The 71,567-nt window shown below is 50.2% G+C and overlaps 1 protein-coding gene across 1 annotated transcript; it reads right to left on the bottom strand.

Annotated features, from left to right (window-relative positions):
• Positions 1-15,108: 15,108 nt before the first annotated feature.
• On the bottom strand, positions 15,109-45,054 carry Cotl1 (coactosin like F-actin binding protein 1). The gene is made up of 4 exons (XM_052167362.1): positions 44,821-45,054; positions 44,637-44,719; positions 28,152-28,309; positions 15,109-15,351 (listed from the first exon to the last, which is right to left on the bottom strand). Exons 1-4 carry the CDS (start codon positions 44,895-44,897, stop codon positions 15,241-15,243), a joined length of 429 nt encoding a protein of 142 aa, XP_052023322.1. The 5' UTR covers positions 44,898-45,054; the 3' UTR covers positions 15,109-15,240.
• Positions 45,055-71,567: the final 26,513 nt, after the last annotated feature.

Raw genomic sequence — 71,567 nt, 5'->3', positions numbered from 1 at the left:
TGAAAACCAGAAACTCTAGCCCAGGCCCAGATGCTTCAGCTCAGAGTGAAATCTGAGGTACCCGGGTCACTGGCCTCGCTTTGAAAACGAGGAATCAGGAATCGTGAATAACGAAGTCACCATCTTGTTCTTTGTTATGGTCGTCCAGAGCATCATGGGATGTCCAGGCACAGGTCTCCCTTGCAACTCTTTTTAAGAGCTGGATCCTCAGCTGGGCGGTGGTAACACACACTTTTGATCGAAGCTCTCTGGCTGCAAAGGCAGGCAGATCTCTTTGAGTTTGAGGCCAGCCTGGTCTACAGAGTGAGTTGGAGGGCAGCTGGGGCTGTGTCAGAGAACAGCCTGTCTAGCCTGTCTCTAGAACAGAGAAACCTTCTCTTGAAAAAACAAAAATTGGGGCTGGAGAGATGGCTCAGCAGTAAAGGGCTCTTCCAGAGGTCCTGAGTTCAAATCCCAGCAACCACATGGTGGCTCGCAACCATCCGTAATGGGATCTAATGCTTTCTTCTGGTGTGTCTGAAGAAAGCAACAGTGTACTCACATAATGAAATAAATAAACCTTTAAAAAAAGAAATAAAAAACAAAAAAATAAAAATATAAGTAAACAAAGTGCTTCTTCAAAAAAAAAAATCTGGACCCCATTGCTGGCTCCCCTCTGATGTGAATACTTCCTACAAAGTGTCCCTAGGACTTTGGTTCCCCACTGCCAGTGACCCCACTGCAGGTGCTTTGAGACACCACCCAGCACACACAGGTGGATGGTTTAAGCAGCATCTGCAACTGTTTCCTCCTGAGTCCACAGGCTGGCCCTTCCACCACCTTCCTTTTCGGTTTCGGTTTTGTGTTGTATACATAATACACAACCCATCCCTGGATCCCTGGCTTATATGTCAAAAAGTCTCATTAGCAGGTGACATGGATGGTCCCCTGTCCCAAACAACAAACAACAAACACAGGTCTGGGAATAAAGGTATTGTGTCTGGTCTGGCATATCTATCTGAGGCCCTGGATGCCATTCCCAACACAGAAAGGAAACATTAGAGAAGGAAGGAAGGAAGGAAGGAAGGAAGGAAGGAAGGAAGGAAGGAAGGAAGGAAGGAAGGAAGGGAGAGAGGGAGGGAGGAAGAAGGAAAGAAAGAAAGCAGTAAAAGAAGAAACAAGATAACAAAGAAACAAAGAAAGGAAAGAAGACAGAAAGAAGAAACAAAGTAACAAAAAAGAAACAAAGAAATGAGAGAGAGAGAGAGAGAGAGAGAGAGAGAGAGAGAGAGAGAGAGACCTGATTTTGTTCTGAGCCATCTGCTTTCCAGGTGGGAGGAAACGCCTCCCAGGTCCCTTGAGGACAATTGTCCTTCTGTCACAGCATCCGCCAGGCTCCACCACCCCCTCCCTGCCTGCCTGTCTTATGTGATGAGCAGTGATCCGGATGGAGGAGTCAGTTAACAGAGCCCTGAGTTAGAGGAAAGTCCAGGGTTCCCTCCTCAGGATTGCCCAGGCTCCAGCTTTCAACACTATAAACCAGTGAAAGGTCTCGGAAAGAAACCCTGTGCGGTCGCCCAAGCCTAGCGGTGCCCAGCAGTCCTCGAGGCTGAGAAGGTGGTGTTCACTAATCCAGGCCACAGCACTGGGAAGGTGCTCACTCACCGTCCCAGGAGGCTTTCTTTGAGCAGAGGTGGTATTGTTAATTTTGTCACACTGACAGAGACGTGGAGACAGATGGGCACAGGACAGCAAAGGACGTGGTGAGGCACTGAGCTATCAGGTGGCAGACAGAGAAGGATCGAAACATACACAAACCTCTGGGCTGGGTTAGTTGGGAGGGTGCTATGTGCCTGTCCTCAGTACAAGGTCCCAAGCTCCCCTGAGTGGCTATCCTACACTACTGACCATCCCAGCCTTGGCCCAGCACAGGTGGGAGAAACTTGTACTTGTCTATGCCTCTGGTATGACCCCTTCGGAGTGATCGGACAGGATCCTTGCTCTCTATGTCAGAAGGGCCATCCTGCCTGCCTGAGTGCACCAAGGCACAGCTGTCTGTAGAGTTGTTCCTCAGACCACAGTGTGTTCAGAGGAGAACGTGCATCTGTAGGTAACTCAGATACGTGAGCTGCCACCACAGAGAACGTTGACAGAGCTGGCACAGTTGATGGGCTTGCTCTGCGCACTATAGATGCCCACCAGATGCCAAGAGTGCCAGACATACACAAATGTATCCAAAGCTCTGGTTCGTTTTGTTGTTTATTATTGCATGTGTCCATGATGTTTGGGGGTGGAAGTGTGGATCTCCCAGGACATGCACGGAGGTCAGAGGACAACTGTGGAGTCTGTCCTCTCCTTCCACCCTTACATGGGTGCCAGGGGCCAAACTCGGCTCACCAAGCTCACATGGCACACACCTTTACCTAGTGAACCACAAAGCAGGTAATCGCTATGTACACCAAGCTAATCTGTAACCCACCCTCTTCCTGCCTCCATTTCCCAAGTGTTGGGGTCACAGGCGTGTGCCACCACATTAGCTGCAGGTCACTTTATATGGCAATCAAAGAGAGACAGAGGGGGGGAGTGGCAGACACAGAGCTGTGCCCCCACACTCCACAAGTTTTAATGGAGTTCTTACCCCATGCCTGAGTTTTATGCTCAGTGCCAGCGACAGGGTCCCTGCCTTCCTGGAAATGGCTTTGTGTCAGGACAAGCTGGCAACCAGAATGCAGGGTGTCCAGTGGGAATGAGTGTTCTGAAACTCAGAGGGATGTGGCTCCGCCGGTCAGTGCTCGAATGTACAAAGCTCCGGGATGAGTCCCCAGCACCACGTTCCCAGCACCAGGGTTCTCTAATGGAGTCAAACTGATAGTGTGAGTGTGAGTGTGTGTGTATGTCTGTGTGTGTCTGTATGTCTGTATATATCTGTATGTCTGTGTGTCTGTGTCTATGTGTGTTTGGATGTCTGTGTGTGTTTGTATGTCTCTGTGTGTCTGTATGTCTGTATCTGTATGTCTATGTGTGTCTATGTCTCTGTGTGTATCTGTGTCTGTGTATATTTGTGTGTCTTGTGTATCTATGTCTGTGTGTCTGTCTGTATGTCTGTGTATATCTATGTGTCTATGTATGTATGCCTCTATATGTGTCTGTCTGTGTGTGTCTGTATGTCTGTGCCTGTGTGTATGCATGTGTCTGTATGTGTGTCAGCTGGTTTATATGGAGTGATGGCTAATTTGGTTACCTGCTTGACTGCATCTGGACAAAAACCCAAAGTTGGGTACTCCTTTAAATATAGAAATATATTTAAAGGGAGATTTATTAGATTGGCTGACATGATCTAGCCCTGTATTTTGACAATTGCTGTCTCACACCAGAGGAAGCTAATAGCTTCTCAGTCCACAGCACTAGTCATCTCTTTGGTCCCAATTTGGTGCTGGAGAGCCAGGGGATTGTTTAAAAGATTCGGGGTTTCAGTCTGTGTTAGAAGTTAGAAGAAGCTGGTTTGAATATCAGTGAAGAGAGGCAGCAGTGGCATCAACAGAGTAGATGAACTTGCCTGCAAGAGTAAAGATAAGCAGGCAAAACCTAAAGTTTCTTTCACCTGTCCTCTAATCTGGGCTGCTGGGAATCACATTCAGGATGGGGGCCTCCTCTCTTCAAAGCATTCCATGGGGAAAATCCCTCCCAAGAGTGCCCAGTGGCTTGCAGCTCTGCTGATTCCAGATGCAGTAAAACAGGTAACCAAGATGAGCCACCAAGCCACATAAGTCAAGTGCGGTGGTACAGGCCTGTAATCCTAGCACTTGGGAGACAGAGACAGGAAGGTCAGCCTTGATAACATAGCAAGTGGAGCTACATGAGACTCGGTCTCAAAATAAACAACTGTGTGCCAATTCTACAGCCGGACACAGGTGATGTTCTAGAAGAGTGTCTAGAAAACTCGTACTGATGAGGTGACACAGCAGAGACCTGTGTGGATAAAGTATGTAAGCATCAGCTCAGTCCAGGCAGCGAGGGAGATGTGAAGGCATCCAGAGCAGGCTCATCTGTCTCTACTTCCCAGGCTGCCCTGTGCATGTAGGAGCCTGCGAAGGAGGTACGAGCCTGCAACAAGGTGACTGGGGCAGGCCAGGGATGCCCAGGCGGTGAGAGCAGAGATCACCACTCTGGCCCTGAGCCGTGGTAACTTTTTTCTTTACTGTAGATCCTGGAGTGAGGGAGGATCCTGGGTAGAGAAAGCAGGGAGTCTGACGTGGACAGCAAGCCTCACTCTGGAGATGGCAGGGACCTGACCAGCTCCACCTGCCGAGCTGAGACAGTTGGTGAAGGGGCCTCTTGGAATGTTCTGAAGCCTTCGTGGATGGTTGCCAAGATTCACTGAGGAGGAAAAGAAGGGAAGGGTGGGGAGGAGAGGTGGACCAGAAGAACACTTGCTAATCCAGCAGAACCATGTTCAAACCCCACTCCCACCTCCTTAAACTAGCAAGTCCACCTCTTCTCCGTGCCTCGGGCTCCTCTTCTGTACAATGCTTCCCCTCTGTCTCCTCTGCCACTAAGCCCATGAGGCAACGCTGTCGCCATGACACCCCAAATCAAAGGGAAGTCCCTCCTCTTTATGTTGCCAGGTAGTCCTGACAGGGGAGGCTCTTGCGGTCCTTATCCAACCAAGATCTGATTCCTCAGTTGCAACTCAGAGGCACAGAGACCCTCAGGCAGGCGGGGATAGGGTAGGGTAGGGTGGGGTGGGGTGGGGTGGGGCGGGGAGGGGCGGGGCGGGGCGGGGACAAGCACCTGCAGACTCTCAGTGAAGGTAGTTGGAGTTCACATAGCTGCCAACCTTTGGGCTTGATGGCATTGTCAAGTTGACTGTGGGCACAGCATCCACAGCCAGATCTGAAACCCGCAGAGTTAGGGAAGTTAGGGAGTTAGGGTGAACTCTTCCCGCCACCTGAGGCCCCTGGCACTGCGCCTGCGCTGGCATTTCGCTCACGACCTGTGCCCGCCCGACAGGACTTTAAGTGTGGCGTTTTCGTTTCCCTCCCTTCTCCGCTCAGCAGCACTCAGCCCCCCAACTCTCTCAGCACAGATCCCAGGCCGGAGTGGTCAGGACCCTCCGGCAGCATCTGCTCAGGACCTCATAAAAGCACAAGAACAATCCCAGGCTCTCCGTGTGAGACAGGATGGGGGGCTGGGCAGAAGGGGGCGGGCCCCAGACACTCCGAGGAAAACAGCACCCAGGCTTGCGCGCCTTTCACACAGTGCCATGGAAACAGGCCCAGGGAATCAGGCAGCTGAAGAGAATGTTCTAGAATCTGTGAAAGGCCTGGCAGGAGTATGTGGGACCCGGAGACAAAGCTGGGTATATCTGTCTCAGACTTTACAGGGGGCGCCCGCAACCTGGAGCCCCGCTGTCTCCACACCCCTTGTTCTGGCTAAACGGGGACGCAGTGGGAACACTGGCTGCCTGCTACCCACGCCCTCCCCATCAGCCTAAACAATTCAGGAGTGTTTGGGAGAAATGCCAATCACTTAAATAGCCCAGTTTGGGGGTTATCTTGAAAGTTAGGAGAGACCAGGTGGTGGTGGTGCGCGCCTTTAATTCCAGTGCTGAGGAAGCAGAGGTAGGTGGATCTCTGGGTTCGAGGTTAGCCTGTGAGGCCAGTCTACAGAGTGATGCTGGAACAGCCAGGGCTGTACAGAGAAACCCTGAATGGGGGCCGGGGGTGGGGTGGGGGAGGGAGAGAGAGAGAGAGAGAGAGAGAGAGAGAGAGAGAGAGAGAGAGAGAGAGAGAGAGACTGGAGAGATGGCTCAGCTGTTAAGACCACTGACACTGACTGTTCTTCCGAAGGTCCTGAGTTCAAATCCCAGCAACCACGTGGTGGCTCACAACCATCTATAATGAGATCTGACATCCTCTTCTGGTGTGTCTAAAGACAGCTACAGTGTACTCACATATAATAATAAATCTTTAAAAGAAAGAAAGAGCTGGGCAGTGGTGGTGCACGCCTTTAATCCCAGCACCTGGGAGTTAGAGGCAGGCAGATTTCTGAGTTCGAGGTCAGCCTGGTCTACAGAGTGAGTTCCAGGACAGCCAGGGCTATAGAGAGAAACCCTGTCTCGAAAAACTGAAAAAAGAAAAGAAGAAAGAAAGAAGGGGAGGAAGAGAGAGAGAGGAGGGAGAGCAGGAGGGAGGAAAGACAGACAGACAGACAGACCTAGGTGCACACAGTCACATGAGCATGCAATGGGGAGGAGGGGGTTAGATGGCCATCTGTCTTAGGATTTTCCTGCTGTGAACAGACACCATGACCAAGGCAGCTCTTAGAAGGACATTTCACTGGGGCTGGCTCACAGGTTCAGAGGTTCAGTCCATTGTCATCAAGGCAGAAGCATGGCAGTGTCCAGGCAGGCATGGTGCAGGAGGAGCTGAGAGTTCTACATCTTCATCTGAAGGCTGCTAGCAGAAGACTGACCTCCAGGCAGCTAGGCCAAGGGTATTAAAGCCCACGCCCATAGTGACACACCTACTCCAACCAGGCCACGCCTCCTAATAGTGCCAATCCCTGGAGCCAGCGTATACAAGTCATCACACCATCCCAACGAAACACAAAGTCATTTCTCACAGCTGCGTCTTCTCAGACTAGCTGCCCTTCATTAGTGTAAACACTCGTTCCCACCCTGAGCCCCTCCCCATGGCACTCAGGTGCATGCCAAGGACCCTTGAAGGAGAAGAGAAAGAAGAAAACACCTCACTTTCAAGCATGGAACAGTTTGATTCTGGTATCAGTAGGTCTCAGAAATGAAGAACTGCTTTGGGAGTCAGCTCGGGCTCAGCTGTGTAAGGATCCCTCGCCCTGGATCCCGGGGGAGCACAGGACGGAGGAATGGGGATTGACGGAGCAGCCTCAGGCACTGGCTGGGGTCCAGGGGTTGGTGCCACACCCTGACACTGCACCCACCCTGCTACAACACCTAGACATGGGCAAAACTGAGACACCCCACAGCATCCTGACAGACAGCAGCGAAGGCTTCTGCCTCCCTCTCGGCTTCTGGGCTCATGAGAAGGCACCGACCTGGCCCAACCAAATCTGTACCCAGATCGGAGAGCATTCGTGTGGTTCCATTTTGATGGTGGTGGTGGTTTTGCTTAGGTTCTGTGGTTATGGGAGGTGAGCCCAGAGCCTTGAAGACACCAAGCAAGCATTCTCCCACGGAGCTCCAGCCCAGCCCAGGCCATCCCTCGGGGCCCAAAGAGCAGAAGCTGGAGACCAAAGACCACTGGAAGACGTGGACACTTGGGGGATGGGCGGGAGCCATCAGATCCCAAGACAACCTTCTTAGTTCCAGTAACAAGGAGGGCCCTGGTTCCCTCATTCAGGTTCTTTAGGTAACTTCTGCTGTGCCCTGCACACCCCCGTGGTGAGGGTTAGTTCTATTTTGAGCTCATCATAGCTGGACAACTGCAGGCACTTTGTACCACAGGCTGGTCTTGAACCTCTAATCCTGATCCTTCTGCCTCAGCCTCCCAAGGGCTGAGAATGCCGATGCCAGCCACTGAACCCAGTTTGCAAATCACAACCTTAATAGCTCTCCTGCACTGAGTGACCACGGTTTGCCATGCACCGGGCTGAGTCCCTCATCTGTGACCCACCAACCGCATGCTGTGTGTTCTCCAGCAATCTTTAAGATGAAGACTGTCATTATATTCTGATTTTAAAAGTCAAGCGTGGTGTTACACACCTTTAATCCAGCACCAGAGAGGGAGATGTATTTCTGTGAGTTGGAGGCTAACCTGGTGTACATGGAGTTCTAGGCTAGCCTGGGCAGTAAAGTGAGACCCTATCTCAAAAGGGAGGGGAAGGGGACCTGAAACTGAGGTCCAAAGAGGTTTGCGACTTAAGATGGTTGAACAATGTGGGGTTCACAGAGAGGAAGTAAAGACAGCCTAAGAGGATGATGGCCCCAGTGCCAGCTGGATCTGGGCTGTGCTGGGGAGGGGGTGCCACTCCCTTGGGGATTCTCTCCCTTCATCCCTGAAGCTGTCTCAAAGATAGTCCTGGAGTTACCATGGCAACCCTCATCTGGGCTGTTGACAACAAGTGTGACTAACCGCTTCTGACTCTATAGACTATTGTGACTTGAGAAAGTAATTCCATCAGTTATTCAACAATGCCAGGGCAGACACCTGCCACCCAGAGGCTCAGGCAAAGGCACTGAAGAAAGGACGCCAGAGAGATGGGTAAGGGAGGGGAGCGCGCCTTCCCCTCACAGGCGGCCTGTCTTAGTTTGGGTTCTTATTACTATGATAAACACCATGACCAAAAGCAATACGGGAGGAACTACCGCTTCCTACAGGCCAACCCTACAGAGACATTTTCTCAGCGATTTCTTCTTTTAGCTGTGTGTGGTGGCACACACGCCTTTGATCCCAGCACTCGAGAGGCAAAGGCAGGTCGATCTCTCACTTTGAGGCCAGCCTGGTCTACAGAGTGAGTTCCAGACAGCCAGGCATGGCTGTTACACAGAGAAACCCTCTCTTGAAAAAAAAAATCCTTCTTACCAGATGGCCCTAGCTGTGTCAAGGTAACATAAAAACCAGCCAGCACGCAGCCTCGACTCGGTTAGCCCTAGATACGCTGCGGTAATGAAGACCAGGGGTATCTTCAGGGGTGCTGAGGGAAGCTGAGAACTGTGTTTGGATTGTGTGATGGGAAGTCTCTCCAATTCGAATTTTGAAGAGGGGTTTCTGGGTGCTGTTATCCAAGCCATGCACAGCACAGTCTGGGGATTTGGTTGTGTTAAGAGTGTTAAGGTTGCTCTTGCAGAGGACCCAGGTTCAATTCCCAGCACCCACGTGGCATCTCACAAATGTCTGTCGCTCCAGAGGGATCTGTTGCCCTCTACTGGCCTCCATGAGCATTACATGCACACAATGCATGCATGGGGGAGGGTTAGGGGCTGCGAGAATAGAGGTCAAAAGACAACCCGCGGAGTAGGTTTGGTGCCTTCCTTCTACCCGGTGGGCCCTGGGGATTGAACTCTGGTTGCCAGGCTAGAGAGCAAGTGCCTTTATCTATGGAGCCATCTCAGCAGCCCTCCAAACAACTACAAATAAGATAAAGTACGGTGGGGAGCGATCAAGGAAAGACATCTCAATATTGATTTCTAGAGTCTACACATACAGATATACACACAGACACACACAGGTACACACACACACACACATAAGCACACACAGGTACACACACAGACACACACAGGTACACACACAAACACACACATACACACAAGTGTGCACACACAGGTGCACACACACAGGTATGCACACAATTGTGCATACACATATACAAGCACACACACAAGTGTGCACACACTCACAAGCACACACACACACAAACACACAAGCACACAGGTACATGCACACATACACACACACACACACACACACACACGGTCACGATTTGAAGCCATGAGTATTCACAGTGTATTAAAGAGTCTGGAGGGCTGGACCCCTAACTGTGATAATGGTGGCCCTTGGGAGGCAGCATATAAATGTTTTGTCTTCTTTGTTTTTGTGGGACTTTTATTGTATTTATAGTTTTTCCTTCATTTGTTGCTTTATTTTGTTTTGCTTTGCTGAGACAACTTCTCACTATTCAGCCCTGGCTGTCCTGGAACCCATTATGTAGACCAGGCTGACCCCAAACTCCAAAGAGATCCACCTGCTTCTGCTACCTCAACACTGGGATTAAAAATGTGGTGCCACCAAGACCAGCCACCTCCATGCTTTTAGCATGCCAAGCCAAAAAATTTTTAAAGAAAAATTAAGTCCATTTAAAAATATCTCTAAAATGGAGCCCAAGTTTCTTCTCCTGCCTGAAGTGAAGTAGGCTGGCTATGAGCCAAGGCTGGGCTTCACTCTGGGTGAGTGAGGAGGCCATCAGGACAGCCCAGGAAGCCCCTTTGTACAGACTTGTCCTCTACATCGATGGCTTTAGCCTTCCTGATGCTGCTGCAGATCCTCATGTTGTGGTGACCCCCCCCAACCATAAGATCATTTTGTTGCTGTATCATAACTGTAATTTTTGCTACTGTCACGAATCCTAAGGTAAGCATCCGATGCGCAACCCCAAGGAGTCGCGACTCACAGGTTGAGAACAACTTTTTAGATCTCACAGACTAACAGTTTACCTCACAACAGAGCCAGCCTCATTTGGGGATGGGAGGACACTTCAGACTCCATTTGGAACAATTTCTTTTAGTTTGTTTTTGTTTCTGAACAGTCCTGGGTTTCAAACTCTCTGTGCACACCAGGCAACAACTGTCACCCAACTCCACCTTCAGCCCAGCCAATCCCCCTGTGGTTCCCACTGCACCCCTGCAAGTTGCCCCACCCCCACCTCAGCCCCCTGTCCACTGCAAGTGGCCCGCACCCCTGCAAGTGGCCCCTTTCTCCAGCTCCCTGCTGGCTTTTCCTCCGGGTGGACTTTGAACCAAGTCACCTGTGGAAGGCAACGTGGATCCCACAGGCTGTGCTGCTAGGTGTCCCATGGGAATGTTTGTGTGGAAAAGCACAATTAGGGGCCGGGGAGACGGCTCCGCTCATTTCTCACCTGCTGCCCTGGCCTGAGCTCAGATTCCCTCAGCACCTACACACATAGTGTAAAATCCCCAGCCTGGTACATCCCTAAATCCTAGTGTTCGGGAGGCAGAGCTGGGAGACTTGTAGGCCGCTCTGGACAGCACAAGGTTCAGTGAGAGAGTCTGTGACAGAGTCAGGAGGGGAGCCAGGGACATAGCTCAGTAGCAGAGGTGCTTGGCATACGAGCCAGATGACCTGCGTGGTAACCAATGAAGAGAACACACGCCTCAGTGGTGTCCTCTGACCTCCACGTAACTGCCAAGGCGTCTGCGTGTGCACACCCATCACCCCCACGATCCACTGGATAGAACTAGATTTAATTTCATTTAATATAATAAGGTGGCGATCAGCTGAGGAAGATGATCAATATTGCCCTTCGACCCATACACACACATGTATACACTGCACACTCACATCCTTAGACACACACATACAGACACACATAGACACACACACAGACACACACAGACACACACACATAGACAGACACACAGGCACACACACACAGAGACACCATACACACACAGACACAGACATACACAGACACACACACACATGACAGACACACAGGCACACACACACATAGACACACACACACACACCTAGATCCTGTTATGACCCTGACTGAATGGTGCTGAGCTGACCATCTCCTGGGATGCCCACCTTTGTGCCTGAGGACTTCTGGGAAGATTCACTGTATGCCTCCCCTGTGTGTGCCACCACGGCTTGGCAGGTGACCAAGTGTGACATCAGCCATGGGAACTGCTGGGGATGAGCCAAGGAGCAAAGAAACGCATTAGCATCTGCTTGAGTGAGTTTGCCAGAAACTCTAGAGTGAGCTCTCCATTTTCCCCTTTCCCAGGGATTCCTTCCTCTCTTGATCCCCAACCCCTGCCTGCAGGCAGCACCCCCAACCGGCCCTGACACAGGGCAGAAGGGCTCCTCAGGCTCTGCAGGCCCAGTGCTCTCTCACCTCAGACCCTCTGTGAACTTTATTTGCTTCTCTTATCCCACCCAGAGCAGCCGATATCTGTCACCTGGGAGCCGAGCCCAGAAACCTCAGCTGCAGGGCTCCCTCACATTACCTCAGCTCCCTGTGGACCATTAAGGAGGAGTCAGGGAGTTGGAGGGGCTTAGGTCTCTGGTGACGAGGGGCTGGCTTGGTGGTTAGATAGGTGAAAAAGACAGCTGCCTTCCTGAGGTGGGGCTCAGGGCAGAGGCACCAAGAAGACAACCAGGAAGTCCCTGGCTCTGCCTGGCATAGCACCGACCTGGTCCTGGAGCTGGTGTCTGTGTGGCCTCATAGTCCAGCAGAACCAGGCTGCCGACCACTCCCCCAAACTCCTGCCCTGTGCAAGGGCAGTCCAGGCACAGGGACAAGAGTCCCAACCTGGAGAGGCTGGGGTAGACAGTGGGAAGGAAGGTTTAAACTGGTTTACCACAGCAGCAGAGTGTGTGCCTGTGTGTGTGTCTATGAGTGTGTGTCTATGTGTGTGTCTGCCTGTGTGTGTCTGTGTGTGTGCCTGTGTGTGTGTATGTGTCTGTGTCTATGTGTGTGTGTGTCTGTGTATGTCTATGTGTGTGTCTATGTATGTGTGTCTATGTGTCTGCTGAGGCCCCAGGGCTCCTTAACTTGTAGCTGCCTCTTCACTCTCTTCTTTCTTCTCTCTTGCCTGGGCCTCAGATCTCCCTCTGACACCACCGTGTTCCTTAATCCAGTCTATTTTCAGTTACATCCTTAAAGACGCTTTTTCCAGTGAAGGGCCATGGTCTGAGTTTGGAACATATCTTACGGGAACTACCGTTCAAGCGCCTTCTTAGACCACTTCACGGGGCCCAGGCAGGGAACATTCTAGAAGAGTCAGGGCCCAACTGTGAGTAGCTCAGTTGGTAGAAAGCTGGCTGTGGACTGTGTCCTAGCACTCAAGAAGTGGAAGCAGGGGGGTAAGGACTATAGGGTCATCCTCACCTATGTGTTGAACTCAAGGCCAGCTTGGGCTACCTAAGACTTTTGTTGCGTCCAGAGATTCTACCTAGCCCCTCCTCTTCCTTAACTGGTCGCCGGAGCTAACCTCACTCAGCCTCATTTTAATCTCATCTGCGGTTCTCTAGGAATGGGGAACAAGGAGATTAAATCCAGGACTCTTCCCTCAGGGAAGAGGCCTTTCCCCCAGTCCGGAAGGCGCCATGGGACCTAGGGCTCCCCGCATCTAGCCCCAGATAACCCCTGGAGTATAAGCAATGCCAGGAGGGCTGGGTGAAGTTGTGAAACAGATAAGTCCCCCAGAGACCAATCAACAGTAGAACAAATACATACACCACAGCCACAGGCTAGCTTCCGCCCTCGGCTCTCCTTCCTTCCCCGACACCATCCCAACCCACCCTACATAAGGCCTCCAGCCAGGGCAGGAGAGCAAGGCCAGGGGAGGCTTGCAGAGGTAACCAAGTCTCCACCTTTTTTTTGGGGGGGGGGGGTGTCTCATGTAGCTCAGGCTAGCCTTGTGAACTCACTATGTAGCAAAGGATGACTCTGACCTTCCCCCCCTCCCCCCCCATCTCCCCTCAAGTGCTGGGATTTCCATCATAAACAGTTTGTGCTGCCCATTCTGCTGTGAGGGAGTCGAAGCTCAGGGGGATTAACCTGCGGGAAGACACACAGCTATAAACAGAAGGCATTACCAGCCATGACTGAGCTGACCATGTAGGGGTCACCTCTAGTTTTGTGCGACCCAGCAGCACAGTCAAGGCCTTGTGACAGGGGAGGGAGATCAGTCTCTGATTTTTTTTTTTTTTTATAAAATGAAGATAAATATGTACTTCTGTGGTTAAGAATTTTAAAAATCTAAACCAGGAGTGGTAGCACAGACCTGTAATCCCAATATCTTCAGGAGGCTGTGGCAGGGGGATTGCCACAAATTTGAGGCCAGTCTAGGCTACAGCGAGGCCCTGTCTCACAAGAAACAAAATAAAAGGCTGTGCGTCTCAGACTTGTGAACCTAGCTACTTAGGAGGAGGCAGGAGGATGACAACTTCAAGGCTTCCCTGGGCCACAGAGAGAGAGTTCAGGGATAACCTGGATCATCTGCACTAGAGTTACAGACAGCTGGGAGCTGCCCAGTGTGGGTGCTGGGGAGAGACTCTGGATCACCTGGAAGAGTGGGGTTGGTGGATTAAAAAGCTACCGAGACAGGATAAGGGGGTAGACACCTGTAACTTCACCATTTGAAAGACTCCCACAACCAGGTGGCGGTGGTGGCACACGCCTGTAATCCCAGCACTTGGGAGGCAGAGGTATGCGGATTTCTGAGTTCGAGGCCAGCCTGGTCTACAAAGTGAGTTCCAGGACAGCCCGGGCTACACAGAGAAACCCAGTCTCCAAAAACCAAAAAAAAAAAAAAAAAAAAACCCATGATGCCCACATGAGAATGAGGAGTTCAAGGCCATTCTCCTACATCACAAGTTTGAGGCTAGCCTGAGCTACATGAGGCTAGCCTGAGCTACATGAGGCTCTTGAAGAAGGAAAGTCCTGACCTCACATGCCCAGGTCCCAGAAGCTCCTTCACTGAATGAGGACAGCCATACACACATGCACACAAAGCAGACAGCCCAATTCTTTTTTCTTGAAAAACACATTTACTTCTGTAAACTGTCGGAATGCCAGAGATGGTCCTCACAGCGCAGCCCGGTGCAGCATTCCTCCCCAAAGTGACAGGAGCGAAGAGGGAGGAAAAGAACCAACTCCGCGTGCTCCTGAGGAGCCAAGCCCACCTCAGCTGTCTTCAAAAGCAAACAAAGCCATCTTTGGAATTTGCAGACTAAGATTCCAACCGCTTCTGCCTTCCCGGTGCCCTGAGGCCTGTGCCAGCTTCCCCGTTTGCAGGGGACCTTTCCATCCTTGTCACCCTGGAGGCCCTGAGGTTGACCCTGAATGCCCACCACAGCTGGACTCAGACCTCTCGTGCTGCAGAAGGGCTTCACCAAAAGGGTAGTTTAGACCGCGTGGCGGAACCACTGCCAGGCAAGATTTAAGGCAAATCTGTCACTTCGTACTCGGTCCATGCCAGACCTAAACCTGTTACTACCAAGCAGCGGCTTATAGCTTAGGCCACTCTGAACAGGGCAGGGGTGAGGCCCGGAGCCAAGCCTATGGGTTCTGAGGAGTGTGCATGAGCTCACGAAGGCTGCAGGGTGTACGCAGCTCCTGGCATGGCGGCCGGCAGAGCGCTAGCAGGAAACAGCCAGGGCAGGCTGGGATGGCACCAGGTCAGGCCCCGGCAACTCAAGGCCAGGGTAGCTTAGACCAGGCAGGCCACAGTGAAGGCAGGGGGTAATGCCAAGTCAAGGGCCAGTGACAGAGAGGCACCTGGGATCTGATGGTGTGCGTGACCCTGGCATCAAAATGACTTTTTCTTTAAAACAAAAAGGGGGTGGGTCTCAAAGAATGATGCTCTGTGAGCTTGAGAGGGGGCCACAGAGGGGAGGGAAAGGGGGGAGGGGCTGGACACACTGGTGGCGCTGGTGCCTCTCATGGCTTCTCCTCCCTGGTGGGCTGGTGACGTGAGGTGGCAGTCTCCTCCGTGGTGGAGCAGGCGGATGGCTCTGGGGTGTGGGGCTGCAGCTACTCTGACTGAGCGTCGTAATTGGCTCCTCCGGCCTTCTTCAGTTCGCTGCGGATGAAGTCTTCCTCCAGCTCCTTCCGATCGCTGATCACAAACTCCTTGGCGAAATTCTGCAAGGACAAAGAAGAGCTCAGAGTCCCTGTGAGGGAGGAGGGGGCAGGTCCAGGGTTACCCTGGCAACGCAGCAGGAAGCCCTGGCACCCCAGACACTCCTAGCGGATTGCAATGAAAAAAGTGCCAATAGAGCCTGCGCCAGAAGCCCAGATCGTGGGGTAGATGTGCCACGGCCTCCGGGCCACGGACCCCTGGACTGTCTTCCCTTGGCTGTGTTACCTTGGGCAAGTCCCTTTCCACGGTCATCTGTGAACACCTGTTGGGGAAGCTGGACTAGGTAGGGAAGCGGGCGGGGAGCTGGCCAGCGTTTAACTCCAGGAGAGGGGCAGAGGAGAGGAGAAGCTACACCCACTGGCACACACCTGCAATCCCAGCACACGAGAGGCTACGGCGGCGGCGGGAGAACTACTGTGATCCTTGAACTGCGCACTGAGACCCTATCTCGTAAGATTGCAGGAGGGAACACACAGAAGCGTGGCTGGTGGCCACGCTTAGCACACCTGTTACTGCTGGGCCTGGGGTTGGGAGAAGCCAGCTCTCACAAGTCGGCTTGGCCAATCCTGGGCCAGAGCCCACCAGCAGGTACCCTGGCCTTCCCAACCATGTTGAGTTTTGGGCAGGTGTGAAGGGTATTAGTGGCGTTCATTCCACCAACATGCCAGGCTACAGTTGGGAGACACCCTGTTATCGTTATCGTAGTCCTTTCTTTGGTCTCCAGGGTTTGATCAGATGATCCGATCCTCCCCCGTGGGAATGAGAAGCAGGAGGTATCTTATCAGGTAACACCTAGCCGTGAGAATTACGTCACTTTATATGTGGATTATGAGGCGCAATAAACCAAGAAAATCTGGAAGGGAAGACAAAGAAAGCTGCCGGGAGCACAAGTCCAAAGGTTGGGAAATTATCCACATAAAAGGGCTGAGAGGTGGCGCGCACACACCTGTAAAGCCAGCACTGGGGAGGTGGGGGCAGGAGGTGTGGGAGTTCACGGCCAGTCTCAGATAATAGAAGTTCAAGGCCAACAAAGCCTGAAAGGTAAGAGGTGCAACCACACACACACACACACACACAGCACCAAAGCACACAGGCATACACCTCAACACTGCACATCATAACCCCACCCCTGCAAGGAGTCCAGGCTCTAGTCTTGCTTAGGCAAGCACTCTACCACTGAACAGTGTACCCAGACCTATCTCTCTCTCTCTCTCTCTCTCACACACACACACACACACACACACACACACACACACACACACACTGTGCCACTGTGATGTGGTACCTAGACCAAGCTACAGCATCAAAATATGAAAAACTGCGGCTGTGACCCTAGTACTGGACACCAAGCTCTGCCTGAGAGAAATGAAATCACCCGGGCACATCAGCAACATGCCCAGACTACACAGCTTTGTGATTCACCTGATTCACCAACAGCCAAGCACCCCAGACAGTTAGCTGACAGATGAGATGAGAGGGTAAAAGGTACCCTCATAGCACGGGCATCCGGCATGGTGACGCATTCATTAGTCAGCAGTGAAATTCTAATGCCCTCTGCAACATGGGCGAACGAACCCCTGAGCATGAGCAAAACAGGCAGACATGGAGAGCCACCCACCCACTGTCTGGTTCCTCTGACAGGAAATGTCCAAAAAAGGCGAATCCACAGAGAAAGCCGATCAGAGGTGACCAGGGGTGGAAGACAAAACAGGAAACGACAGATGTCATCTAAAACTGGTTGTGGCTAAAAAGGCACAGCTTTTGGAGGTGACTGCAAACCAGGAAGGGTCAGAAGACCAGCCCTCTCTGCACGTGGGACGCAGCAGGCTCTGCCCCAAACCAGCCCAATGGCAACTTTGAAATTTCCAAGAGACACCGGGGTCTCAGCATTCAGGAGGCAAAGGCGGGCGACTCTCTGTGATTTGAGGCCAGCCTGGTCTACAGAGCGAGTTCCAGGACAGCCAAGGCTACACAAAGAAATCCTGTCTTGAAAAACCAAAAAAAAAAAAAAAAAAAAAAAATCCTCAAAGACAATCAAGATTATTTTTCTTTTACTAACAAGGCAGAGTCTGAAGGCAGCAATGCTGCCCGAGGTCACAGACCCGAGACTACTGCCACAGACTGGGAGAGGGGCTCAGTTCAGTGCTTTCCTTGGTGAGCAGGAAGGCCCAGGTTCAAGCCCCAGCACTGCCCCTCCCACTACTGTATGCAGATATAAAGAAAGGGGAGCAAAAATCTTTGGAACTAGGGAGGGGTGGTTAAAATGGTTAGTTTTACATTAAATGGATTTGGCATCAATAAAAAACAAAATAAGCAAAGTCGCCTTAGCACCAGAAAGACCAGCTTCCTAGATACCCTGAGCAAGGCCCCCAAGACGCAGCAGGATAGGGAGGGATTAATATTTGCCAAGAGAGGCAGCCTCACACAATGTGACTGAATCCACCCTTGATATCTTAGCCTTTTACCTGGTTAAGATAAGGCCCAGGGGGGAGAGCTGGGAGCCTTCTGCAGCCCCAAATGTAAAGACCCTCCCCAGCAGCCCCCTGGCCAGCACGGCTAAGTTTATGCACGTGACCCAGACAATGGAAGGCAGTGGGTCCCAGTCAGAAAAGAGAATAGAGGGTTGACTTGTGTCTGGGCAGCACAGGGGAGGGGCGCGCGGGTGCCCCAGCAAGGAAGTCAGTGGGGTAAGAAGCCTAAGAGGAAGTTCAAAGTCCCCTGCCTGTGGACAGCCATATATGGCAATGTAAAGAAGAACCTGAAGTCTGTGTCAGGAACAAGAGTTTAGGAAGACAAGATAAGGACTAAGAAATCTAAAGGGCTGGGTGTAGCTCCAGCTAAAACCACAAGAGTTGGCCATAAGTCACTCACGCTACAACCAGGCAGTGTGGTTTTAAGCCCAGGGTGCTGGTGCCCGTGAGTGTGAAGCCAGTCAGCAGAGGGCCTGCCTAACACATACAGAGCCCTGGGTTCAAGCCCCAGCATTTCATAAACCAGGCGTGTTGGCACAGGCCTGTAATTCCAGAGACGAGAGGATCCGAAATTCAAGACGGTGGGGAGATGGCTCTGAAGGTAAAGGCACTGGCCTCGGCAGCGGTGATCTCAGATCCCCACACTGTGAAAGGAGAGACCAGCCCCTGCACGCTGTCCTGACTGCACTTGCTGCTGTAGTGTGCACAAATCCGCACACAAGGTTAATACATGTGTCTCAAAAGGGAGATCGGACTAGTGAACGGTACAGAGCAAGAAATGTAAGTGGTCAAAATCGTCTACATTCTGCCATAAATACACACACATTTACCTTCCAAAAATATTAAAACCATATCACCATGAAGCTACAAGTTTCCAAAGTTTCTAGAACAGCCATGTGGGGTCAGCCTGAACATTCCCTCTCTCTGTTGCCACAGAAGACAACTCTGCCTTTATGAAGATCCGTTTTTTGTGGTTGCTGCCCGCAGAGGCCTGAGACGGATCCTCCAGGGATGATTACTGTGGGAGAGCAGTGTGGGGGTGCAGATCACATGTTCCAGCCACCCCACCCCCATCCCCCAGGTCACGACATTCCACTCCTGCTGTTCTGGAAACACCCCCACCCCCCCGCCCCCCGCCCCGCACCACCACCACCACCACCACCACCACCAAGTGACCAAGGCAGGCAGTTAGCATTTCTGAAGCCACTGGAGCCCAGGCCATCCCCGTGGTACGGAGATAGAGCCTGGATCCTGGGTGCACACTAATGCTTCGGGGCTGATGTCAGATCATGGCCTCGCCATAAGCCTGGCTGGGGGCTGGTGAATCTGGCTCTGCTCTCCTCACCCCACAAGAGACCTCTCCGTGCAGATGCTGGAGAAGACACTTCCTCTCCATCTGCACACTCGCATCTCCCCAGCAGGAGTATGGTAGAGCCTAGGGAATCACTCCTGCCCCTCAGTCCACAGTGAGGGCTCTGACACTTCAAGTGGTTGGAACAATGGCGGTCACTCCCAGCCTTTAGCTAACACCCATGCCCGCTCAACAACCCCCACATCCTACCCCACTCCAGGAACCTTCTGGATCACCTCCTAAGATCCACCAGTTTCCATCCAAGCCCATTTATGGCTCGGGTGACCTATGGGCAGCCCTGGAGACAACAACGAGGGGTCCTCTTTCCTGCTATTCCACGGGCAGTCCCTTCCCATCTGGGGAAGCAGAAGAGATAGCACCATTTGATAGCAACTCTGGCAGGCACACAGGCCACTGCCCCAATAAAAGGCTTGACACTAGTGGTATATTCTTCCCATCTAGGGTGTGAATTCTATAAAATGTGCTGGCTAGTTTTATGTCACCTTGACACAAGCTAGAGTCACAAGAGAGGAGAGAACCTCGACTAAGAAAATTAAGATCGGGCTGTAGGGAAGGCCGGGGGACATTTTCTTAGCGTTTGATGGGGGAGGGCTCAGCCCATTGGGTGTGATGCAAGCACCTGGGTTCTATAAGAAACAGGCCGTGCAAGCCACCAGGGACACGGCAGAAAGCAGCATCCCTCCATGGACTCGATATCAGCTCCTGCCTCCAGGTCCCTGGCCTGTGTGACTTCCTGTCCTGACTTCCTTCAGTGATGGACTACGATGTGGAAGAGCAAGCCAAATAAACCCACTCCTCTTCAACTTGATTTTTTAAAAATATTTATTTATTTTAAGTCAGTACACTGTAGCTGCATTCAGACACACCAGAAGAGGGCATCAGAACCCATGACAGGTGGTTTGTGAGTCACCATGTGGTTGCTGGGAATTGAACTCAGGACCTCTGGAAGAGCAGTCGGTGCTCTAGCCTCTGAGCCATCTCTCCAGCCCTCAACTTGATGTTTGACTGTAGTGTTCCATCTTTGTAACAGAAACCCTAAGGCAGGTACCAACCTCAAGACTTATTTGAAATGATTTCTTGTCCTCCGCCTCCACTCCCACTGAGCTTCAGATCTAAGGGTGCCACTAGAGAGTCCCCAGTGCCACAGGGGAGTCGCCTTCCAGGTATGTAAGTAAAAAGGGCAGAAATCAAGCAACATCAGCGGCAGCTAAAGCCTGCCCAGTAGCAATGCCAAGATCAGAAAGAGCAAGGAGTTTACCTGTATTCCTGGGTGCTGGCCACCTTCTATCACAGTCACCCCTACATGCACACAAACACACACACACACACACACACACACACACACATCTAACAGCCACAAGGAGAGGCAGGGAGCAGGACCCAGGCCAGACCTTACTGGGAACTGTTTTATGGTAATACTCGGCCTTATGTAAAGAGAGACAGGTGACATTGTGGCCACTCTGAAATGCCACCAGCTCACTCACAGTCCCTGGCACTCAGCTTGGCCATCGGTGTGTCACAGTGCACGGTAGCTGCTGGTGGCTGGAAGGACACAATCTATTCTGAAAGCAGCGTGGCCACACAGGAGAATCTCCTGTCCCAGAGCCCTGCAGCTGGCCCGCTCAGGGACAGCAGGGTGTGGCAGGGATGGATGTGAGGGTGGTGGCTTTGGTGGTAGCTTCCCAGGGAAGCTGAAAAGGTTCAAAAGTCACCTATCTGTAATTGTCCTGTGGTTCAAGTGGTTCAAGACAGGAGGATGGAACTGACAGGAACAAGGCCCACTGAGCCCTGCTGACCACCTCTGTGGACAGAGGACCAGATGGGGAAGTGACTTCAGGCCTCACAGTGAAGAGCAGAGCCCTGTGTTAGGCCAGCCCTTCCTCCTAGCCCCTCTACCACCAACACTCACACACTGCAGCCCAAGGCTGCCCAAGCTACCTGTAGAGTCCAAAGCACAAGCTGCCAGTAGGCACGGTTATCTGAGGCTTTGTGGGTTTTCTCCATGACCCTGGCATCCCTCTGAAAGTTTCTAGACAGGAGTTTTCCATGTTTTGCCCATTGGGACTGTTCAAAGGGAGGCAGGCTCCTTTAGCCATGTCCAAGTCTGGCACCTTCCGGGTTCCATCAAAACAGCTTGTAAAGGTGGCTGTGGGATGGTTTTGTCCCCACAGCCTTTCTTAGATACAAGGTGGGCCCTAGGATGCTCTCCTTGAGAAAGCGATCCCAGTGAAAGACAGGCCAGAAGCAGGTCTGCACACGCACACGCGCGCGTGCGCATGCACACACACACACACACACACACAACCCTGTTTGCAGGGCTAGATTAAGATACATATAAATATACTCTTATCCTTGACTTTAAATTGTTTCTTCCTCTTTTCAGACAAGTTCTCGTGAAACCCAGGCTGGCTTTAAACCTGCTGGTAGCCAAGGATCCCCCTAAACTTCCGCTCTTCCCCGCCTCCAGTGCTGTGATTACAGGTGTACAGCTACAAAGCCTGGTTTACGTGGTGCTGGGGACCCACTGAGATATATCCCCAACCCCGAGCTCTTTTTCAAAAGGCTTAAACCCAGTTTTCTTGCTCAAACAGGCTGGGGATGGGGTTTAGTAGAAGCTGCCCCATGCTCTCCAGCAGCCTGGCCCTCCAGAGTTTCCGTTCCTCCTCTGCAGACAGGAACAGAAACAGCACCACATGCTGGGGCTGTAATGAGGGCTTTGGAGCCTGTGAGGAGCCTGCACCCACGCTGGGTGTGCCCAGCACTGGACAAGTGCTGACTGGCCCTCAGATTTGTAAGTGATGGACTTTCACTTCAGCCTTGAGATTGCAGGGAAGCTCAGGGTTCAACTTCTGAGGCCCTTTCCTCATCCCCAGTGCTCATTTGCAAAGAAGGAGGGCAGCCCCAGGGATTCCTGGGTAAACACAGAAGATGCTGGCTATCTCCACCCACCCAGTGGCAGCATCCAATGCTGGGCTAGAGGAGAACTGCAGAGGAGGAGGAGAAAACCTGTGAGAGAAGAGAGGTGGCTTCCTCTACACCCAAAGACAAGCAGAGCAGCACCCCTCACTGCTCCCTGAAACCTGTGCTAGTTAATACTCACTGTGGCAACCACTAGCCTATACCCTAAGAGGTCAAATTCCAGTGTTGTGGCTCTCTCCAAGAGACAAGGAGCAGAGAAGCCCTGCAAGCAGAATTCAGCGCCCCCCCCCCATCCTGCTCCCCATTCCTAAAAAGAGGAGAGGGAGGGGAGAAGGGACCTCCAGAAGGATCCACACCAGTCACCAGTCACCCGAGGGTCTGCCTAAGTCCCTGGAGCACAGAGACAAAGAATAAGACAAAGTCCCACCATGGACACCAGAATCCCTGGACAACCAACACAGGATCACAGCATGGTTCCACACTAAGGCTTCGTGCTTGCTCTGCACCCATCTGGGACCCATGAGAATGTCCTCTGTGCAGGATGCAGACTCTCCCACACATATGAGCTAAGGCACAGCGGACAAGACACCCGCTGGTAACAATCAGTGCCTTTCCCCGAGCGGAATTCCCCAAGAATTTTAAGCCAAAGCCTTCTGAGTGCTGAATAAAAAGCAATCAGTCCCCAACAGCCCTTCTTGCCAGGAAAAAAGGACAACCTTGCAGGAGGCTGAGCAGCAAGAAACACAAGTGCGCTGCTAGCCCTCCCGCCCCCTCTGTGACCTCCTACACCTATTCAGTGTCTGAAAGACCAAGTCCTTAAAACCCGGCCAGCAAGGTATAATTTACTCAAAAAGAGCAGGTTCTTAAAACAGGCATGACTCATCGAAAAAGGATGACGGAGACAAACGGATCAGCAGGCCAAGTGCTTGACAGACTCGGATACGAAGGTAAGTCACCTTCCTGCTCAGGGAGAAAGCCAAGGGCACACACAGGCGGGCACATGGTGACGTTCCAGGAACAGAATGCAAGCAGACAGATGTCCCAGGTCCTGCTGTGAACCAGGCTGAGCAGTTGATCCCATACTGTCCCTCGTCACATATGGGAAAGTGCTTGGGACCTGCTCCTCTGCCTCCTAGACATTTACCAAAGCCCTGACCCCACCTAGCCTGACCTCTGACCCAGTCTAGTTCTGGGAGGGCGAAGGAGCAGGAAGAGTACTCCACTCTCTCCTCCTGTGTCCATGGCAGACATCACAAATCAATCGTGGCACCTTCTCTGTCAAGATTCAACCTTAGAATTCTTAACCCAGGGCTTCAAGCAGCCCCTCTTGGTCAGCTGACAGGTCAGAGGTCAAATCCAGGCTGGATCCTTAACTTCTGTCTAATCAAAGCTGCCTGTGACTGGGGAATTAGCTGCATGAGGAAATACTCACTCATCACGTAGGAGACCGTAGGTTTAATCTCCAGAAAGAGAAAGAGAAAAAGTAGGCATAGAATTTCTTGTTCCTAGCCACATGCATGTTTGGGAGTTTCCTCCAAAGAATCAGTAAACAGAATTGTTTTAAAATGACAACACTTAGCCTCAAAGATGTTCACTCTCAGCAAATACCAGGACGTGTCCATAATTCAGCAAAAAGCGAATACATAAGTAAACATGGGCTTGCTTAGCTGGTAATGCGCTTGGTTAGCATGCACAAAGCCCTGGGTTCTACCCCAGCACTGTTTAAACGGGGCGCAGCAGTGCACGCCTATCATCTGGACACCTAGGGGTTGTAGGCAGGGATTTCAGGGGTTCAAGGTCACCTCAGCTACATATAGTGAGTTCAAGACACGCCTGGGCAACATGAAACCATCTCTCAAGGAAGAGACTGGGGGCTGGAGAGATGGTTCAATGGTTAAGAACACTGACTGCTCTTCCCAAGGTCTTGAGTTCAAATCCCAGCAACCACACGGTGGCTCACAGCCATCTGTAATGGGACTGATACTCTATTCTGGTGTGTCTGAAGACAGTGACAGAATATATATATATATGCACACTCACCCTATGTGGTATCTTATTTATTATTCCCCTGCTTCAGAGGTCAGATGAGGAAACAGAGACCCAGGAGGAGGAGGGTGAGAGACCAGAGACATGATGAGCTGTGTGAGCTCCTGACCAAGGCAGGCTGAGGTCTACATGAGAAAGAGTGCGCGTGATGAGCATTACTCACACCTGTGGTGGGCACCATGATGAGCATTAGACTCACACCTGTGGTGGGCACCATGATGAGCATTAGACTCACGCCTGTGGTGGGCACTCACCAAACAGTGCCTGGCTGCTGTGACCAGGGGCCACACGCCATGGAGGTCCGCCCTGAAAGGGACTGGATAGACAAATAACCAGAAGACAGAAGAATAGAGAGGTGCCATAAAAGGGGTGGGCAAGACCCCCCCAGAGCACATGCCCGGGGTGCCTGGGCCACCATGTGGAGGCCTCACACCTTCAGTCCGGCGCAGCAGGGGTGTTCCACACTTCTGTGCTGGGCCTGGCTGCTAGGTACCTCGAAAGCATCACACCCAGGCAGGCAGGCTGGCCGTGGGATGCGAGTGGGTCTGCAGTCTGGTGGGGGACAACAAGCCACAGCTAGCCACAACATGGCCAGCTGACTGAAGCAGCTTGGTTTATGTGGGGCCCCTCCCTGAGCAACTAACCCTAACCCCTCCCCATCTTAAAGCTTTCCCAGGCTCCCCAGATGAAACCCCATCTTCAAAACTGTCTCCCTTGGGCAAGTAAGATGGCTCAGCAGGGGAAGGAGCTCACTGCCACCCGTAACTGGATTTCGATCCCAAACCCCAGAAAGGAACAAGACCCCATTACATTGTTCTCTGACCTCCACATGCAACACCCCCCCACACACACACACAAACTGTGCATATGTACGTAATATTTTAAACTCAATGATAAATGAATACAAATTAAAACAAACAAACAAAAAAAGAGCATGCAAGTTGGAGCATCATTTTGCAAGGCCTGCCTGATCCGCTCTGACGCAAGGCAGCTTGCCACGGCACCGGGAAGTCTCCCCCGCTGGCCACCACATTGTCCTCACAAGCCTGCAGAGGCATCAGAACAAAGAGCGGGTGTGCCCTCCCGGGCACCAGCAGACAACCGTGTGGCAGGGCAACCTCAGCCAAGAGAGCTGTCAGCTCAGCACATTCCCCAACTCAGGGCAGAGTCCCTCCAACCACTCAGCTTCCCGCAGCCCTGTGGTTGGTAGAGAAGGGGGCATCGGTCTGGTTTTCCCAGTCACGACAGAACTCAGCTCTGAACGCAGACCCTTCATCTGAACGCAGACCCTTCAGTGAACTTTCTGACTTCCGGTTCCAGGCTGGCCTCAATCCCCAATCCTCATGCCTCCACACTCATGCTACAGGCATGTACCCCCACCTGCCCAGGAATCCCAGCTCCTCATCTGAGTGACCCTCAGCAAACCTCACCTCCCAGCAGGTCTCTGAAACTGTAGCTGCAAATCTTAACACCCACTCCTGCCCCAAGATGGCGGTCAGGGGCCTTTTATGGAACTGGACTACCACAGAGATAGCAGGCCTCTCTCTTCTGGGGTCCTGACTTTGATAGATCACCAAAGCCTGGAGATTCCTTCTGTTGGGCAGAGGGTGGCTAAATCCAGAGAGAAACAGAACCAGGAGAAGACAGGAAGTCGACTGGAACATGGATCCAGCCATGAATCCCTGTTGCCCTCACCCTGCGCTGTAGAGAGCTGGCCAATTCAACTTCTCTGAGTCTGCAAATCCACAGCCAGGAACTAGTATTACCACCACAAAGGCTGCACCGGAGAACCCAGTCTCTGAGTCACCCCCACTCATGGGTCTACCTGGTCACCGCAGTCAGTGCTAGGCTCACAGAAAACCCCTGCAGGGGACTGTAGCTCAGCAGCAGAGTGCACACACGAAGCTCTGGGTTGGAGCCTCAGCTCTGCAAAATCACAAGCATGTCCTAAACAAGTAGATGAACAGTGTAGCTATGTGTGGTGGGCTCACTTGTCAGCGCTCCAAAACCAGAGGCAGGAGAGTCACCCTAAGTTTAAGGTCAGGCTGGGCTACAGAGACTCTATCTCAACAAAATTAAAATAGAGTAAGATAATAGGGGGACAGCCAGTGGCTCTGTGGGTAAAGGTGCTGGTGGTGCAAGCCTGGTGACTTGAACTTGTCCCTGGAAGCCAAAGAAAGATGGAAGGAGAGAAATGACTTTATAATGTTATCCTCATGTTCTCAGTGATGCACGCGTGCACATGCACACACACTCTACACATGCACACACACACTACACATGCACACACTACACATGCACACACACACACTCACACATGCACACACACATGCACACACACAAGGACACACACACTACATATGCACACACACACAAGCACACACACTCACACTTGCACACACACACACACACACACACACTCTACACATGCACACGAGACCTACTTTAAATCCACTAAATCTAACTACAGTGCTTGTAGGCTCTGGAACCCCTGCTAGGCTGTCTATGGAGGCCACCAGACAGGACATGTGAGCAACTCAGGCTGTAATGTGTTTGGGAAAGGAGCTCAGCTTGACCCTCTGAACTCAAAGGAAAAAGAAGCTGGGTGTGGCCAGCCTCCACCTTCCACCCTAGAACTCAGGAGGCAGAGACAGGGGGATCTTTGCGTGTTCCAGGAAGAAGCCACAGCTACACAACAGAGAGACCCTGTCCCCTGGCTCGTTTTATGACAGCTTGACACGAGCTAGAGTCATCAGAGATGAGGGAGCCTTAACAGAGAAAATGCCCCTAATAAGACCAGGCTGCAGACAAACCTGGAGAGCATTTACTTAACTAGTGATCAATGGGGAAGAGTCCAGCCATTGTGGGTGGGGCCGTTCCTGGGTTGGTAGTTCTGGGTTCTATGTGAAAGCAGGCTGAGCAAGCCATAGGGAGCAAGCCAGTAAGCAGCACCCCTCCGCGGCCTCTGCATCCGCTCCTGCCTTGTTTGAGCTTTTGTCCTGATTTCAGGCAGTGATAAATGTTGCCATGGAAGCATTAGCTGATAAACCCTTTCCTCCCTGACTTGCTGTTTGGTCACAGCCATGGGAATCCCAACTAAGACAGACACCTTGTTTAAATTAAAAAAAAAAAAAAAAATTAAAGGCAGCCAGAGAGCCAAGGTGCTTTTGTTTTTGTTTTATTTTATGCATACACATGTCTGTCTGTGTACCACACATATGCAGTGCTCACCGTGGGGTCCAGAAGAGGGCATCAGATCCCCTGGAGCTGCGGAGGGGTGCGAACTGCCACGTGGGTGCCGGGAAGCACGCAGGGCTCTCTGGGAATGCAGCCGATGTTCCTAACCACTGAGCCGTCTCTCCTGCCCCATCTTTTTGCTTTGACCATGTCACTAGCCCCTGGGCAACAGCCAGACAGAAGGGCTGACCACACCTACTCTGGTCACTGGAACAGCAGTTTGGATAAGCCAAAGGGAAGGGCTCTCTGGCTTCTAGACTTGGGGAACTCCTGCTCGCTCACTTTGCTTTACTGTAATGAATTCAGATTTTCCTTTCTTGAGGAAGCCCCCTCACCCAAACCCGCAAACAAACCACCTCACTGTCTGTGGTGCTGTGGGTATCACTGCTGTCACACTCATGTCACCAAACTTTGACAATACACCCCCACTGTCAATCATCAGGTGTCCCTACCACAGGAACTGGGAAAGGTCCCAGCCTCTCCCCTAGGTTCCCAGTGGCCACTGCTGGGACCCAGCTACAATGGGACAGGGAGCAGTCTCCATTCTGGTCACCTTGTCTGTGAGCTGCTGGCCGTGCAGAGCTCATGTGCCAACTGCTATGTCCTGTGGCGTAACTGTCACAACGGCAGAGCTCTGGCCCTGGTGGGCACCCTGAACAATGTTAGGATTCTCCAGAGTCCGTCCCCCAGCGCCCCACCCCCACCCCCAACCTCGACGGAATGTCGACCCTTGGTGACATGCAGCAGAGCGCATTACCTGGACCACCTCCTTCACCAGCGTCTTGTCCGTCCCTGTCTTGGCACGCTGCAGGCCGCTCACGTCCTCTCCGATCCACGTGATGAGGGCGAACTTGGATCTTTTGCTCATGGCATCGCCGGTGGTAAAGCGCACGAAGGCAAAGAGCCGAACATCATCTGTGACCAAGACAGAGAGAACGCCACTCTCAGTAAGGACTCCCCGACACCATGTCCCTGGCAGAGGCCATGAGCCACAGTTATGCCCAGAAAGAAGGCGGACACAAGTGTGTCCCCAGAGTCCTATGAATTACAGGGTGCTGTACAATACTTCTGGTCTCCGCCACTAGACACCAGAGCATCCCTAAGTTCTGACGAGCCAACCCTACATACTTTCAGCTGTCCCCGGCGGCAGAACCACCTATCCACTCGGTGGCCGGTAGGGGTGTGATGTCCGTGAAAGCCATGTTACATGTTCAGAAGTCAGAGGACAATTTTGCAAAGTCTGTTCTCCTTTTTCACCATGTTAGTATCAGGGAGTGAACTCAGGTTGTTGGGCCTGGTGGCAAGCCCCCTTCCCCGCTGAGCTCTCTCGCCAGCCCAATCGGTTTGTACTCTCACAATGGTATTTTAGAGATATTCTACATTTTAAAATTCTTTTCTTCAAAATCCAAATGTTATGACAGTTGGGAACTTACAGAAATGTCACTGGTAAAAAAGCACGCTTGGGCATGTGCGCACACATCATTTTAAAGGACACAACTGTGCAACTATCACCATAGCCTAATTCTAGAACATTCTCATCATCCAAAAAGGAAACCCAGACTCAAGAGCAGATGCTTCCAGGCTCACTCGGCCCCCAGCAACCAGTAACCTGCCTCTGTCTCTGGATTCGCTGAGATCGCTGATCTGGATAGTGACATGACATGATTGTCACATGTGCTCTATGGGGATGGAGTAGGTCACTGTGTTCTCAGGGCTCACCTGTGTGTGTGTAAAGGTGTGCATGCATGTGCGTAGCGGTCATTTGACAACCTTGGGCCCTGCGCTTCAGATTTCTGCTTTGCTTCTTGATAAAGTCTCTCTCTCTCTCTCTCTCTCTCTCTCTCTCTCTCTCACTGGCCTGAAACCCACCAAGTATGCTAGGCTAGCCAGTCAGTAAAGCCCAAAAATCCTTCTGTCTCTGCCTCCCCAGGGCTTCCAAAAACCGGTAGCGCCACACTTCTGTCATCATCCATGAAGAGGAGACATTCAAGCCATAGGCCTTGGTGGCCCACCAGATAGAAACTTCTATCTGAAAATACTGCCATGGCTCAGGGCTGCCAGGGCGCTGCTATGTGGCCTGGGTACACCGTGAACTCTTGAAGATGAAGGTTTTTAGGTTTTGTGGACATGGGCCTTGTAGCTAGCGCAGATGCGCAGCAGGGGTCACCCCAGCAGCTGAGAGGATTTCCCAGCACGAGTGGGGTGTGGCTGTGGGCAGTGTTTTATGCACTGTGTCCAATGACCAGCACTGACACGCATGACAGAATTTCATCCTTGACCTGCAGGGGAGGCAGGAACCCATCCCAGGCCCTTCCCTACCAGCCTTCACAAAACACCACCAGTGTCCGTTTCCACAGCAACGACTTCCCAGTTCTGCTGTGTCAGCCTGGAGTCTTGGGCCCAGCAGCTGTGGGTCCTTGCCAAAGGCTTTGTGTGGGACAGTGGCTGGAGCCCCTGACCTCACCCTTCATCCAGCCAAGTGCAAAGCCAGCCAGAGGCGTCAGCTCTCCTGTACCACAAGGGACTTTCAAAAGATGGCTCTCTCAAAGTCTGCCCCTCACCCATTTCAGACACTCGCCTCAGACAGCACCATCCTCTCCAGCCGGCACTGAAATGTTTGAGTGTGTATTCGGATATGGTTTGGGTTAAACATAAGAGAACATGGCCCTTTTAAATTGTTTTAGTCGTGTTTCTTATTTTGAGTGTGTGTGGTGATGCGGAGGCCAGAGGCTAGCTAAATGGAGTCAATTCCCTTTTTCTACCTTTATGTAGGTTCTGGGGACTGAACGTAGGTCATCATACTTGCGTGGCAATCACCTTTACCCACTGAGCCATCTTGTCAGCCCCTAGATTTACTCTGAAGAGTCTCTAGCAGTCACCCAGTAAAATTTGTATCCTAAGGACTAGCTGGTGCTCAGGGAGCAAGTCACACACACACACACACACACACACACACACACACCCTAAAGGCCTTGGGAACCTTCCAGAACCTCATGGTGACTTCATTTAAACAACCATGGGGGAGGGAGGCAGGCAAGCCGCGTGTGGGGTGACTGGCTGGGTGCTTATCTAACTAACAGCAGTTTGCTCAAGAAGACTGCTGACAGACACATTTTCAGAGCTCCCGACTGATGGCACTTAACAAATGCTGGACCCTGGAGGCCTGCCTGGACAGGATGTCAGCTGAGGGTGGACACAAGGCCTGGGCAGCGTTTTTACCACTGCATCAAGGCGGAGGCTGTCACGGCCATCTTGACAGCACGGAGAGCAGACGGCCCTTTCAGGAAGTCTATTCCCGCTGCTTTCTTCAAAAATGAGGGCACAGAGCAGTCCAAGCACACACCCTAAGCCGCCCTCTTCTCAGCAGAACAGGAGCGCAGGAGTGGCTGAGAAGCAGAGGGGACTTCTCCATGTATGCACATGTATATACATGCACACACATGCTAAGGTGGAGAACTCGTCAGAGGCCCGGCACCTGGGCCTGCTGCCATCTGCTTCAGTGATACCCTGTCCCCAGTGGGACTTGGGCAGCAAGGAACTAGAACAGTGCTTCCCAAACTTACTAAGGCTGCCTGATCCCCCTCATGCTGTGGTGGCCCCCAACCATAAAATTATTGTTCTTGCTACTTTATAACTGTAATTTTGCTGTTATGAACTGTAATGTAAGTATCTGGGTTTCAATGGTCTTAGGCCACCGCTGTGAAAGGGTCATTTGACCCACAAAAGAGTCCTGACCTATGGGGTTGAGATCCAGTGAATTAGAAGCTGCTTTCTTGGGGGCTGGAGACACGGCTCAGCGGTTAAGAGCACTGACTGCTCTTACAGAGGTCCTGAGTTCAATTCCCAGCAACCACGTGGTGGCTCACACCCATCTGTAATGGGGTCTGATGCCCTCTTCGGGGGTGTCTGAAGAGAGTGACAGTGTACTCAAAAGAAGTTGCTTTCTTGCTGAAGTCTACTTCTCAATAAGTGCACAGTCCTCGTTTGCCTTTCAACACACACGACCCCCAAAGGACTTGCGCTCTGCTCGGCTGGAAACTCCAGGAGGCGGCTCAGGGGCAGAGCTTGGGCAAGCCTTGGGGTGAGGAGAAGAATGAGCCAATGCTTGAAGGCTACCACAGAAAGAATAAGGCACGGTGGGGACATAGGGATCCCAGGGTGGGGATAAGACATGCAGCTAGTGGGGACAAGGGATGGCACAAGAGGGCTCCAGCACAGAAAAGTGGAAGTCCTCCAAGTGCAGCCCCACCCCTTCCTCCTGCCCCACCCCACCCCTTCCTCCTGCCCCACGCACTACGCTTTAAGGAAGTGAGCAGGCCAAGCTTCCAGAAGGGTCTGGTCCCCCTTTTCTACATAACCATCAAGGTGACAAGGCTATCCCTCAGACTCACCCTCCTCCCCCAAACGCCTCAAAAGTCACAGCAGAAAAGGAGGCCCTGAGCAGGCATCCAGACGTGCTTGTCTAACTCGCTGCACACCTAACATGTCGTAGTCATCGCCATCATTGTCATCATCGTCTTCAGGAAGCCTCATCCCAAGGACTGGGGCACATATTACAGATCCATTTGGGCATCACCAAGGGTAAGCTGAGGCCAGGCCCACGCTGAAGGTTAACACAGTTCTGTGCCTTCCCTGTGCCCCAAAGAAATACCAGCATAGAGTCCCTGCCATGCTGACCAAGTGAGCGGTTCCCCTGCCCTTTCCCACCCAAATTTGAAACAGCAGTGGACCCTTAAGTTGAGGCTCATCCCTCCCCCCTCCCCTTTCCCTCCTCCTCTCCCTTCGCCTTCTCCTCCCACTACGGTGTCCCCCAACATTGCATCCACACTGATGGAAGGAATCTTCAGGGCAGGCCCAGGGACCAAAGAACGGCCACGTAGCTCACACTCAGTGAGCTCTCAGTGACTTCCTTATCACACACACCACACGCTGCATGCAGAATAAGCAGAAACTTGAATGAGCAAAAATAAAGTCGCTGACGGAAGGGGCTCTGAACATGTTCTGATCAAAGGCTCACTCTTTATCCAGGGCCAGCCTGGAACTCACAACATAGCCCACACTGGCCTCAAGTATGCAACAATCAATGCTCCTGCCTCAGCTTTCAAAGTGTTGTCATTGCAGACGTGACCTACCGCAAAACAAATCTTTTAAGCATTTCGCCCATCTGTCCAGTTCTCGTGTCCCTGTGCCAGAGACACCACAGGCAATGTATAAATAAACCGTGGGCCAGCAGAAAGTAGGAAAAAAGAGAATGATTTTTTTTCTATTTCTGCCCTAAAGCTGAACTTCAGAGTACGACAAAAGGAGAAAGGAAAAGCAGGGCACAGGCCCAGAGCCCAGGATCAGCTCACACAGCTCCTGACCTTCCTCACAGCTTCAGAGACGTTGTGCAAACAAAGCTCTGAAAGGGGAAACACTCCCACACCAAAGAGCTAAGCAGCCATCTTCCCAAGGGGAGGGGGTTGCAGGCGGGGAGCGGGAGGAACATAGGGACAACATGGACAGGACGGGTTGGAGGACAGGGGGGGGGCTATAGACTGGGAGGGAGGAATGTGGGGGGCTGCAGGCTGTAGGGGAGGGCTATGGGGGGTGCTCAAGCTGGAGGGGTGGGCTGTGGGGGGTGTTCAGGCTGGAGGGGAGGGCTGCAGACTGAGGAGTGGGGGTGGGACAGGCTGGAGAGGAGAGGCTATAGGCTGGAGGGGAGGGCTGGAGGGGGAAGAGAGGCTGGAGGGAAGGGGTTATAGGCTGAAGGTGGGGGTGGGGGGCTGCATCTCCAGGAAGCTGAGAGGAAGCAGAAAAAACACTCTGACATCCTGTCAAAGCCCAGAGGCAGCTGGAGGCTGTCATTGCATCCTGGCTCCTGTAGGACCAGGCAGAGGGCCTCAGAGGGGATGAGGCTCTCCTGCCAAGACAGAAGGAGGCTGGCACATTCACGATAGCAGCTGTATTACTGGTGCCACACCCTCTCCTCCCTTGGCCCTCGCTATATTCTGTGGACTCCATCCCTAGCACAAGAAAATGAATGGATGGATGGAAGGATGGATGGAAGGATGGATGGATGGATGGATGGATGGATGGATGAATGAGACCAAAAGGTAGGAGCCTCGGGCTGATTTGAAATTGCAAGAAGAAGGTTAGGTAACAAATGGCCTCTGTTCATTACACAGTCCCTGGCTATCCTGGGCAAAACAAATGTACCAGCACCCTCTTGTCCCAAACATCTTAACACAGGGTTTCTTAACACAGGGTTTCATATTAGCTTCAAACTCATATGTAGCCTAAGATGATCCTGAACTTCTGATCCTCCTGTCTCTACCTCCTGAGTCCCAGGAATACGAAATGCACCTACCTGGTTTACTGTGTGCATGCTAGGAAATTATTCTACATCCCTAGCTACTGCAGGGACAGGAGGATGGCAAGGCTGAGGTCCATCTGGTCGACCTAATAAGATTTACTAGAAGTAAAAAGTAAAACTAGAGGTGGGATGTTTGCAGCTCAGAATCATGCCTAAGGATGAGCAGAGCCCTAAATCCAACCCCAGAATCATAGACTAAGAACAGCAATAATTTTGAACTACATAAAGAAAGCCCGCAAGCCCAGAACTGAAGACTACAGCCACACTGGCTTATTTCCTCAGGGGCTGGGAGGCTGAATCTCCAGGGTGATCTCAGCACACGGGCATCTGTGTGCAGTTTTGCATCTGTGATCACATTGCACATAATGTGCTAGCCTACCTCCCTGCCCCACCCCCTACTCCTAGAAGCAGCCCAAGCCATTCCAGCTGAGCTCCAAACCAACCACCCAGCTTTCTTAGACAAAGAACATGAGAAAATGCAGTAGAGTAAATAGAAGATGATTTTGGCAGGCTCTGGAGCCAGACCCGGGAGATCCAAATTACCCAGAGAGCCCCAGGCGTCCCTGTCCCCAACACAGCACAGGTGTCCCGCTCATCAGTTATCTCCATCGATGATCTGTTGAAACAGCACCAGACCAGACACCCTCAGGCCAGTCACACCCCTGTGGTGGGGTGTGACTGCTGGATCACTAGCAGCCCCACAAGCACTGATTTGCTCTTCACAGGTCTGCTAAGTCAGTCACCCACCAGACAAGCACACAGTCACCTTGTGATTCAGGACATCCTTACCCTTTAACTATGAGCACAATGACACCAAACACCCAAACAGCTGTTACTCAGGTGTGACTAGAACATCAAAGAAGGAAGGAGGTTAGCTTTTTCTAGAGGCTGTGAAGGAAGGCTTCACGGATGAGATCCCTTTGGATCCGAGTCTTTAAGGATAAGTTGGCCCAGAGGTGGCTTCAGAACCACTCTGTCAAGGATGACCTTGATCTCCTAATTCTCCTTCCTCTACCTCCCAAGCGATTGTTTGATCAGTTTACAACCTGCCCCACTAAGTCCAATCTGTACAACAACGAGGACTGAACCAGGCTTTCCTCAGAGCTATTCAGGCGCTCTACCATCGGGGCCACAGACGCAGCCTGGAAGACTACATCTTGTTCCTATCAGTCCTAGTGCCCAGATGGTGCCTGGCACATGGCACACTCTCAGAAAGAGCCTTAAACAGTCACCTCTGTGGTCTCGGGAGCTTTCAGTCCTCCATGTCAGCTGCTCCGCACTGTGGGAGGTGCCATTCCCCCTGGGTACAGTCAGTGTGACTTACACCCCCTGAGATCAAGCAGGAGATGCAGAGAAAGCTCAGAGGACACGTAGCAGCTGACAGCACTTGCACAATGACCTTTAACCAAAGGGCAAGGAGAGGAGAACGCATCCACACGCAGCTGCTGGCCTGGATGGAGCTGTGAAGTGGGGGCCATGCTTCCGCCCTAGGTCTCACTGAGCAAGATCACACAGGAGGCGCTGGCTGAAGTCCCCTCTCATTCTCCAGAGAGTAACCCAGTCTGCTGTCCTCAGAGGACTCAGGGGACAAAAACAAAGCCCTTGGATTGGCCCGACACCTAGCAAGTTTGGAAAGTGGCTGGACAAGCTTAGTGTAACAGCTTATAACCTGGCCATCACAGCACTCTGGTGGCTGAGGCAGGAGGATTGCAGCCTTAAGGCCAGCCTGTGCTACACAGACAGATTATGCAAGGAAAAAAAAAAGGGAAGGAAGGAGCTGGTGAGATGGTGAAGACAAGAACACTGGTGGTAACCATGGCAACCAGGGAGCAAACAGAGACCTGCAGCAGAGCAACAGGCAGGAAGGTGAGGTGCTGGGTGCTAAGTGCTCATCTAACACCACAGAGCAGCCAGTCCCCAAGACAAGGTCTCTGGACACACAGAACCCTGGGAACCCACGATGACAAGAAGACCATAGGGAAATCTTAAATGTATGCAGACTGGGGGACCCCATCACCCCATCACGGCCTGGCTGCTTGATCCGGACCCTCCCATACATGCCATCACTGCCCTTTGTCACCTTGGGCGAGGGGGGGAGGGTGTCGGAATACCCTCTTTCTTTACAATTTAAATTTTCTTTTCTTTAGTTTCTTGTCGGTCTGACATCAATGTTTCTGAGCCCTGGAACCTGTGGCAGTGACTTGTAGATGTAACTTGGAGATGTGAATGAGGGATGGGCCCCGTGACGCTCGCCTAAACGCCACTACAATTCCTCCGTGGAGAAATAGGAAGGTAGGAAAGTGAGGACCAGGAGCTGTCATCGTGAGAAAAGACTACACAGACACTGGTGGCTTTGAAGGGGACCGAAGATGACAAAAGACAGGGGCACAGGAAGGGCACCGCTGACCACTGTTCTTATTAATACTATCAACTGGTCATTAATAGCAAGGACGAGTAGAAACGACAGAATCAAACGTCAGTAAGCACATGCGGACAGATGAGAGACCAGCAGAGCTGGAGACACCAGAGCCTGGCACACGGCACAAGGACCGTGAGTCCCAGGCCAGCCAGGGCTGCCCAGACCCTGCCTCGATAATAGGAAAAAAGAAAGATCAGGACCCACTAGGGCAGGCCTGTCAATCCAGTTACTAGGGAGAGTGAGGCGGGAGGAATCAAATCCATCCTGGGTAACTTGGCAAGACTCTATGTCAAAATGAAAAGAGGAAGAAGACAGTTGAGGCTGCGGCTCCTCCAGGGTAGCATGTCCCTGCATGCAAGGGTCCCTGGGTTCAAACCTCAGCGCCGCCCCTCCCCCACACCAGATCTACTGCAAGTCAATTCCGAAGTGCATCCACAACATAAATATTAAAAGGCAATATAAAAATCCGCTCTCGGAAACAGGCCTCTGGGGACGGATGCTCTGGGGCGTCTCTGGCCACCTCTGAGAAGTACACACAAGTCTGTAGGAGAGGCACTCTGGGACACAGGATTGCAGGAAGACGCCTGGCACGGGGCCAAAGCAGCCATGTGGTCAGAGCTATTGACAGGGGCCATTTGCTCTGCACTGATTACGGAGTTACTGCTTCAGAGGGGACAGAGGGACTTCCTGTGCAGGCTCAGCCTTCGGCACGGCTGGGGACCACCTAGATAATAGCAGGTTGTGTTTATGCACTCCCAAGTGCTCTCAGTATAGCGTGGTAGCTCTAAGGCAGGCTCAGATCCTAGCAGGAGAAAGCGGCATGTGTGGGCGTGGCTTTGGGTATCGCCACAGGCTCTGAGGAGTGCTGGCCCCCAAACCACCTGGTCCCTGCTTATGACCTATTCATGAAATCTTTGACTGCTTGACTTTTCAGAGATGCAGCCCTGAAGTCTGGAGACACCTCTCAAACAAAGAAGTGGGAACACAAACTGTCAGTCCTGTGCTCCAGATTCCTAGCAGATCTTGAAGGATCCCGGCAAAATGGCATCCTGTTCCCTACAGCCTCACCAGCTGGCATGAGTTCCCTTTACCGATTCTCCGCCCTCCTGCCTCACCCAACCCACACCCTCATTCCTGCTTCCTGGGTCTACCCCCACCCCCAAGCCCCTGGCCTGCACCCAGGCCCAGGCCCAGGGTCAGCTTAAGCTAAGCTAAAACAGTACCCAGAAGAAAACAGGCCGCGTGGACAGAAGGCAGCTCAGCCTGCTGGTTTAGAACAGGGGCTAGCCCTGCCAACGGGCACAGTGGGGCTCCTGAGCAGAGGCTAGCCCTGCCAACGGGCACAGTGGAGCTCTTGAGCAGGGACCAGCTCTCCCAGCAGGCACAATGGGGCTCAGAGAAGCTAGGTGACTTGACATGATCACACAGCTCATGGAGAATAGAGCTCAGACTGGAGGCCAGGCGGCATGGATTTCCTTCTTGAAGTGCAAACAGAAGGCTGGAGCGTCAGCACTTACACGGAAGCCAAGCCGCGACTCGGGCCAGGCAAAGGAACAACATCCTCATGGGGGTGGGGGGAGGTGTGATAGGCCCTAGCTACCATGAACATTACCAAAACCATAAAATCTCTTCAGGACCTTGTCATAGCATCTCTCTCTCTCTCTCTCTCTCTCTCTCTCTCTCACCCACACACATGTACATGTTATACATGTGACTGGCCAATTCCATGAGGACAAGGGTGACATCTGAATAGAGGGGACATTTACCCTGGGCCTTAACTACTGTAGAAGTCTCCCTAGAAAGCAAAATGAAGGAAGACTGGCCACAAAATCTGAGGGGGGTGGGGCAGCAGGGGGCAGTCCTGGTCATTCCCAGCACAGGGGCCTTCTGGACAAAAGCCATAAAAATACTGTTAGTAGTTGGGGGTGGGGATCCCCAAGTGAACTCAGACAATCACCTCTGGCCAGAAGACCGGGTCATGGGGTCAAGAACAGGGCCCAAGTCAGCCCAAAGGCCTTATTCAGTAGATTTAGTAAATGAGAGACAAGGCCAGCAGGAAGGGCAGAGCCCTGAGGCCTTTCAGTCAGGAAAGGAAGAAGGGCAGAAGGAAGAGAGAGCAGTGAAGAAGGCCCAGCAAGAGGGGGGGAGGGGGAAGTGAGGGAGGGGTAGAGTGGAGGGAGGGGTAGAGTGGAGGGAGGGGCAGTGGGGGAGGGGATTGGGGGAGGGGCAAGGCGGAAGAAGGTGGGGGGGCATGGGGAGAGAGGGAGGGGGCAAGGGAATAGAGGCAGTAGGGGGCAGGGGCAGTATAGAAGGAGGAGCAGGGAGGTTTTCTGAAAACCAAAGTCTCTGAAAAGAACAGAAGAGGTAAGTTAAATAGAAAGAAAGAAAAAAAGATAAAGAGGCTGGGCATGGTGGCAGCTCAAGCCTTTAATCCCAGCAGACAAAGGCAGGTGGGTTGCTATGACTTTAAGGCCAGCCTGGTCTATATAGCAAATTCCAGGTCACCCAGGACTCAACAGTCAATCTTAAAGAGAAAAAACAAAAAATTTCAAAAAGGGAGAGGCTGGTGTGACTGTATGTGTTTGTGTGTGTGTGTGTGTGAGAGAGACTGTGTGTGTTTGTGTGTGTGAGACTGTGTGTGTTTGTGTGTGTCTGTGAGTGGTGGGGCCGGGGGAGTTATAACACCCAGAAAACTCAAAGGGAAGGCTGCCAAGGCTGCCTGTGCTCCTGAGGGTGGAGATTAAAGACGCTGTTCTAAAGAAGGGGCACTGGCTACTCATGAGAAAGATAGACACCTGCCGGCCTACACCTGGAAAAAAAGATGACCACAAATCCAAAGGCAAGGAAAAACCTTCAAGCTACAAATCCAAAGGACGACACAAGCCAATGTACTCAGCAACAGAGTGTAGGGGAAACATCGGTGGAGACCAAATTCAAGCTACTTAACTCCCTTGAAGATAAATAAATAATCCACCAGGTATGGTGCTCAGACAGACCTTAATCATGGCACTCGGGGAATTATCTCAAACTGCAAAGGCAGCCTGAGCTCCACAGTGAGTTCCAGGCCAACCTGGGCTACAGTTTCAAGAGCCTGTCTCAGAAGGAATGAAAAAGAAATCAAATGGTTCAGGGAAGTCGGCAATCTAGAGCGACAGCTTCAAGCATGGCTGGGTCAAGGGTGCAAGCCTTGCCAGCTGGCCTCCAACCCTGACCTTTGCCTGAGCGCCGCAGGTTCTGTCAGAGGCAGAAGGGTCCTGTGACTCCAAGCCTTCATTCTCTCTGGGTTTAATCCCAGAGACAGATTAAAGGACTCTTTCCCAACAGCCCTGTCCAAAGTCCCCGTCCCCGAAGCAAGCCAGATCAGCCTTAAGGGAGCACGTGAGGCTCTAACCTTGGGCTAAACATCGTGATGGGATGGTTCGCTTGGATTAGCCAAGTCTGGATCATGTGCCATCTGAGAGCCATTAACCCCCAACCCTCACAAAGGATGGAATACAGATCAATGTCCCAAACATGGCCTCAGGCTATTCTGCTGTGTGCTGACCAGAGAGCATCATGGGAGTATCACATTCACCCAGCACCTCTGGCAACCAATCATTGCTAACAGTCTCCCGGCATGCCCTTCTCCAGGGACCACCCCACACATCCAGTTTACTCAGCCTGCCTGAGTCAGGTGCCTCCCAAGGCAGCTATGGTGGCCCTGCACATGCACTGAGAATCTACTTTATGCCAGGCAGTGTTTCTGTATCCTGTCATTTTATCATCCACAAACACCCTCACCTCACACACGCAGAAACAGAGACTCTGGCAGACCTACCCAAGGTCACACAGCATAGCCGGACTTCAGTTAGGGCAAAGATTGGATCGTCCCCCTCAGGCTCTAAAATCTACACCAGAACACTGGATGCATTCCCGGAAGCCTGGGCTCTTTCCAAAAGAAAACTGCTTCCAGCAAAGACTTTGGGTCCATCAGCAGAGGACCTGGTTAGACAAAGTTGCAGTTAACAGAGTATTTTTATAGCCCCTTTAAAGGCGCCACAAGAAAAAGAAACAAAACAAAAGGTAGTAAAGACTCAGCCCCAGAAAGGAAGGTGGGTGGCCCAATAGCCATGGGATGGTCCTACTTTAGAGCACAAAAATACATATAGAGAAATGGCTCAAGAATACAGACAAAGATGAGGTCCCTGTCACCTGGCCAATCCTCCTGGGAGACCATGGAACATCTGCTGGGCATAGGAAGTCTTTGCTGTGACATATCCCCTCGGTTCTCAGAGTAAGTCTACAAAGTAGCCACCAGTGCACAGAATGAATGAATATGACTAAGGCAGAACATTGAAAGGGTGGATACATTCCTGAATGGTGGACACATTTCTGGATGGTTCTCACCTCCTCTTTGTACAGAGTCTCCGACTATCCTAGAAGGACCACCTGCGGTTGGGTGGCCCAGTTGATAAAGAGGTGGCACAAGCTTGAGGACCTCCATCTGGATTGCCAGCATTCTCATAAAAGCTGGGTATGGTTGCGGGCTAGTAAGCCCTGGTGTGCACTGGTCGTCCTGAGGCAAGCTCCAGGTTCAGTACAAGACCCTGTCTCAAAAAGGCTCGGCAAAATGGCCCAGCGGAGAACAGTGCCTGTTCCCAAGATTGACTACTTGTATTTGATCCCTGGGACCCCGATGGAGGAGAGAACTGACTCCCACAAACTGTCCACTGATCCCCACATGTGCACCATGGCATGTGCATGAATGGGAAAACACACCACACACACACACACACACTTTAAAACAAAGCAAAGAGTCATCAAGAAACATCAACACTGATCTCTGCACTCCACACACATGGGTGTGCATACACATGCTCCCACACATAGATGCTCCCACACATACATGGGTATACACATACTCCCACACATACATGCACACACACATACATGTGAATGTACACATACATGCACACACATGATCCCACACATGCATGTGAATATATATGCTCCCACACATATATGGATATACACATGCTCCCACACATACATGCACACATAAATGCTCCCACAATACATGCACACACACATGCTCCCACACATACATGTGCATACACAACTGGAGTCTCTGATTGGAAAATAGTCCCTCAACCTCTGTGGGCTGAGCACTGAGGCTGCCTGACTCCGCGTGGCTCTCTGGGGTCCCTGTAGTCCCCCCATCTCAGGTGCTTTGCCCAAGGTCACCCAGCCCTTGCCTTTCTGCCACTCTCAGCATGTACCCTGCTTCCACAGGATCTCAATCCCCAAATAAAATGTTAGCCCAACTCAGGGACATTTGAAGAACTTAACTTTGCCCTAAGCATGCACGCCTGCTGTTTGCACTGCGGCAGAAGGGTCAACAGATGGGCAGCTTGCCTGCTTTGGGAACATGAATCTGAACTCAGAACACTGGCACAGCCTGCACCCCTCAGCACCATGGCAACCACCTCTCCCCATGGACTAAGCAGCTCCTGCAAACAGACCCAGGTTAAGGTTAGTGCCACTGGAGGCCATCGCAGGCTGGATGCAGGCAGACCCACTGTGTGCTGGGTTAAGCACCTACTGAGAGTCTCAGGATGAAAAGCAGCTACAGGAATGAAAAGTAACTTGGTTAACTAATATCTATATAGTCATTCTGTTATTAATTTTGTGACTACTGAGAAGAAATATTTCCACAGGAAAGGCAGGGTGGGACTCTCTACACATCTCTGAGGTGCTTGGAAATAAGGGGAAAAAAACCTTTCTTCTGGGACCTGCCAAGACAGCTGACAGGGAATGAGGGCTCTCCCTACATCACAGTAAGCAAATCTTCTAATTTGCAAACCATCCCACAAAGAACAAGACCCTAAACCACTTCCTTGGGGCCAAGAGCAATGGGTCCCAGAGTCTAGTCCTAGCTCTCTTCCTCCTAGGTGTCGGGTAAGTCACTTAACCTCTCTGGGCCCTGGTTTGCAATCTTCAGTACGAGCCAACCCACTCCACCCACCAGAAGCATGGCTGACGCCCAGGTCAGGTACAGTGGTAGGTAAGATTACAAATAGGAATGTTGAGGGTGGGGTCACTGGCTCAGAAGGCCTCAGCAGGGGAGGGACGGAGAGCAGACCAGATGGCTGGAAAGAGAGACTGCAGCTGCAGCCTCCTTCCCACGGTCCATTCACAAGGACCAACAAGCAGCCTGCAGAGCAGGGGCGGGGGCGCGGGGGTGGGGTGGGGGTTTAGCTCATTCGCCAGACGATTGCCATCCCATCCCTGTAGAGGGTTAGCCGTGGGAGATCTGAGCAGAAAACCACGGCCCACCAGAGGAAGGAAGTGTCCCCCAAGCAGCACCCAGGCCGGATGTGCGGCAGCAGGAGCATCAGGGAGGAATCTACCAGCCGGATGCTTGGCTCTCACCTTCTCCAGCTTAGTGGGAAAAGGAGTCACAGCGGCTGGGGATGGGCTCCCGGTGAGGAGGGGAGCGGACCTGCAGCACCCAGCCAGCCCCAGAGATTCTGGGGCCCATCCTGCTGAGGGTGCGCCAACTTCGGGAAAGTTGAGCCTGCATTTGTCCCACGTTGGAAGCTGGAAGCGTTTGCTGCAGTCAGAGCAGCCGGGATCCTGCTCTGGAGTCAATGCCTGCACACTGACTCCGCAGCATTGCACTTTACGCCGATGTTGTTTTAAGTGAATTATTTACAAAAGCAACGAATATGGAGTCTAGCAGCAGCTCCCAGGAGACATTTTAGCCGGGAGAACACTTACACATGAACACACAATCTCACACTCATCGTAGTACCACCACAGCGCAATGTGAATGCCCTCTGAAAAGAACTAAATACAAAAGATGATTCAGTTAAGAAAGTTATGCCGCTGGGGAAGGTGATGCAAGCCTATAATCCTAGCATTTTGGAGGCAGAGGCAGGAGGATCAGGAGTTTCCAGCCAGACTTAGCTACACAGCCAAGTTTGAGGCCAGAAAACAATTAAAGAGTTGGGTGGTACAAACCAGGAAACAGAAGCAGGAAGATCGCAAGAGCGTGAACTTGTCTCAAAATAAAATGGTTTAATTTTTAAAAAGGCTGAGATGAACCTCAGAGGTAGAGCATGTGGCCAGCATATTCAGTGCCCTATGTCCTGTACCCAGTACTGGGTTAAAAAAGAAAGAAAAGAGGAAAAGGAAAAAGAAAGCAGGTAAGAAAAGAAGTCACATGACCCTGGCCTGATTTTTTTTTTTTTTTTTTGGTCTGTTTGTCACCAGTGACTCTGACCACACTGTCCTGAACACTTATACACACTTGGGATCAATCAATCACAGAAGCACTAAGAGAGATCAGGTGAGGAACTGTGACCCCTACAGGGACCAGGCCCCAACCCACCCAGCTGGAAAGCAGCCCCAAGGGATTCTAACCCACAGCCAAGCCTAGGAGTCCACACCCTAGCTTCTAAGTGGCCTGCTTTTGTTTGACATTAGTTCCAAAGCTAAAGACAATATGAGACACTAGGCCCGGGAGCTCAGGCTGGCCCCCAACTCTCCATCCCCCTGCCTCTGTTTCCAGAATATGCTGAGCTGCTCTGCACACCAGCTCCTTTAGAGATCTCATTACCAACTGTAATAAGCTGTGAATGGCTGGGGGCTGTGGCCATTCAGGCCCTGTGTTCTTTCACGGTCCACACATCCCAGGGAAACTGAACACACACAAACCTTAGGGTTCTGTTGGATGCTTTTAGTAAGTCACACATCTGCATGATGCCTCCACACCAAACCACGGAGCACTCTTGGCTCCCAGAGCTATCCCCCCATGACCCACCCCAGCCAGTGACCATTCACTCCAAAGGAAACTGGCGCTGGGACCTCACAAGTCAGCTTCACTGTATCCAGGCCTCATATAGCAGCATCGGGTATCCACTCTTGGTCCGTGTCTCTGTCCTCTTCAAAATTAAAGGCTTGTACAGAAGCAGATACGGACAAAGAAGGAAGGAGAAGGGAGGGTGGGGCCCCGGGTTCTGCCTTTAGCTTGCAGCCCCCAAGGGCTTCGGCGTTTATTGTTCACTAACCAATCAGAGAGGGTGGAGTTTGAACTGTCGGTTCTGACCTGGAAACCCAGTGAACCACAGGGAGCGGAAGAAGCTGTCTGACACTGCCAGGGGAGGAATCTCCATGGGTCACTTGATCGAGTGATCCACAGGGGTTGGGGGCAGGGTGGGGGACGGATACACTGGGGACTTTGGAAAGCTCAGATGAGAACTTTGCATGGTTGTGCACGCCCATCATACCAGTACTAGAAGGTTGCGGCAGGAGGATGGCCAGTTGGAGATCATTCTGGATATATAGTGAGCCCCTATCTCCAAAACCACAAAGACAAAAACAAAACAAACAAACAAACAGAAACCCAGCCCAGATCTATTGCTGCTTGCCAGCACCTCGCTGCCCAGGGTGCCCACCGTCTTTCAAAAGGTCTCGGGTCGCCCTACCTGTGCACTGCTGGATGAAGTGCTGGTAATCCGCTCCCTGATCTCCGGGGACAATGGTGGAGCCGTCGTATCTGAAAGTCACCCTTTGGGTTGGAGGAAGAAAAGAAACATAGGTGAGCGGCGGCGGCGAGCGGCACGAAGCAGGTCACCACTGGCATCCCCGGCCCCGCGGCGCGTTGCTCACCAGATGACCGCCGAGCCGTCGTCCCGCACTAAGTTGTACGCCGCGCGACACGCCTCCTTGTCGATCTTCGTGGCCATGGCCGCCGCGAGGACACTGCCGGAACCAGTGAACGAGTCCCTGATCCGCTGCGAGGGTCGATCGGGCTCCGAGAGTGAGCAGGGAGGGTGGGGGCGGCCGCTCAGAAGAGCAAGCTAAGGTCCTCGGAGAGGGGCCCGCGGTTACTGCAGAGCCAGAGCGCGCGCCGCGACTCCACTCCCATGAAGGCCACGCCCCTCCTCTCCCATTGGTCACTAGGTGTGGGGGCGGAGCGTCTCGCACACCCGGCAGCCAATCCCAGCCCATGTGGATTGCGCAACACCGCAGAGGGCTGGAGGAGGGGGCGCTTCCTCCTTGTCTTTCCTTCCTCCCTCGTCTTCCCTCCCTACTCCGTGGGCCCCAGCCCCTCTCTTCTTCCACCGCCTTCTGTGTTCTCCGATCTCGCTCTCCTTCCTCCTTCCCTCTCTCCTTTCCTCCATTCCTCTCCTCCTCTTAAGCGGTTGCCCTCTTCTCTCAGCCTCTACCTTGTTCTCCTTCTCATCTCTATCCTTCCTCCCTAAGGCCTCCCTCCTTCTCCTCTTCTTCGTCCCCTCCATCTTCTCTCGAATCTCCTTATTCTCTCTTCCTCCCTCGTCCCCTCCACCAGTGAGCTGGGCTTCAGAGCTCTCCACCCCTCCCCCGTCTCCAGAAGGATAACTTAAGTCAGCACTCAGATGAGCCGGGCTGGCCAAGGCTAGCCCCCTAACCCAGTATTTGCTCTTTGGATTTGGAAAGGTGCCATCTGGGAATCACTGTTGACTTTGTAGCCTGGCTGTCTGCAGTCCCGTGGGGTGCTGGGGAGGGCGGCATCCTTAACTACCTTACTGGGTCATTCATTCACTACTCTTCTACTATCTGTCCTACCAGCCGATGAAAGGCTGGCCCCTGGAGGCCCAGCTCTAAAATTGCTTTTAATTCTCAGCCCCAAGCCATAGGGCAAGCCCTGAAACCTTTCCAAGAGTACAGCACTCTCTCCCCATGGTAAGAAAAACATGCCCCGGCCTCATCGGGTGCCTTCAGCCTTAACTGAAATGATGTACATATGCCACACGGCGGGCATCAAAACAGGTCGCTGTTGGTTTGCTATTAACTAAAACAGATCATAGAAACTGAAAAGTTCGGAACATGTACAGGGGATAGAAGAACCCTTAGCCTGAAGGTGTGACCCAGAGCCAGCATCTGCGAGGTCCCAGGTTCTCTCTCTCAACACCTCATCTAAAAAAATTTTAAAAAAATTTTTTTTTATTAGTCCGGACACAATAGCTCACACCAGACAGATCAGAACTCAGGAGGAAAGAAGGATTATACATTGACAACCAGCCTACATACTGATTTCCAGACCAGCCTGGGCTATAAAATAAGACCCCGACTCAGAGTAGGAGAGATGGTTAATCCTCTTCCAGAGGACTTTAGATTCTTTCTCAGTACCCATGTCTGTAATTACAGCTCCAGGGGAATCTGATGTCCTCCTCTAACCTCTGTAGGCATCTGCACATGCGTCCAATACAAACACACACACACACACTCAAATAAATAAAAATCATAGTGATAGATACTTGCTATCCTAATATTTGGGAGATGTCTGCAAGAGAACCAAGAAATTCAGGGTCATCCTCAGATGCATAGACAATTGAAGCCAGCCTGGGCTATATGAAATTATCTCAATACAAACCACACACACACACACACACACATACACACACACACACAGGGTAGGGGCCGAGCTGCCAAGAAAAAGTACGACCTTCCTCAAAATGTAAAAAGCAAATTCATAAAAACTATCGACTACTCGACGGGCGGTGGTGGCACACGCCTGTAATCCCACTCTGTAATGCCTCACTCTGGGAAGCAGAGGGAGGTGAATTTCTGAGTTCAAGGCCAGCCTGGTCTACAGAGTGAGTTCCAGGACAGCCAGGGCTACACAGAGAAACCCTGTCTCCAAAAACCAAATCCAAAAAACAAAAACAAAAAAAAAACAAACAAACAAAAAAAAAACTATCAACTACTCAAATCACAAAGACCAGTCAAATGTGTGACCGGTCCAATGACAGTGCCTGTGTGTCTGTGTGTGTTCCTTCCTTATGACTATGTGAAGCAGATGGTCTCAGATGCCTTCTACCTTGTCTTTTCAGTCAGGGTCTCTCGCCCTGGCCTGGAGCTTACCAACTCTGGCAGGCCATTCAACCCCAGGGCCACAACTGTTCTCTAACCTCCCCAGCACCAGCACAGGGTTTATAAGCAGAGCCACTCTGTGGCTTTTGATTTTTTAAATGTGAGTTCACGGGGTCAAATCAGGACCCCATGCTTCCCTGGCAAGCACTTTTCTGATTAAATCATTTCCCCTTCTGTTCTTGAGTATCTGTGTGTGTCTGTGTGTGTGTGTGTGTGTGTGTGTGTATTTTGTTTTTGTTTTTGTTTGGTTTGGTTTTGGTTTTGAGATAGAGTCTCCTGTAACCCCAGCTGGCTCTCAATTTACTACATAGCAGAGGATAACCCTGAACTCCTGATTCTCTGGCCTTTGCCTCCCAAATGCTGGGATCACAGGTGTATGCCACCAGGCTAGGCCTTCAGACGACCCTTAGAAACATGAAGAGATCCCAGGGAAGGGCATTAGATGCCGGGAAACTGAAGTGCTGGGGACTGTGAGCTGCCTGGCCTAGGTCCTGAGATCTGAACTTGGGTCCTGTTGAAAAGCAGCAAGTGCTTTAACCACTGGGCCATCTCTCCTGGCCCTGTTGTTTGCTTGCTTGATTAGTTGGTTTTATTTGGTTATTTGGTTTTTTTTTTTTTTTCAAGACAGGGTTTCTCTGTGTAGTCCTGGATGTCTTGGAGCTCACTTTCTAGACCAGGCTGGCCTCGAACTCAAGAAAACTGCCTGCCTCTGCCTCCCAAGTACTGGGATTAAAGACTTGCGCCACCACACCTGGCCTGCGTTTTGTTTTTAAACCATGTGAATATATTGTTTGTTCATATGAAATTACTACCAAAGACCCAAGCATGGCTATGCAGGCCTTTAATCCCAAGACAGAGAAGGCGGACTGATCTCTGAGTTGTAGGCTAGCCGAGGTTAAGTTGTGAGTTCCAGGCTAGCTAGGCCTACATAACAAAATCCTGCCTGCCTCAAAAACAAAGGAAAGGAAGCAAAAAAGGAAGGAAGGAAGGAAGGAAGGAAGGAAGGAAGGAAGGAAGGAAGGAAGGAAGGAAGGAAGGAATATATTATTTACTACCTATAAAGTACTACCTACAACTTTACATCTTCTAGCTCTACATTCCTGGCACCACAGTGTCAATCACCAAAGTGGGTAAATGAATTAACTCCCCAGGGCAAGCAACTGTTCCTTCTGCTACTTGCTGAGGGTGCCCTCTACCGGCATGAGCATGTAAAAAGGTTTCTTTGCCAGGGAACCTTGATTCTGAGTACAAATCCTGTCTGTGCTAAGGAAAACACCAATAAAACAACTACATACCAGAGGTGCTGTGTTGTGATCCTTGACCCCAGTTGGGATCTGTAGAATATCACAACACAGGAAGCACTCTGGCTGGGTGTGGTGGTCTGCACCTGTAACCACAGGACCCCAGAAAAAGGCAGGAAGAGTGACCCACATTTCAGCTCAGCTGAATCCACAGAGTAAGTTCCAGGACAGCCAGGACTATAGAGTAAGATCTTCCGTCAAAAATCAAATAACGGCCCATTGATAGGGCTCGGTGAGTAAAGAAGGTTCATACTAAATCTGACTACCTGAGTTCAAGCCTGGGAGCCACACAGAGGAGAAAATAGACTCTTTCAAGTTGCCTTCAAGTTGACCTCCATGGCAAAATGCACGCATGTGCACGCACATGCACACACACACACCTACCTAAAAGGAGATAAATATAATTTTAAAAATCATTTTAGGGACTGGAGAGATGACTTGGCAATTAAGAGCACTTGGCTGTTTTCCCACAGGACCCAGGTTCGATTCTCTGCACCCACCTAAGTGACTAACAACTATTTGCATGTAACTCCAGTTCAAGGGGTTTTGACACCCTCTTCTGGCCTCTGCAGGCACCAGGTACACATGTGGTATACAGACACACAGGCAGACAAACAGCTCATAATTGTAAAATATGTTAAAAGAGAGTGGGGAGATAGCTCTGTGGTCAAAAGTACTCGCTGCTCTCCCAAAGGGCCTGAGTTCAATCCCCAGCACCCACACTGGGCAGCTCATGACTGTCTGATGCCATCTTCTGGTGTACAGATGTTCACGCAGACAAAAGTACACATATACAGAAATAAATAAATCTTAAGAGATAAATAGGTCCTTCTGCATGGCACATATGAGCCCTAAGTCAGCACAGCTGATTCTCACAGGGACCTCAAATGGTCCCCCTCCTCCTGACTTTCATTCGCACTCCAGTGTTACGAAGGTACTTCTGAAACTCTCCACCCACAGCCTTCTGTTTCATAGCCCCCATGGGTCACTCTCTGAAGGCTTCCTTCCTTTCATCTTATAGTTTGTCTGCCCCTGAAGAATGCCAGGCTCATCAGCAGGGCCTTGTCTATCTAGGTCACTAGAGATGCCCGTCTCCAAGAGCCACGGGAATCCCAGACACACACACACACATACACACACACATACACACACACACACACACCTCCAGCTTCAAAGGCCTTGTCAGGACCTGTTAAATGTCCCAAGAGATTGATAGTGGCCACAGACTGGAGACTAATTTCTATAAGTTCCCTCACAGCCTCTTATCAGCCCCATGCCCACACCAGAGAAGCAATATATATGGTAATAGATGAAATGCAACTGCAATTCTATTTTTTTCAGCACTATATAGCATTAACAGTAATGGTATCATAATCCTATGTGGTGATTATTTAGCATCATCCTGTGATTCTGCACGGAGTGCCAGACAGCGTGTTAAGCTCTGTGGGGCTGGTTCCTGTCAGCTCTGGCTTCTCTTACATATCTTTCTTAGAGGGTGTCACACACATGTACAAGGTGTTTCAATCAGAGCCACCCTTTTATTTGGTAGTCTCTTAGAGCCCAGGCTGGCCGCAACTCCTGGTCTCGCTGCCTCTGCTCCCAGGTGCTAGGATTATAAGTGTTCTCCGTTAGGATTAAGGGCCTGGCTGTTCATGGCTGCTGCTTCTCAGTTAATTCTCAAGTTGGCTCCGTCCTCGTAGCAGCCCAGATGAGAGCTGAAGCCATCCTCCAGATTGGATTTCGTTTTGTGGCGGCCTTTCATTATGCAGCCGGGGCTGGAATTGAACTTGAAAGCCTTCTATCTCAGCTTCCTCGGTACTGGGATTACAGTGTGCATGCACTGAGACCACGCCTCTTCATGGGGAAGCAGAGATTGGAGATCCTGAGACGGAGTCATGCATCTGAGAGCTACCTGGGCTTTGAGAGGACTCCGGGCTGAGTTTTCAAGAATGTCCTATGTACCTATATCGAAAGGTAACTCACGAGCACCCAAGAGGCAGAGAATGGAGGATCAGAAGTCCAAGGGTCATACTTGGCTACACAGCCTGTTTAAGACTAGCCTGATCTACCTGAGACTCCAGAAACAAAATTAAAACAAACAAACAAACAAACAAGGGCTGGAGAGATGGCTCAGTGGTTAAGAGCAAGCACTCATCGGTCTTTCAGAGGATACATGTTCGATCTCCATTGCCTAGTTTATGACACACAATCCTTTGTAACTCCAGTGTTAAGGTTTGCAGGCCCCTCTGGCCTCCACAGACATCTGCACAAAATGGTATTCATAAACTCATGCAGAGAGCCGGGCGGTGGTGGCGCACGCCTGTAATCCCAGTACTCTGGGAGGCAGAGGCAGGTGGATTTCTGAGTTCGAGTCCAGCCTGGTCTACAGAGTGAGTTCCAGGACAGCCAGGGCTACACAGAGAAACCCTGTCTCGGAAAAACCAAAAAAAAAAAAAAAAAAAAAAAAAAAAACTCATGCAGACACACACACTTACACATTTAAAAAAAAATCTTTAAAAACAAACCAGCAAAATCCATCATACTCCACTGCTGTATCTCCACCCTTGCAGAAACCTGACAGACTCACTTTCCTTGGGGGTTAAAAATTGAAAGGAAAAAGTCTCTCCTCGGCTGAACTGCCAGGTCGAGTAACACACAACCGACTCCCCCCACCCTCACTCCCCTACCCCCACCCCTGGCAGAGCATACACTCATTCCCCCTCCCCCAGCATATGGCTGCACCTGGAGACAGGTGCCTCCCTGGGAAGGGATATTTATAGGCAGACCTATTTATAGAGGGAGCTGATCTCACCAATTGTCAACGCTCTACAAAGAGGCTCTCAGGAATGTCGGAAAGATTGAGCTGCCTAACTGGGGACTGAAGGTAGAGTCTTGGGACTCTTGATTGTAGACAACATTACTTATGTTCTGCTCAGAAGCCCAGGATGGAAGCCCAAGGGATGCACAACGGTTAAGGTTGCTTTATTGGTAAGGCCTGGGCAAGCATCAGTCCCAAGCCTGCCTCAACGTCTCTTCATGACATTTAAAATGTTTATTTTATGTGTCTGTGGGTGGAAGGTGTGTAGGCATGCTCCAGTGTGCAACTTGTGGGTGCCAGGTCTCTTCATCCACTATGTGTGTCCCGGGGATCAAACTCAGGTCTTCAGGCTCGGCAGCAAGCCTCTTTGCTAGCTAAGCCCTCTAACAGTCCATTTCAGATAACTTCAAAGTAAAATAAATAAATAAACTGGGTTCTCCCTGAAGTGTGCTTCTCCTCCCACACGCATACATATTTTGTTTTGTTTTGTTTTGCTGGTTTGTTTTCTTTTTCCCCCCGAGGCAGGGTTTCTCTGTATAGCCCTGGCTATCCTGGAACTCACTCTGTAGACTAGGCTGACCTCAAACTCAAAAATCCGCCTGCCTCTGCCTCCCAAGTGCTGGGATTACACCTGGCACACATAGTTTTTTTTTTTTTAAGTGTAATTTTTTTTTTTAGAGGAAACCATATGTTCATGTATTGGCATCACCAACTATGAACAATTCAGGTGCTTTGGTTTGGTTTTGCTTTTCTTTTGAAATGAGGTTGGTTTCATCACAGTAGCAGGTGCCCACACGGCTTCACTTTGAAGATACAGTTCTTTACACTTCAGGCAGGGACCATGTTCCTTTCTTGCAATTTTTATGCGGCTTCGGAAAGTCTCCGTGGCATTTGCTTTGAAGCCTGTCTTTGAGATATCCTTCATGTAGATCTAGTAGAATCCCATGTGGCCACGTCCTACCTGTGGCCAGTACATCATCATAATATCTAAGGCGGGGCATGCTGGGTGATCCATGGGGTTCTATTATATCGGGGGCTCAGCCAGCTGCAAGGTGGTCAGACCTGAGCAGGAGATATAGGTTTCTTTTTCCTTCCTTTTCCTGTTTTGTTTTAGAAAATAATGGGAACTTTGAAAACAACATGAACATTTGGACACACGAAGAACAGAATATGAGTAAAAATACTAGAAAATTGTGCTTAGGGGATGGAGAGATGGCTTGAGGGTTAAGAGCACTGACTGCTGGTCTGAAGGTGGAGTTCAAATCCCAGCAACCACACGGTGGTCACAACCATCCATAATGAGATCTGATGCCCTCTTCTGGTGTGTCTGAAGACAGTGACAGTTTACTCATATAATACTCATATAATAAATAAATCTAAAAAATAAAGACAAAAGATTTTGAAAAAAAAAAAGAAAAAGATAATTGTGCTTAACTTCAGAAGAATGTGCTCTTTTTTTTTTTTTTTTTGGTTTTTGGTTTTTTGGATTTGGCTTTTTTCAAGACAGAATTTCTGTGTGGCCCTGGCTGTGTGTGTTTGGTTTTTTGTTTGTTTGTTTGTTTGTTTGTTTTTTTGGTTTTTTGGGGGTTTTTTTGTTTTGTTTTTTTTGGGGGTTTTTTTTTTTTTTTGGTTTTTTGGTTTTTTGGATTTGGTTTTTTTCGAGACAGAGTTTCTCTGTGTAGCCCTGGCTGTCCTGGAACTCACTCTGTAGAACAGGCTGGCCTCGAACTCAGAAATCTGCCTGCCTCTGCCTCCCAGAGTGCTGGAATTACAGGCGTGCACCGCCACCGCCCCGCTTAGGAATGTGTTCTTTAAAAAAAAGATTTATTTATTTTATGTATATGAGTACACTGTAGCTGTGAAGGTTGTGAGCCTTCATGTGGTTGAAGAGAATTGAACTCAGGACCTCTGCTCTCCCTGGCCCAAAGATTTATTTATTGTTTTATGTAAGTACACTATAGCTGTCTTCAGACACACCAGAAGAGGGTGTCAGATCCCATTACAAGATGGTTGTGAGCCAGCATGTGGTTGAACTTTCGACCTTCAGAAGAGCAGTCCGTGCTCTTACCAGCTGTGCCATCTCTCTGAGGCACGTGCTCCTAAAACCCTAAGCTTTATTCCTCTCTCTCTAAAGCCTGACAAGTCAGGCTACTCCGTGGAACAGGGATTTGTCTTTTGCTTGGTTGTTTTTCTGTTCTAATTATCATAACTTGTTAATTTAAAAAACAACTAGGGAAAGCTGGAAAGATGGCTTAGTGATTCAGAGCTCTTCAGAGGACCAGAGTTCAGTGACCAACCAAAGGCTAAACAATTCCTAACAGCCCGGAACTCCGGCTCCCGGGAATCTGACGCCCTCTTCTGGCCTCTCTGAGCATTCTTATATTGTTGTAGTTGAAGTTAATCAGGGAATTCTACCCACCTTTGATTATATAGTTCCCAAATAAAAGACTCAAAACCTTTATATTTATAATAAGCCTTAGTAACACCAGAGCGGGGCAGATGTCAGCCCTCTAAGCTATTTTGTCTACTTCCCTCAATAACCCTGAGTTAGAACTCACCATGTTCTCTCTGATTAGCTCCTACTCTGACTGGCCAGCCCTTGTGACCAGTTCTCACGATCTTTTATCCATGGAGTCTTTCTCTCTCTTCCCTCCTCAGACCCCAAGCCTGGCAACTGAAGCCGCGCCAACTTTTCTTCTGCTGAGCTATAGGCTGTAGACATCTTTATTCAACCAAGAGTTTTAAATTAAGGAGCTTAATTTCACTTGTACAGGAGGATTCCCTCAACCCTGAGACAACCAGACCAGTATACCAGACTAGTGATACTTTGGAGCCAGTATTAGTGTTATAATATATAGCAGCAGACCAAACTTCACACACACACACACACAGAGAGAGACAGAGACAGAGAGACAGAGAGACAGAGACCGAGACAGAGAGACAGACAGAGAGAGAGAGAGAGAGAGAGAGAGAGAGAATTTAGAATAAAATTAATCTTTAAGGGCCAGGTATGCTTGCATATTCCTTTGATCTCAGCACTCAGAAGTCAGGCAGGTAGAGTTCTGAATTCAAGACCAAGCCAGTCTACAAACAAGTTCCAGGATAAATATATAAATACCTCTTTAAACAACAACAACAAATTTTAAAAGTTTTAAAATAAGACTAGAGAAGAACAGTATTTCATTTATTTATTTATTCATTTATTTATTTTTATGTATTTATTTTATGTATATGAGTGCACTGTCGCTGTCTTCAGACGCACCAGAAGAGGGAATCAGATCCCATTACAGATGGGTGTGAGCCACCATGTGGGTGCTGGGAATTGAACTCAGGACCTCTGGAAGAGGTGAGTGCTCTTAACCACTGAGCCAACTCCTCAATTAATTTTTTATTATTTATTTATGTATTTGCTTTTTTGAGACAGGGTTTCTCTTTCTATCTCTGGCTGTCCTGGGACTCACTCCGTAGACCAGGCTTGCCTTGAACTCAGAAATCCACCTGCCTCTGCTTCCTAAGTGCAGAGGATTAGAGGAATACACCACCACCTGTCTATTAAAATCATACATAAAGTGCCAAGCTAAAGTATCAAAGCAAACCAACAGTTGCTAAGTCCAAAGATGAGTCTTTCGTCGATACAGATCCTGAAAGTATTCAGGATTATAGAAAATCCTGACAGTATTATAGAAAATAAAAAAGGCTCAATGAGAAATGAGCTACAAACACCGCCACCCCTCCTCACCCCCACTCCCAGTCCACCCTGCTATACCCCAGCCCTCCTCACCCCCACTCCCAGCCCACCCTGCTATACCCCACACAGCAGCAGCGTCACACAGCCAAGGACCGGTTTTCCCAGGACCTTGTGTTCCATGAGCAAACACTTGACCAATTTGTTTGCCCCATTTCCTTCCCTCCCTACATGTCAATCTACACCAGAATGCCCCAAGGGGGCAGCTCTATAGGAAGCCACAAACAGAGCCCCGGTGGCAGGGGGGCTCTCAGTCCCATCCACGCAGCCAGGTCAGAATGGGTAAGCCAAGATGCAGGGACAGATCTGTGGGCTTCTGGAACAGAATTCTCACCCAGAACTGGGGAAGAACTTACGCGCAAGTGCTCTCGCTCATGCCAACTGTGAGTATGGCTCAGGAGCAGGGCCCTTGCCAGGTTGTGTGAGGCCCTGGATCTGAGTGAGTGTTTGTGTGTGTGTGTGTGTATGTGTATGTGTGTGTGTGCGCGCATCTTAAAGTCAGACAGGGTAGCTCATATCTACAGTCTCAGAACTCAGGAGGCTAAGAGGGTCGCAAGTTCAAGGCAAGTGCCAGCTACACTGTGTGTCAAAGTCTAGCCTGGGCTACAGTGAGACCCTATCTCAAAAGTCTGCTCCACCATGGGAAATAAAGACTACCTCTTGGCTGAAGAGAAAGCCTTCCCTCAACTCTCTCCCATTTCCTGTTTGTTTGTTGTGTTGTTTTTCAAGACTGGGTTTCTCTGTATAGCCCTGGCTGTCCTGGAACTCACTCTGTAGACCAGGCTGGCCTCAAACTCAGAACTCTGCCTACTTCTGCCTCCCAAATGCTGGGATTAAAGGCGTGCGCACCCACCACCCTTCTTTCTCTCTCCCATTTCCATGTCCTGTGTCAGCTGACAATCTGGTAGAGTAAGGCTGGTGGGGTCAGATGGACTCCTCCGTCAGGACAGGAAGAGCTAGGATAAGTTCTTTCTTGACCCAGTAACTGGTTCTCTAGTACCTTTTATTTTTTAATTTATTTAACTTTATTTTATATGTACTGGTCTGAGGGTGTCAGATCTCCTGTAACTGAAGTCACAGACAGTTGTGAGCTGCGACGTGAGTGATGGGAATTGAACCCAGATCCTCTGGAAGAGCAGCCAGTGCTCTAACCACTGGGCCACCTCTCCAGCCCCCTAGCTTCTGCTTTTGCTGTGACAAAGAAGCCCTGTCACCTGAAAAGTCTTCTATCATCAACTGGGTTTCTATACTTTGTAAAAAGTATAAGTACGCCTTTCCCTTTGAGAAGCACACGTTCCTCCCGGGCAGCACATGCCTGTCGCCGTCTGACTTTGAGAAGCACACGTTCCTCCCGGGCAGCACATGCCTGTCGCCGTCTGACTTTAAGCAAAGGCCAGGTGTGGTAGGGTGTAGGGCACACCTGTAACAGGTGTGGTAGGGTGTAGGGCGCACCTGTTGTCCCACCTGGAGAAAAAGAGGCAGGAAGATCAGGTGTTCAGGGTTATCTTACGCTGCATAGCAAATTTGAGGATAGCCTGGGCTACATGAAATGCTGCTTCAAACATAAACCTACTCCAGGGCTGGAGAGATGGCTCAGTGGTTAAGAGCACAGACTGTTCTTCCGAAGGTCCTGAGTTCAAATCCCAGCAACCACATGGTGGCTCACAACCATCCCTAATGAGACCTGACGCCCTGGTGCATCTGAAGACAGCTACAGTGTACTTACATATAATAATAAATAAATCTTAAAAAAAAAAAAAACTATTGCAGAAGCTCTTTAAGCAATGATCTTCCCTAGAACACTGAAAGTGCAATCCCCAGGGCTGGCGAGACGGCTCTGCCAGTAAGAGTTCATGTTATCATGTTGCATGAGCATGGGGACACAAGTTCAAATCCTCAGAACTAATATGAAATCCAGACTTGATGGCCTGGAAGCTCTAACCCCAGAGGTGCAGAGATGGAGTCAGGAGGCTTGCTGGAGATTCAGTACCAACCTAGCCCCAGGCTCAGTGAAGGAGCCTGTCTCAGGAGAAGGGAGGGCGTGAGAGAGCAGGACACCTGTCTTTGTCACCGTTTCACCGCTGTGAAGAGACACTATGACCAAGGCAGCTCTAACAAGAGAACACTTTTTTTTTAAAGATTTTATTTTATTTAGATGAATACACTGTAGCTGTCTTCAGACACACCAGAAGAGGGCATAGGATCCCATTACAGATGCTTGTGAACCACCATGAGGTTGCTGGGATTTGAAGGCAGGACCTCCAGAAGAGCAGCCGGTGCTCTTAACCGCTGAGCCATCTCTCCAGCCCAAGAGAAAACATTTAACTGGTAGATGGCTTCCATTTTCACGGGGTTGGTTCATGATCATCATGGCAGAAGCACACAGGTATTCAGGCGGATGTTAGAGGGGTAGAAAGGGGGGGGTTAGGCCTGGCTTGAGCATATGAAACCGCAAAGCCCACTGCTAGTGACACATTTCCTCCAGCAAGGCCACACCCACTCCAACAAGGCCACACCCACTCCAACAAGGCCACACCCACTCCAACAAGGCCACACCCACTCCAACAAGGCCACACCCACTCCAACAAGGCCACACCCACTCCAACAAGGCCACACCCACTCCAACAAGGCCACACCTCCTAATCCTTCTCAAGTAGTGCCACTCCCTGACAACTAAACATTCAAACATATGAGCCTATGGAGGTCACTCTTATTCAAACTACCACCCTACCCAATATCCTCCTCTAGCTTCAGTGTGTGCACACCTGTGTGCACAAGTGCACAAACCCAGGCCCTCAGTCAATAGCATAATTTTAGGGCAAACCAGATGGCTCAGCAGGTAAAGTTTGTACCATGGTGCACACTCACCTAAACTCACACACACACTCATAAATCAGAAGTATATTATATATGTGTGATGTCAGACTTATACAGTTTCCCCTGAAAAACTTATTATACGCTGAAGAAGGAAAAGGATTATTTGCTAAAAGCTCACAGAGGGGAAAAAAGAAATTAATGAAAATGATATGTAAATAGAGCTACACAGATAAGGAGCCACTCTGCACTGAGTGAGATTCTCCCAGGCTTTCCACGGCTTGTGACAGAACACACAGCAGCTGGGAAAGTATCATTTAGTTAAAGTAAAATATCTCCAATCACGGTAATAAGTTTATTTGTTGTTTTTTTTTCTTTCAAAACAAGGTTTCCCTGTGCAGCCCTGGCTATCCAGAAGCTGTGTAGATCAGGCCGGCCTTGAACTCACACAGACCCACCTGCCTCAACCTCCCAAGTGCTGGGATAAGGGGTGTACTATCACACCCAAATACTATAAATTTTAAGCCACAAGTGGCTTACTAAAACCTGTAACCCTGAAATTTAGAAGGCTAAGGCAGGAGGATGGTTGTGAGTCTGAAGACAGCACAAGCTACAGAATGAGATTTGTCTCAAAAAAAAAAAAAAAAACCTAGATAAATAAAATTTAAATCCCCAGCACCATATTTAGACATAATTGTTCACCCTGTGTTATTTTCCCTGTTATAAAGACCATTTGTGCCGGGCGGTGGTGGCGCACACCTGTAATCCCAGCATTCTGGGAGGCAGAGGCAGGCGGATTTCTGAGTTCGAGGCCAGCCTGGTCTACAGAGTGAGTTCCAGGACAGCCAGGACTACACAGAGAAACCCTGTCTCGAAAAAACCAAATTCAAAAAATTGGAAAAAAAAAAAACAACTTTAAAAAAAAAAAGACCATTTGTGATGGTCTGTATATGCTCAGCCCCAGCAGGATTAGAAGGTGTAAGGTGTGGCCCTGTAGAGTGGGTGTAGCCCTAGAGTGGGTGTGTCACTGTGGGCGTTGGCTTTAAGACCCTCACCCTAGCTGCCTGGAAGTGAGTCTTCCACTAGCAGCCTTCAGATGAAGATGTCGAACTCTCAGCTCCTCCTGCACCATGCCTGCCTGGATGCTGCCATGTTCCCACCTTGATGATAATGGACTGTACTTCTGAACCTGTGAGCCAGCCTCAATGAAATGTTGTCCTTATATGAGTTGCCTTGGTCATGGTGTCTGCTCACAGCACTAAAAACCCTAAGGAAGACAGCATTCTTTAGCATTTGGAGGGATGTTTTACAGTGGTAGAACTGTCAGGCAAACACTGAGCTCTATCTGCAGCATTTTTGTTTTGGTTTGGTTTGGTTTTTGTTTTCATTGTCTCATCAAGTGACATTGAATTTGTAATCCTCCTGCCTCAGTAGCTAAAATGTCAGGTCCTGAGTTACTTAAGAATCTGCTTTCACAGGGCAGTGGTGGCACACGCCTGTAATCCCAGCACTTGGGAGGCAGAGGCAGGCAGATTTCTGAGTTCGAGGCCAGCCTGGTCTACAGAGTGAGTTCCAGGACAGCCAGGGCTACACAGAGAAGCCCTGTCTCAAAAAAACCAAAAAAAAAAAAAAAAAAAAAAAAAATCTGCTTTCATTAATCCAGCTGACCATGGATTCCACCATCAGATTCACGCAGAGTCACAGCTCCCCTCCCCCACCCACCCACCCTCCTGGCCCCCAGTGTTTCCTCTCAGTTACTCACCTTCTGAGTTTCTTCTGTCTTCATAGATGTGAACTGGCTTTTACCCTTCCACTTCAACAGGTAAGCGTTATCTAATTAGGTAATTAGGTTCAGTCATGAGCACAGCGGCCACCATAGCCTGGCAGCTACCACAGACTCTGTACTTCCATAGAGCGGATATGAGAAGGAAGGGGGGAAGGTTTGGTACATCAGCTCCTACTATCTCATGGGAGGGGACTCATCTGTAGCCCTAGAGAGTCGGTGAAGAGAAATCAGCTAGGTGGCAGCATCCTTAAAAATTAGGGTCTCAGGAGCTGGAGAGATGGCTCAGTGGTTAAGAGTGTGTGTTAATCACACAGAAGCAGACCTCCAACCCTAATCATGGCCAGATTAATTAAAGCAAGCTTTTTTAAAAAAAAAGATCTGCATACATGGGCATTCTCTCCTTAAAGGTGGGTTCAAGAGATCAGCACTGGACACGGGAGAAGATAAGGGAGTATGGGGGTTCCAAATGGGGGGATTGGACAGGCAAATATGTGGGATCACAAAGGCAGAACCTAAACATAACAAGTTGGTCATAGTAATCTTCTGCATCGAAGACATAGTTGCAAGGTGCTCATAACAAAGTAGCCATAACAACACCTGGTCAGAATAACAGGTGGTCATCATAACCTTTGGAACAAAGGCATGGTTGCCCTTATCTGGAACAGGCGTTACAGAACCATTTGTAGTAAAAGTTACAGGTGGGGCATGGCGCAATCCTTGAGAATCAGGAATGGATCTATTTGTTTTTATACTCTAAGATAGCTTTCAAAGTCAAGGGAGAAGCAGGCTGCATTATCAAGCGCTGGCTGCAGCCCGGCAGTGGTGGCACGTACCTTCAAATCCCAGCTTTTTGGAGGCAGAGGTAGGTGGATCTCTATGTCTGAGGCCAGCCTGGTCTACAGAGCAAGTCAAAGACAGTCAGGGCTAGACAGAGAAACCTTATGTCAAAAAACAAACAAAACAAACAAAGAGTGCTTGCTGCTCTTCCAAGTTTGGCTCCCAGCATGTACACAGTAGCTCAGAGCCCTCTTCTGGCCTCAGTGAGCACCACACATACATGATATTCACACAGACAAAAACACATACACCTAAATACAATAAAACCAAACCTTCTCTTTTTTTTTAATATTTAAAAAGAAAAGATATTTTCTTTAAAAAAAAAAAAAAGATTTGGCTACTCAGGCCTGACCTTCCTGCTGCCAGACTGGGCTAAGGCTACTCCGAAGCAACCCCGCAGTTCCGCCTGACATGTCCTGCTTGAGACACCATGGTGGCATACTGGCGACAGGCTGGACCCAGCTACATTCGGTTCTCCAAGATCCATGCAAAAGCAGTGATGCCCTGAAGACCGAGTTCAACAAGAGAACGCTGAGAAGACTTCGGGCAACAGCATTTAAAAACTGGGAAAGTGAAGAAGGAGTAGCTGGTGAAGGAGGAGTAGCTGGTGAAGGAGTAGTAGCTGGTGAAGAAGGAGTAGCTGGTAAAGAAGGAGTAGCTGAACCTAACTTAAGCCTGAAGTGCTGAGTCTTCAAGGTGAAGCATGCGGGCCCCTGTTCTGGCAGATGGAAATCAACCTCACCTCCTGGGGACAGACTACCAGTCTTATTGATAAATTGATTATGCCAATAAATTAACATGGTTCACTCTCAAAAAAAAAAGATTTATTTATTTTATATATATGAGTACACTGTCGCTGTCTTCAGACACACCAGAAGAGGGCATCAGATCCCATTATAGATGGTTGTGAGCCATCATATGGTTGTTGGAATTGAACTCAGAACCTCTGGAAGAACAGCCAGTGCTGTTAACTACTGAGATATCTCTCCAGACCCCGGGAGAAATGTTTTCAATAAGAAGCAATTCCAAAGCTGGGCAGTGGTGGCTCACGCCTTTAATCCCAGCACTTGGGAGGCAGAGGCAGGCAGATTTCTGAGTTCAAGGCCAGCCTGGTCTACAGGGTGAGTTCCAGGACAGCCAGGACTACACAGAGAAACCCTGTCTGGGGGGGGGGGGGCGGGGGGGGGGGGGAAGAAGCAATTCCAAGTGATAAGATACAGTTTTGACCTATAGAGAGAGAAATGTCCCCAAATGGAAATTATTGGAGACAAAAACATAAAGTTAAAGTATGAGGTTTGTGGTGCTCAGTACTTGAAATGGGGTGTGGGTGGTCATGAGAAGTTAATACAGTCCCTAAAGCCAGGGATTGGAAAGATGGTTCAGCAGTTAGGAGCACTTGCAGAGGACCCAGGTTCGGGTCCCAGCATCCACACGGCAGTTCTCAGTCATCTGTTGTTAGGGGGTAGTTTCCTATATTCACCCATCTCAAGAACCAGTTCCACCTTGCTGACAGAGTCAAAACTGAGTTCAAAAACTGCCCTCTTCTGGTGTGTCTGAAGACAGCTACAGTGTACTTAGATATAATAAATAAAAATAAATCTTTAAAAATAAAAGCTTCATTTTCTGAGAGCTCCAGGAGGCAGCCAGTTACGGATCTGAGTTGTGTCCCCGCAGGGTTAGAGTCAGTTTTTTGTTTTTTGTTTTTGTTTGTTTTTCGAGACAGGGTTTCTCTGTGTAGTCTTGGCTATCCTGGAACTCACTCTGTAGACCAGGCTGGCCTCCTGCCTCTGCCTCCCAAGTGCTGGGGTTAAAGGCATGCGCCACCACTGCCCCGCTAGAGTCAGCTTTTGCAGTCAGGTCCCGTCCTGGACGCTGACCTGGAATTTGGGATGGTAAGGGAACAAGGAGAGGGCAAGGTGCACGCAGTCAATTACGTCAAGACGAGCAGCACATATGTGACTCGTGTGCCTTAGCGCAGATGACAGCATCTTCACTCTCTACATCCTGCACTGGTCAGCAGACCAGCACGAAGCATCTGAACGCGCAGGATAGCAGTTGGGTTCCGGGACCAGAGAACCTGAACTCCGTATTCTTTTTAAGATTTATTTTCTTTTTATGTATATGAGTACACTGTAGCTGTCTTCAGACACACCACAAGAGGGCGTCAGATTCCCATTATTACAGATGGTTGTGAGCCACCATGTGGTTGCTGGGAATTGAACTCAGGACCTTCGGAAGAGCAGTCAGTGCTCTAACCGCTGAGCCATCTCTCCAGCCCTGAAGCTTTTATTTTTAAGCTTCCTGAAGTGAGTGTGGTTTCTCGGCTTCCACCCCGAACACAACACTGTAACTCCAGTTCTTGGGAATCCAATGTCCTCTTCTACCTAGGCACACACTAGCCTCGGACTCGGCTGCTATGATTGGTTAAAGATGGGTCATGTGACTAAACTACCGGGTAGAGTCCTCTGGCGGCTCAGGCTGCCCTAATCACTGGCAGTAGCCACTGAGGCAGGGCCTTGGGTTGCAGATAAAGTTGTCAGGGTCCCTCGGTGGTGACTTCTTGACTTGAGCACTTTACTTTACGATATTTCCCTTTTCTATCTGACACCAGCCCCACACAGCCCAGTCAGTGATTCCTGCACTTTCCAGATTCATTGAACTTGAGCCCTAAAATCCCAGCCCTCCCCACCCACCCCACACCCCTCTCTCTGCTCAGAGGAGGTGAAGGAATAAAGGTTGGGGGGGCGTGTCAAATTCATTGCTCCCAGCAAAAAGGTGCCTCTACCAGAGGCCAGCTTCTTCCAGTCCCTACGTTACCAAAAGGAGCAGAGCAATAGGAAAGGCCCCCAGGTCGCCTGAGCTCAGCACCCCCGCCCCCCCCCCCAGGCTGTCTTAAAGGGCTGAGGCCACCCAGGCTGTAAGGGCAGGAGGCCATTCTCATTTTCCTTTGTTCTAAATAAGTCAGAGACTTGTGAAAAGAAGAGGCAGGTGCATGGCTGGAACCCAGGATTTGCTAGGGCTTGGAAGGCAGCCTCTAGCCTGCCTTGGGCTATGGGAAATGAACCTGGGAACTTCAAAGTGGAAACGGTATTTGTTTGTTTAGAAACAGAGTCTCACATTGTTGAGTTGTAGCTGCAGATGGTGAGGGATTAAGTCAGGTTGTACTGAGCAACAGCCCTTCGCTGTAGAGAATGGCTACAGAAACTATATGCCAAGGGATCAAAACCAACCCACCCTGCTCCTGGGTGTTCGACTCCATCCCACGAGGTTAGAGCCCCTCCCTGTTCCAATAAAGCAGCCTCAGCCTGTTGAACTCTAGTTTCTCTGCTTCTCTGTCTCATTTTTCTTACAGTCATGTGTGGGACAAGTGGAACCTTGTCACCAGACAATAAAAAAACACAAAACAAAAAAAACCAGGAAGGTTGAACAGATTAAGAAACCCCCAGCGGATTCTCCTGATTGTGAACAGGTTTGAACTTGCTCCTGACCTGGTTCCTGTCCTGGAGCATGCATGTGACCACCGTGACAGCTAGTCAGATAGCACGGAGCCCTGAGTTCGTCACACTAATGAGGTCTCTAGATGGGCCACCTCGAGGGTTCAGCCAATAAGCATCCCTTCCCAGACATTCCTCCCTGCAAAAGGTATTTAATCTCTGGTCCACCCTGAGTAAGCTGTATGCACCGTCTTCATCATGAATGAACAGTTTGGACAAGCAAGCACTGCCTTTGTCATCAAGAACCACTGTGGAGAAAAGCCATCCTTATTTGTTTGTTTGTTTTTAATTTATTTACATTCAAGTGTTACCCCTTACCCAGTTCCCTCCCTCCCGGAAACCCCCATCCCATCCCCCCCCAGGGATGCCATCCTTATCCAGCTGTGCCGCCTAAGTCTCCCACAGAAGGTCCCTCTGTGCTTCGGACACTCACAGCCCCTGAGCTAAACTGGACTCTCCATTCCCCAGGCTGTAGCTCAGTCAAGAGTGCTTACCTAACATCCATGAAGCCTTGGGTTTCATGCCCACTACCAAGAAACCAGAAGTAATGGTACACCCCTGTATGCCCTGAACTGAGGAGGTAGAAACAGGAGGATCAGAAGTTCAAGGTCTGAGCTGGCAGTGGTGGCACATGCCTTTAATCCCAGCAATTTGGAGGCAGAGGCAGGCGGATTTCTGAGTTCAAATCCAACCTGGTCTACAGAGTGAGTTCCAGGACAGCCAGGGCTACACAGAGAAACCCTGTCTTGAAAAACCAACCCCCCCCACCAGAAGAAGAAGGAGGAGGAGGGGGAGGAGGAGAAGGAGGAGGAGGAGGAAGAGGAGGAGGAGAAGAAGAAGAAAAAAAAGAAGAAGAAGAAGAAGAAAAGAAGAAGAAGAAGAAAAAGAAGAAGAAGAAGAAGAAGAAGAAGAAGAAGAAGAAGAAGAAGAAGAAGAAGAAGAAGAAGAAGAAGAAGAAGAAGAAGAAGAAGAAGAAGTTGTTCAAGGTTGTCTTCAGCCGATAACAAGGTGGGAAGGCAGCCTGAGGTGGAGACCCCTACCTCAGAAAACAATTTCTCTGTGTAACTGGCCCAAAGCCACACAGCTAGCTGCCAAGTGGCAGAGCAAGATTTAAGTAAAGCCAAGCTATCTTTATGCCATGGTCATTAAGGCCTGGTCTACTGAATAAGTGACTGAATAAACAAACCCACAAGACTAGATGCCGGGAGATTCAGCCAGGACAGCCTGTGGAGTTGGCCCAGGCCATGGGGGAGAAGAGGAGGCAGGACAGGCATTTCAGGGGTCAGGCTATGGATGCTGGGCGCCGTGGTTAGGGACAAGCAGGTCCGCATGCACGAGACTGACTCTTCAGAACCCCGTGTTCCTGCCTCCCTCAGTCCCCAGGGGGCAGGGCCAGCCTCTGTCCTTCCTTATCTCCTCTGATTGCAACAGTGCTCAGCAACTGTCTCCCCCTACTTCAGATACAAGGTGGGTAGAGCTCAGCCATTTTTGCCCAGTACTGATTGCCCAGCTGAGACACAGTCCACTCTTTCTGGAAGAAGAGAGAAGACCGCCCCAGACTCCACGACACCTGAAGAGAAACCAGCCAGAGTCCCACACCCAGCAAGTCAGCAAAGAGCCAGTGACTGGAGCCAGCGGAGACGCAGCTACGCAGCTGACAACGTCCTAACTACACGCTTGCTTCTTCTGAAGGGGGACAGGAAGAAAGCCTTAACTCTTAGGACCTAAGAGATCTTGGCCTCCAGGATTATGCAGGTCAGGGAGTTTGGGGTGGGGGAGCAGAGGTGACGTTCTCAGGGGCTGTTGAGAGTCCTGGGAAGATGTGTCACTGCAGCCTGCTGCTCAGTTCCCAGAGTCCCACTGCTACCTTAGAACTGGGGGAAAGTGAGGTGATCAATTAGTCATGTCTGCCGTGGAGTCAGACTAGAAAGTGGAGACCTGGGGATTACATACTTATTGTCCAGAGTGGCAAAACAGTAGGAAATTATTAGCAACAGTAGCAGATAATCAGAGTAGCAAATCCCTGTAATCTCATCCCTTAAGAGGCTAAGGCAAAAGAACTGAGTTCCAGGCTGGCTTGGGCCTCCTAAGCCAAATAATAGTAGCAGGTAACATTTATTAAGCACATCAATTGTGCTAGAATGTGTTCATGTCTTCTACTTCTATCCTCAAACTAACCCTCAGAGGTGGATGCCATTGTCCATCCTCTAAAAGGTCTGCTTTTTTTTTTTTTTTTTAGAAATTATTTATTTAGTATATGTAAGTACACTGTAGCTATCTTCAGACACTCCAGAAGAGGGCATCAGATCTCATTACCAATGGTTGTGAGCCACCATGTGGTTGCTGGGATTTGAACTCAGGACCTCTGGAAGAGCAGTCAGTGCTCTTAACTGCTGAGCCATCTCTCCAGCCCAAAGGTCTGCTTTTTTTATACCTGTGTCATTTGATATTGTACCCCAGGCTCCTAAAATACTACCTGGCCATGTAGGTACTTGGTGTAAAGGTTTGCTGCGGAGTAGGTGAATTTCCTACTTTTTTTGCAGACGAGAAAACCTAGAATCTAGAACAGTAAGTAGTTCACTCCAAGTTAGGTGCTGCTAAGTGCTACTTTAGGGCATGTCTTGGTCAGGGTTTCTATTTCTATACAAACATCATGACCAAGAAGCAAGTTGGGGAGGAAAGGGTTTATAGAGCTTACACTTCCACAGTGCTGCTAAAGGAGGTCAGGACTGGAACTCAAGCAGGTCAGGAAGCAGGAGCTGATGCAGAGGCCATGGAGGGATGTTTCTTATTGGCTTGCTTCCCCTGGCTTGCTCAGCTTTCTTTCTTATAGAACCCAATACCAACTCAGGGATGGCACCACCCACAAGAGCCCCTCCCACCTTGATCACTAATGGAGAAAATGCCTTACAGCTGGATCTCATGGAGGCACTTCCTCACCTGAAGCTCCTTTCTCTGTGATAACTCCAGTCTGGGTCAAGTTGGCACACAAATTCCAGCCAGTACAGGGCATCATGTCATATAGAACTTTCTGGAAGGATGGGAGTGTCCTGGATTCTGCTTTGTCCCATATGACAGCTACTAGCTGCATGTGACTACTGAGAACTTAAAATGTGGCTAGTGTGTGGAAATCCGAATTTACAATTTTATCTAAGTCTTGACTAATTAAAGCTGACATTAGAAATAGCCGCCCGTGGCTGGTGGCAGGTGCTTTGAATAGCACGGCCAAGAGCTTAAGAGTTTTGATCCCCAAAGACTAATGCCAGATTCCAGAATGTAAAGTGTATACAAGGTCAAGGATTTCCTGCGGCGTTGTAGAAATACCTGGTTTTAGGCTCCACCGGGGAGGAGAGGGGTCGTTAATGAAGGAAGTTTTGTTTTTTTTTTTTAAAGATTTATTTACTATATGTATACTATATGTTTGCTATATGTATAAGTTCACTGTTGCTGTCTTCAGACACACCAGAAGAGGGCATCAGATCTCATTATGGATGGTTTCGAGCCACCATGTGGTTGCTGGGATTTGAACTCAGAAGAGCAGTCAGTGCTCTTAACTGCTGAGCCATCTCTCCAGACCATGAAGGAAGGTTCTAGCAAGTGCCCTTTGCTGTCCTTATGCCACAGCAGTCTGGGAGGGATTTTTCCCAAGTGGTGAACAGCTGTGATGGGGGGTCTGGGTCAGCGATGACAACCTGCTGAGCTGGGACAGAGTTCAGGGACTGCAACCTTGAGGTCTTGAGTCCTCAAGCCTTAACCTTTTAATACCTAACAGAAAGAGAAACACCTGTAGGAAGCCATGTCTCACAGGTGAGTCAGGATGTGGGCACTACCAGTGGACGAGGGACCTTGGTGGTGCCAAGCTAGAGCTGGGGTGTGCATCCACTCTGCACATAGCAGCTCCCGGGCCTCCCCCAGGCCTCTGTCCAGGCCAGTTGGTGTCGTCCTGCCCCTCCCATCAAAGGGTGATGCTGGGCAATACCTAAAGCAGATGAAGGTCTGAGTGTGAATGACCGGAGAGTGTCCACGCCAGACGATACCGACTCAATCAGGGATCAGGGCTTAAAGCGGAGAGTGCCTGTGTGGTCGGCTGAGTGTCTTGTACCGTCAGCTAAAGTTAGAAGTTATTATCACGGACAGTTTGATGAACGTGTGGATTAATTCATGTGGCTTTGATGACACCATTAAGAGGAACAGGTTGAAGGTAGAGAATCCCCAAGCAATAAAAGTCTAAGGCTTGAGGACTAGGGACCTCAAGGTTGCAGTCCAGGGATGGCACAGTAAAGTAGCTTGTTCACCTCACAAAATAAGGGCACAGCCTTGTCAGGATTTATCCCAGGAGCCGGGTGAGGGTGCGGTGGGGTGGGGAAAACACTTTGAGGGAGAGGGAGGAAGGAGTGGTAAAACCCCACACGAAGGTCTTCTTTCTCTACTGTCTACACTATTCAGCCCTTGGGAGGAAGGCCAGGCCAGGAACAAACCTTCCGCGAGCAGAATCAGGTGTTTAGAGAGCTGTCCCCACCCCCCTTCTGGGCCTGGCTTTCACCTCCTGGAGCCCAGCCAACCCCCACTGTCCTTCCATTCTCCTTTTCTTTCTTTCTTTTCTCAACTTATTTATTTTTTAATGATTTTATGCTGTCCTGAAGAATGTATTCTGACACTGAGGCCCATCCACAGCCCTAACGTCCTTCTGTGGCCAGCTGTGTGAGTCTGTGGCTTCCAGGGGTTACACGGGCCCCTGTTTCAGAAAGGCCCAACACTGCTTTAACATTCGGAGTCATTTTGCTTTGCATGTGTCCTGTGTGTGCAAAGCATGATGGGTGGTGGACCAGGTAATAGGAAGTCCTTCATTCCTACTGACCACTATCACCCGATGGGGACCTGTGGGTCCTACTGTCTAACAAGTTACTCGGTATGGTGCAGGGTGGCCTGTGACAGTCTGCAAGTGCTCCTGATTCTTCCTCCCCATGTCCCAGGGAATATGGAATGAAATAGTAACGTCAACACCTGTGATTGAAATGGGACATAGTGGTCCAAGGCTTTAATTTCAGCATCCTGGAGGCAGAGGCAGGTTAGTTTGTAGCCAGTCTAGTCTACATAGTGAGTTTCAGGATAGCCAGAGCTACACCATAAGACCCTGTATCAACAAAACAAAACTATACATACATATACCATTTACACACACACACACACACACACACACACACACACACTCTAGAACCTAGTGTTGGTCTAGATTGGTCCAGAGAAGACCTCAGAGCAAGGAAAGGCATCGTCCTGCTTTATGCCACAGCTTCATGCTGTCTCTCTGAGGTGACAGTGTGGAGTCCCTGTCTGGAGCATCCACTAAGATCCTCCTTTGGGGGAGGTACAAAAGAAAGAGCAAGCAGTACTTACCTCCATGTAATTTGTAATAGGGATGCTAGTTGCGCAGCCACCAATAGGGGAAGCCCAGTGTTTAATCTTCATGACTGCAGAACCAGACGCTTTCATTAGGATCATGCTACAGGAGAGACTTTACTGAATGAGAAAACCTCGTGCTGTCAAAAGAGAAGAAAAGCTACCTGTCTTAGTTAGGGTTTTACTGCTGTGAACAGACACCATGACCAAGGCAACTCTTGTAAGGACAACATTTAATTGGGGCTGGCTTACAGGTTCAGAGGTTCAGTCCATTATCATCAAGGCAGGAACATGGCAGCATCCAGGCAGGCATGGTGCAGGAGGAGCTGAGAGTTCTACATCTTCATCTGAAGGCCGCTAGTGGAAGACTGGCTTCCAGGCAGCTAGGATGAGGGTCTTAAGCCCACACCCACAGTGACACACCCACTCCAACAAGGCCACACCTCCTAATAGAGTCATTCCCTGGGCCAATCATATTTGAACCATCACACTACCAAAGAGCCCAAGTCATGTGATTTACAGGTAAATATTTAGGGTGTGTATCTTGTTTTTTTGTTTTGTTTTGTTTTGTTTGTTTGTTTGGAGACGGGATTTCTCTATGTAGCCGTGGCTGTCCTAGAACTTGCTATGTAGACCAGACTGGCCTTGAACTCACAACAATAACCTTACCTCTCCCTCCCAAAGTGCTGGGATTAAAGGTGGACACCACCATCCATGGTGGGCCATGTGTTCTCAAATGTCCACGGCCGTTCCCTTTTGCTACATAAGGTTTCTCTTTCCTTGGTCCTCCCTGTTTTCTGAGCTCTCTGTGCAGAGGGTGTGTCACTCTGAGGTACTGTGGGTAGCAGGGGCCAGGCTAAAGCCATAGAGACTGACTGCCTGACTTCAGAGAGCAGCTTCTTTATTTTATGAGTTACACTGTCACTGTCTTCAGACACACTAGAAGAGGGCATCAGATCCCATGACAGATGGCTGTGAGCTACCATGTGGGATTTGAACTCAGGACCTTCGGAAGAGTAGTCAGTGCTCTTAACCGCTGAGCTATCTCTCCAGCCCGAGATCGGCTTCTGAAAGGTGAGATATCTCGGGGATTTTCCTTCTCCAGTCCTCACCTTCTGAGACTCTATAAACAGGAAGGGAAGGGTGCCTTCCTCCCAGGGTCAAAAGTTGGAATGGTTTCCTGTGCACGCAGAGTTTAGAGCAATGTTTAGGGCATGGTGAGCTGCAGGGTTGTAACCCACACATCATAACCAGCAATGGCATTATTATTATTATTGTTTTATTATTGTTGTTGTTTAGAAATGATGCAATCCCAGAATTTAGGAAGCTGAGACAGGAGGATCAAGAATTCCTGCCAACCCTGGCCACATAACAAGCCCCTACCTCAGATTTATGGTGATCCTCTTGCCTCTGCTTCCCGAGTGCGAGGCTTACAGGTGTGATCCAGTGTGATTGGCCAGCATTCCCTACATTTGTAATTGAAGCAGAACGCTAGGGAAAGGCAGGAAGTGAAGTCAGTTCCTAGGGAGATGGGAGGAGACCAGGCTAGCTCAGAGGCCAAGGCCACCAGTAGACTTCCAGGTTTGTTCAAGGCCTGACTACAGCCCCCCACCTCAGAGCTGTGCATCTTCTAGTTTGCCTTTCCAAACCCAACACCTCAGGTACTAATTTGAAGGTACACATTAATAAAATAGCTTTAGTTCGGTTGTCTATGGCGATGAACTCAAGCAGCGGTAGAGCTGCTTAATCTACTTTCAATTTTTTTTCTTTTTTCTTTTTTTTTTGGGTTTTTTTTTTTTTTTGGATTTTTTTTGGGGGGGGGGGGGTTTCCGAGACAGGGTTTCTCTGTGTAGCCCTGACTGTTCTGGAACTCACTTTGTAGACCAGGCTGGCCTCGAACTCAGAAATCCGCCTGCCTCTGACTCCCCAGAGTGCTGGGATTACAGGCGTGTGCCACCACCGCCCGGCTTTCAATTTTTTTAAAAAAGAGTTTTTTTATTTAATGGATATGAGTGCACCGCCATATGGTTACAGATGGCTGTGAGCCACCATGTGGTTGCTGGGAATTGAACTCAGGACCTCTGGAAGAACAGTCAGTGCTCTTAACCGCTGAGCCATCTCTCTAGCCCTACCTTAATTAAAAACAAAACAAAACAAAACAAAAAAAACCCTCTAAGTATATCTTAATAGAAAATAGGTGAACAGACCTAAATTTATACTCTCACCGGTATACAACCAATACTCTCATTTCAAAACTTTTTAATCATCTCCCCCAAAAGTCCCTAATTTTCCTTTGTTAACTGTCCCG

This window comes from Apodemus sylvaticus, chromosome 21, assembly GCF_947179515.1.
Source record: "Apodemus sylvaticus chromosome 21, mApoSyl1.1, whole genome shotgun sequence".
NCBI classification, from domain to species: domain Eukaryota; kingdom Metazoa; phylum Chordata; class Mammalia; order Rodentia; family Muridae; genus Apodemus; species Apodemus sylvaticus.
Note: the sequence above shows the minus strand (reverse complement) of the source record. Positions and strands in the feature narration are given on the sequence as shown.

Excerpts from the sequence above, each read along its gene's own strand:
- Cotl1 (XM_052167362.1), bottom strand. The coding sequence starts at position 44,897 with ATGGCCACGAAGATCGACAAGGAGGCGTGTCGCGCGGCGTACAACTTA. Across the intron at positions 44,720-44,820 it reads GACGGCTCGGCGGTCATCTG|GGTGACTTTCAGATACGACG; the intron begins GTGAGCAACGCG and ends TCCAACCCAAAG. Across the intron at positions 28,310-44,636 it reads CTTCATCCAGCAGTGCACAG|ATGATGTTCGGCTCTTTGCC; the intron begins GTAGGGCGACCC and ends TCTTGGTCACAG.